The 72089-nt window shown below is 44.5% G+C and overlaps 1 protein-coding gene across 1 annotated transcript; it reads left to right on the forward strand.

The window, feature by feature from the left end:
• Positions 1-836: 836 nt before the first annotated feature.
• On the forward strand, positions 837-33305 carry LOC311119665 (fibroblast growth factor 16-like; the record flags this gene model as incomplete). Its single annotated transcript, XM_084194334.1, has 3 exons — positions 837-885; positions 5859-6025; positions 33060-33305. The coding sequence occupies 3 exons, from the start codon at positions 837-839 to the stop codon at positions 33303-33305; spliced, it is 462 nt and encodes a 153-aa protein (XP_084050460.1).
• Between the last annotated feature and the right edge of the window lie 38784 nt (positions 33306-72089).

The following is a 72089-nucleotide window of genomic DNA, read 5'->3' on the forward strand; positions in this document are numbered from 1 at the left end:
CCTCAGAGAGTACATTCCTCAGAGAGTACATTCCTCAGAGAGTACATTCCTCAGAGAGTACATTCTTCAGAGTACATTCCTCAGAGAGTACATTCCTCAGAGAGTACATTCCTCGGAGAGTACATTCCTCAGAGAGTACATTCCTCAGAGAGTACATTCCTCAGAGAGTACATTCCTCAGAGAGTACATTCCTCAGAGAGTACATTCCTCAGAGAGTACATTCCTCAGAGAGTACATTCCTCAGAGAGTACATTCTTCAGAGTACATTCCTCAGAGAGTACATTCCTCAGAGAGTACATTCCTCGGAGAGTACATTCCTCAGAGAGTACATTCTTCAGAGTACATTCCTCAGAGTGTACATTCCTCGGAGAGTACATTCCTCAGAGAGTACATTCCTCAGAGAGTACATTCCTCAGAGAGTACATTCCTCAGAGAGTACATTCCTCAGAGAGTACATTCCTCAGAGAGTACATTCTTCAGAGTACATTCCTCAGAGAGTACATTCCTCAGAGAGTACATTCCTCGGAGAGTACATTCCTCAGAGAGTACATTCCTCAGAGAGTACATTCCTCAGAGAGTACATTCCTCAGAGAGTACATTCCTCAGAGAGTACATTCCTCAGAGAGTACATTCCTCAGAGAGTACATTCCTCAGAGAGTACATTCCTCAGAGAGTACATTCCTCAGAGAGTACATTCCTCTGTGCCCCAAGTTCTCCAATGAACTGCATCAAACTTGGTCTAAGGTGAACTCAAGGTTCCATGTCTCAAGCCAGTGCAAGCCTTGAACCTTCATGGCTTCCCCCCGAGGAGTTGGGACTGGACAAGTACCCTTATCATGGACCCCATTGTTGCGGCCATGGTCCTCCCAGACAAGGAGATCATTGGTAGGTCTCCCCGCTGTCCTCCGGGACCTCATCGGGCTGCTGACGACCACTCTGCAGCAGACATACCTGCACGGTCTAATAGCTCGCCTGTCCACCGACAGTGACCCTGAGCTGACTGCTGAAATTACTCAGATGTCCCCACTCCTCTCCCTCTCAAACGTTGAGATGTCACGTGCTAATGGCAAAGCCTTGTCTACGGTCTTCTCGTCACGCGGACAGCTTTGGCGCTCACAGTCAACGATGTCAGCCTCCGTGAAGAAACCCGTTATGGAGCATCCCATCTCCCCAGGCCAAGTTTTTGGCCCTGGTGTGGATGCCATTTTTGGACCAAATGGCAACGCTGCGGAAGGACAGACAGACCCCTCAGTCATTCAAGGATCCCCCTGCCCTGCATTACCCTGCCCAGAGACAATTGCAGTCTAGACCTCAGCTCTCCCCTGCTTTGTAAGGCCGCTTGGGCCCTCCCCCCAAACCAGCCACGTCAGCGGCATAACAAGCCCTCTGCTCCAAAAAAGGACGGGCCGCCTCAGTCATCCTGATGGGAGTGGCCCTGGCATCGGCCGCTTCTCCCACGCCCATCTGGCAAAGTGGGAGGAGCTTGTGGAGTCCCCCCGAGTGCTGGATACAGCACTACAGGGGTACAAACTCCAGTTCCGACTCGGCCACCACCTTTCAGAGGGGTTTGGTCAACTACAACAGCCGACCCCCAGAAAAGAGAAGCTCTCCCACTGGAGATTGCTATTAGCGGGGACAGCATGGGAACTACCTCGGAGGCCGGACCTATTGTCACAGGCAGAGGGCACATTGTGCCATCTGAATCCCTCCCTCCTGCAGCTGTGGGCCTGGCCGGTGAACAGCGAAAATGGTCTGGTTTAGATCTTGAGCCCTCTGTTGTTAACATCTTACAGAGTGCCAGGGCCCCGTCCATCACGTCAACCTATGACACGAGATGGGGCGTGTTCTGCCAGTGGTGTGGGGAGCAGGGGGTTGCTCCAGAATCTGGTGGCATAAAAACTGTGCTCCAGTTCTTGAGGTTAGTGATCTACTGAGAATAGGGGGGGGTCATTTCAAACACACTCTGATAGTCCTCCTAAAGCAGGCATTGTGTAAAGGAGCAGTAGATCATGTCCTTGATCCTGGATGAAGTTTTGAAATCCTTAAGAGTCTATTGACGCACCCGTGTAACAATCTAATGAACATAATAACAAATCCTCAGTTTAAGATACAGATATGTTCATCTATATCTCTACTGCATGTTGTTCTATATCTCTACTGTATGTTGTTCTATATCTCTACTGTATGTTGTTCTATATCTCTACTGCATGTTGTTCTATATCTCTACTGTATGTTGTTCTTTATCTCTACTGTGTTGTTCTATATCTCTACTGTATGTTGTTCTATATCTCTACTGTATGTTGTTCTATATCTCTACTGTATGTTGTTCTTTATCTCTACTGTGTTGTTCTATATCTCTACTGTGTTGTTCTATATCTCTACTGTATGTTGTTCTTTATCTCTACTGTGTTGTTCTATATCTCTACTGTATGTTGTTCTATATCTCTACTATATGTTGTTCTATATCTCTACTGTATGTTGTTCTATATCTCTACTGTATGATGTACTATATCTCTACTGTATGTTGTTCTATATATCTACTGTATGTTGTTCTATATCTCTGCTGTATGTTGTTCTATATCTCTACTGTATGTTGTTCTATATCTCTACTGTATGTTGTTCTATATCTCTACTGTATGTTGTTCTATATCTCTACTGCATGTTGTTCTATATCTCTACTGTATGTTGTTCTATATCTCTACTGTATGTTGTTCTATATCTCTAATGTATGTTGTACAATGTCTGTACTGTATTTTGTTCTATATCTCTACTGTATGTTGTTCTATATCTCTAATGTATGTTGTACTATGTCTCTATGACCTCTATTGTATGTTGTTCTATATCTCTACTGTATGTTGTTCTAAATCTCTACTGTATGTTGTTCTATATCTCTACTGCATGTTGTTCTATATCTCTACTGTATGTTGTCCTATATCTCTACTGTATGTTGTTCTATATCTCTGCTGTATGTTGTTCTATATCTCTACTGTATGTTGTTCTATATCTCTGCTGTATGTTGTTTTATATCTCTACTGCATGTTGTTCTATATCTCTACTGTATGTTGTTCTATATCTCTACTGTATGTTGTTCTATATCTCTTCTGTATGTTGTTCTATATCTCTACTGTATGTTGTTCTATATCTCTACTGTATGTTGTTCTATATCTCTACTGTATGTTGTTCTATATCTCTAATGTATGTTGTACTATGTCTCTATGACCTCTATTGTATGTTGTTCTATATCTCTACTGTATGATGTTCTAAATCTCTACTGTATAATGTTCTATATCTCTAATGTATGTTGTTCTATGTCTCTACTAAATGTTGTTCTATATCTCTACTGTATGTTGTTCTATATCTCTACTGCATGTTCATCTATATCTCTACTGCATGTTGTTCTATATCTCTACTGCATGTTGTTCTATATCTCTACTGTATTATGTTCTATATCTCTACTGTATGTTGTTCTATATCTCTACTGTATGTTGTTCTATATCTCTACTGCATGTTGTTCTATATCTCTACTGCATGTTGTTCTATATCTCTACTGTATGTTGTTCTATATCTCTACTGTATGTTGTTCTATATCTCTACTGTATGTTGTTCTATATCTCTACTGTATGATGTTCTATATCTCTACTGTATGTTGTTCTATATCTCTACTGTATGTTGTTCTATATCTCTACTGTATGTTGTTCTATATCTCTACTGTATGTTGTTCTATATCTCTACTGCATGTTGTTCTATATCTCTACTGTATGTTGATCTATATCTCTACTGTATGATGTTCTATATCTCTACTGTATGTTGTTCTATATCTCTACTGTATGTTGTTCTATATCTCTACTGTATGTTGTTCTATATCTCTACTGTATGTTGTTCTATATCTCTACTATATGTTGTTCTATATCTCTACTGTATGTTGTTCTATATCTCTACTGTATGTTGTTCTATATCTCTACTGTATGTTGTTCTATATCTCTACTATATGTTGTTCTATATCTCTACTATATGTTGTTCTATATCTCTACTGTGTTGTTCTATATCTCTAATGTATGTTGTTCTATATCTCTACTGTATGTTGTTCTATATCTCTACTGCATGTTGTTCTATATCTCTACTATATGTTGTTCTATATCTCTACTGTGTTGTTCTATATCTCTACTGTATAATGTTCTATATCTCTATGACCTCTACTGTATGTTGTTCTATACAGTGGCTTGCGAAAGTATTCATCCCCCTTGGCATTTTTCCTATTTTGTTGCCTTACAACATGGAATTAAAATGGATTTTTTTGGGGGGGTTGTATCATTTGATTTACACAACATGCCTACCACTTTGAAACAAACAAGAAATAAGACAAAAAAACTGAAAACTTGAGCGTGCATAACTAAGATCTTGTTTAGGGGCTCCATAGCAAAGGGGGTGAATACATATGCACGCAACACTTTTCCGTTATTTATTTTTTAGAATCTTTTGAAATAAGTTATTTTTTTCATTTCATTTCACCAATTTGATTTTGTGTATGTCCTTTAGATGAAATCCAAATAAAAATCAATTTAAATTACAGGTTGTAATGCAACAAAATAGGAATAACGCCAATGGGGATGAATACTTTTGCAAGGCACTGTATCTCTATGCTATGGCCAATGCAATATGTTAAGCTATAGGTATCTATTAGGGTTGGGCAGTATCCAGATTTCCATACCGTCATACCGTTTCTGTACCATATACGGTATTACCGGAGGTGCATACAATTGGTGCCATTAAAAAATATATATTTGTTTTTAAATGTGGACGCACAAAACAATTTAGGCAACAGGGATCTTGATCCAGGAGGGGATTGACTGTCTCTGCTGTAACCAAGAAGCTTGCTCTTGACATCTAGCCACTTGCCTTGAGCTGGATATCATTTATTTGATTTATTCTAGTTATACTTATATAACTTCAAGTTATAAGCAGTAGCTGCTCTTCTTCCTTTTATTCTACGATATTGAAAATCATACAGTCGGTATTTCGAAATATTCCGGTATACAGTATAAACGGTATATCGCCCAAACCTAGTATGTATGGTGTAACGCGTTGTCTGTCCTCCCCAGGTCCGTAGAGTTCATCAGTCTGGCCAGTGCTATCTCTGACAGGTGTTGTCTGTGTCCTCTCCAGGTATCCTAGAGTTCATCAGTCTGGCCAGTGCTATCTCTGACAGGTGTTGTCTGTCCTCTCCAGGTATCCTAGAGTTCATCAGTCTGGCCAGTGCTATCTCTGACAGGTGTTGTCTGTCCTCCCCAGGTATCCTAGAGTTCATCAGTCTGGCCAGTGCTATCTCTGACAGGTGTTGTCTGTCCTCTCCAGGTATCCTAGAGTTCATCAGTCTGGCCAGTGCTATCTCTGACAGGTGTTGTCTGTCCTCTCCAGGTATCCTAGAGTTCATCAGTCTGGCCAGTGCTATCTCTGACAGGTGTTGTCTGTCCTCTCCAGGTATCCTAGAGTTCATCAGTCTGGCCAGTGCTATCTCTGACAGGTGTTGTCTGTCCTCTCCAGGTATCCTAGAGTTCATCAGTCTGGCCAGTGCTATCTCTGACAGGTGTTGTCTGTGTCCTCTCCAGGTATCCTAGAGTTCATCAGTCTGGCCAGTGCTATCTCTGACAGGTGTTGTCTGTCCTCTCCAGGTATCCTAGAGTTCATCAGTCTGGCCAGTGCTATCTCTGACAGGTGTTGTCTGTCCTCTCCAGGTATCATAGAGTTCATCAGTCTGGCCAGTGCTATCTCTGACAGGTGTTGTCTGTCCTCTCCAGGTATCCTAGAGTTCATCAGTCTGGCCAGTGCTATCTCTGACAGGTGGTGTCTGTCCTCTCCAGGTATCCTAGAGTTCATCAGTCTGGCCAGTGCTATCTCTGACAGGTGTTGTCTGTCCTCTCCAGGTATCCTAGAGTTCATCAGTCTGGCTGTAGGGCTGGTCAGTATTAGAGGAGTGGACGCAGGACTCTACCTGGGCATGAACGAGAGAGGAGAGCTCTATGGGTCGGTAAGTTAAACACTCCTCTCCTCTACCTCTACTCTCCTCCTTCTTATCCTCTCCTCTACCTCTACTCCTATCTCTCCTATCCTCTCCCATCCTCTCCTCTCCTCTCCTCTACCTCTACTCCTATCTCTCCTATCCTCTCCTCTCCTCTCCTCTACTCTCCTCCTCCCTCCTCTCCTCCTCTCCTCCTCTTTCTCCTATCCTCTCCTCCACTCTCTCCTCTCCTCCTCTCTCCTCGCTCCTCTCTTCTCCTCCCTCCTCTCTCCTATATTCTCTCCTATATTCTATCCTCTATTCTCTCAACTATTCTCTCCTCTCCTCTCCTCTCCTCTCCTCTCCTCTCCTCTCCTCTCCTCTCCTCTCCTCTCCTCTCCTCTCCTCTCCTCTCCTCTCCTCTCCTCTCCTCTCCTCTCCTCTCCTATCCTCTCCTCTCCTCTCCTCTATTCTCTCCTCTCCTCTATTGTCTCCTCTCTCCTCTCCTCTCCTCTATTTTCTCCTCTATTCTCTCCTCTCTCCTCTCCTCTCCTCTATTCTCTCCTCTCCTCTATTCTCTGCTCTATTCTCTCCTCTCCTCTCTCCTCTCCTCTCCTCTCCTCTATTTTCTTCTCTATTCTCTCCTCTCCTCTCCTCTCTCCTCTCCTCTCCTCTCCTCTCCTCTCCTCTCCTCTATTCTCTCCTCTCCTCTCCTCTCCTCTCCTCTCCTCTCCTCTCCTCTCCTCTCCTCTCCTCTCCTCTCCTCTCCTCTCCTCTCCTCTCCTCTCCTCTCCTCTCCTCTCCTCTCCTCTCCTCTATTCTCTCCTCTATTCTCTCCTCTCCTCTCCTCTATCCTCTCCTCTATTCTCTCCTCTCCTCTCCTCTCCTCTCCTCTCCTCTCCTCTCCTCTCATCTCCTCTCCTCTCCTCTCCTCTCCTCTCCTCTCCTCTCCTCTCCTCTCCTCTCCTCTCCTCTACCCCTCCTCTCCTCTCCTCTCCTCTCCTCTCCTCTCCTCTCCTCTCCTCTCCTCTCCTCTCCTCTCCTCTCCTCTCCTCTCCTCTCCTCTCCTCTCCTCTCCTCTCCTCTCCTCTATTCTCTCCTCTATTCTATTCTCTCCTCTATTCTCTCCTCTCCTCTCCTCTCCTCTCCTCTCCTCTCCTCTCCTCTCCTCTCCTCTCCTCTCCTCTCCTCTCCTCTCCTCTCCTCTCCTCTCCTCTCCTCTCCTCTCCTCTCCTCTCCTCTCCTCTCCTCTATTCTCTCCTCTCCTCTCCTCTCCTCTCCTCTCCTCTATTCTCTCCTCTATTCTATCCTATTCTTTCCTCTATTCTCTCCTCTCCTCTCCTCTCCTCTCCTCTCCTCTCCTCTCCTCTCCTATCCTCTCCACTCCTCTACCCCTCCTCTCCTCTATTCTCTCCTCTCCTCTCCTCTCCTCTCCTCTCCTCTCCTCTCCTCTCCTCTCCTCTCCTCTCCTCTCCTCTCCTCTCCTCTCCTCTCCTCTCCTCTCCTCTCCTCTCCTCTCCTCTCCTCTCCTCTCCTCTCCTCTCCTCTCCTGTCCTCTCCTCTCCTCTCCTCTCCTCTCCTCTCCTCTCCTCTATTCTCTCCTCTATTCTATTCTCTATTCTATTCTCTCCTCTCCTCTCCTCTCCTCTCCTCTCCTCTCCTCTCCTCTCCTCTCCTCTCCTCTCCTCTCCTCTCCTCTCCTCTCCTCTCCTCTCCTCTCCTCTCCTCTCCTCTCCTCTCCTCTCCTCTCCTCTCCTCTCCTCTATTCTCTCCTCTACCCCTCCTCTCCTCTACCCCTCTCTGCCCCTCATCAGAAAACATTATTGTCATACAACAGGGAACAGTCATCTCCATACAGCCTTTAACATGTTTTGTGTTGTAACACTTACATATTCACATTGCATCAGGTTAGTTATATCATTGACACTCAGTTTAGAGTGGAAATGTAGCAGGAAGCCAGAAGTGAGATGAGTAAAGATACTGTGTGGAGTTATAGGCTGTCATAGAAATATTTACAGACAGGCATGGTGTTTACTCCTCATGGCTCTGGGTTTCTAGGATATATCCGCAAGGCTTCCCAGGTCCCATAACTCATCCGTTCCTGAGGACGAGATGGGAACCCCTTCATTTACATATTTTACCAAGTTCACTGAGTATACACAGTCAGGACTATTTGCAGGTTAGCTGAGGTGGACCTGATAGACAGTTTTTAAATACTTTGATACAGCTGAATTTGTTGTTCACATTAATATGTACATTTATGGGTGACCAAATTCACACAGAAATGTGAGTAAAAGATCTGTTATTCTCATTGAAAGCCAGTCTAAGAAGCGGTAGATCTGTTATTCTCATTGAAAGCCAGTCTAAGAAGCGGTAGATCTGTTATTCTCATTGAAAGCCAGTCTAAGAAGCGGTAGATCTGTTATTCTCATTGAAAGCCAGTCTAAGAAGCGGTAGATCTGTTATTCTCATTGAAAGCCAGTCTAAGAAGCGGTAGATCTGTTATTCTCATTGAAAGCCAGTCTAAGAAGCGGTAGATCTGTTATTCTCATTGAAAGCCAGTCTAAGAAGCGGTAGATCTGTTATTCTCATTGAAAGCCAGTCTAAGAAGCGGGAGATCTGTTATTCTCATTGAAAGCCAGTCTAAGAAGCAGTAGATCTGTTATTCTCATTGAAAGCCAGTCTAAGAAGCAGTAGATCTGTTATTCTCATTGAAAGCCAGTCTAAGAAGCGGTAGATCTGTTATTCTCATTGAAAGCCAGTCTAAGAAGCGGTAGATCTGTTATTCTCATTGAAAGCCAGTCTAAGAAGCGGTAGATCTGTTATTCTCATTGAAAGCCAGTCTAAGAAGCGGTAGATCTGTTATTCTCATTGAAAGCCAGTCTAAGAAGCGGTAGATCTGTTATTCTCATTGAAAGCCAGTCTAAGAAGCGGTAGATCTGTTATTCTCATTGAAAGCCAGTCTAAGAAGCGGTAGATCTGTTATTCTCATTGAAAGCCAGTCTAAGAAGCGGTAGATCTGTTATTCTCATTGAAAGCCAGTCTAAGAAGCGGTAGATCTGTTATTCTCATTGAAAGCCAGTCTAAGAAGCGGGAGATCTGTTATTCTCATTGAAAGCCAGTCTAAGAAGCGGTAGATCTGTTATGATGGGAGCAGAGAACAGCCAATAACATGGGGATTTCTCCAGTGTGTGTGTGTGTCTCTCTCTCTCTCTTTGTGTGTGTGTGTGTGTGTGTGTCTCTCTCTCTGTGTGTGTGTGTCTCTCTCGCTCTCTCTGTGTGTGTGTGTGTGTGTGTGTGTGTGTGTGTGTGTGTGTGTGTGTGTGTTTGTGACCTGCTAATAGGTGTCTCTGGCCCCTACCGAGGGCCTCTCTGTCTCTCTCAGCCTGAACAACAGACAGACTGTCTCTAAAGCAGGTCCTTTATGTTGGGGATAAGTGGAAGATAACATTACATTCTTACCAATACATGTTAATGTCATTATTTGGCAACAATTACAACACTCCTACCTAATGTAATTAAAATGAGTTTGTTCTGCATGGTGGATTTTCTAAAAGACGATAGAGCTCTCTTTGAGATGCTCAGCTATATAGAATTAATAAATACTGATCATTTACGTGGTCATAATTCGTGCTCAAGGGGAAATCCTACAGGTTCCCAGCTTTCAATGAGAAACTAATTTTAATTAGATCAGATATGTCTTTTTTGTAACTGTTGCCAAATAATGACTAACATATTTTGCTAAGAATGTGATTAGAGGATGAGTCCTGTAGCGGGTCTTGAACCCAGGCCACCAGCACCAATGATGACCTCCCTGACCACTAACCCAATAGGGGATATCTCCCTCCACCCTAACCCCTCCACCCTAACCCCTCCACCCTAACCCCTCCTCCCTGACCACTAACCCAATAGGGGATATCTCCAGGATGTGCTTATTGGAACCCCTCCACCCTAACCCCTCCACGCTAGGCACTACAGTATGGTCCCTAACCCCTCCTCCCTAACCCCTCCTCCCTAACCCCTCCACCCTAGGCACTACAGTATGGTCCCTAACCCCTCCTCCCTAACCACTCCTCCCTAACCCCTCCTCCCTAACCCCTCCTCCATAGGCACTACAGTATGGTCCCTAACCCCTCCTCCCTAACCCCTCCTCCATAGGCACTACAGTATGGTCCCTAACCCCTCCTCCCTAACCCCTCCTCCCTAACCCCTCCTCCCTAACCCCTCCACCCTAGGCACTACAGTATGGCCCCTAACCCCTCCTCCCTAACCCCTCCTCCCTAACCCCTCCTCCATAGGCACTACAGTATGGTCCCTAACCCCGCCTCCCTAACCCCTCCACCCAGGGCACTACAGTATGATCCCTAACCCCTCCACCCTAACCCCTCCTCCCTAACCCCTCCTCCCTAACCCCTCCTCCCAGGGCACTACAGTATGGTCCCTAACCCCTCCTCCCTAACCCCTCCTCCCAGGGCACTACATTATGGAGATCTGAAACAACTTGATAGGTGTAAGCAATAGGGTGAAGCACTTTGAAGTAAATCTCAGCTCTGTTAAAAGTACACTCAATAAAAACTTTTATTGATCATAGTGATTCAGGAGTATAATTAAAACAGGTTAACATGTCCCACCAACATTATACAACTATACTGAAAGCCCTTAAATTGCTGAAATAAGTAGGCCTAAATCAAATCAATGATGAGAATAGTCAGAATAAACTATATGTGACACAGACATGATGGCGTAGCAGGAAGCTCGGCGTACCGTGAACCAAGAGGTTGTGAGTTCAAATCTCAGGTGAGGACATGTTGAATAATAATTACTGTATACATTAATGTGCACAATGTAGTCAGATATGTACAGTTAGATATCCCTTGGCAACAGGCAGAGCGTGAGGAATAGATCAGTGGTTCACCAATCAGGGCCTTGATTGGCTTGGCAACAGTAACAAGGTGTAATGTCTAATGAAAACATTTCTTTGGGACCATCAGGTGACAACTGATACACAGAAAACTGGACAATGTTCTTGAAACATGTCTAAAACGTTTAATTTAGGATATTCTGAGAACATGGTGACCACATTCTGGGTATGTTCTGTTTGACATTAAGGGTATGTTCTCCTAACTCTAACGCCAAAACATGCTAAAAAAGGTTCTCCGAAATGTTTTGCTAACATAGAATGTTCCCCTAACTAACGGAAAACTCGACACTCAAACATTAGGGGAAAATGACGGGTAACATTATAAAAACGTTCTCTCTGTTAGCTGGGTATGGATAGCTCTGTTAGCTGGGTATGGATAGCTCTGTTAGCTGGGTATGGATAGCTCTGTTAGCTGGGTATGGATAGCTCTGTTAGCTGGGTATGGATAGCGCTGTTAGCTGGGTATGGATAGCTCTGTTAGCTGGGTATGGATAGCTCTGTTAGCTGGGTATGGATAGCTCTGTTAGCTGGGTATGGATAGCTTTGTTAGCTGGGCATGGATAGCTCTGTTAGCTGGGTATGGATAGCTCTGTTAGCTGGGTATGGATAGCTCTGTTAGCTGGGTATGGATAGCTCTGTTAGCTGGGTATGGATAGCTCTGTTAGCTGGGTATGGATAGCTCTGTTAGCTGGGTATGGATAGCTCTGTTAGCTGGGTATGGATAGCTCTGTTAGCTGGGTATGGATAGCTCTGTTAGCTGGGTATGGATAGCTCTGTTAGCTGGGTATGGATAGCTCTGTTAGCTGGGTATGGATAGCTCTGTTAGCTGGGTATGTGCAAAGTCATGTGCCCTGTCTCCTGGTGGGTGTGTTTACAGACCCCTCCACACAGCCCTAACCCCTAACTGTCTTCAGCCAACCACAACCTGCCGGCTAATTGATGGAACTGTTTCAGAACGCCACGGCCATTTATATAAACACTGTTCTGCTGGTTAAACACATTCATCTGCTGCCTGTAGTGCAAGTGGCATCCCAAATGGCACCCTATTCCCTATATAGTGCACTACTATTGACCAGGGCCACAGCTATCTTATGATGTCAGGTTATACCACGCTCAGCCAAATAGCAGAGAGCTGGGCCAAGAGGACAGACTATTCAGATACCCTGGAGGTTGGAACAACACACTGAAACACACCCATCCTGACAGAGTGGTGTTGTCAGGCTATTGTGTTCTATTGTTCTGTCCTGTTGTGTTCTAATGTTCTGTCCTGTTGTGTTCTAATGTTCTGTCCTGCTGTGTTCTATTGTTCGCTCCTGTTGTGTTCTATTGTTCTGTTGTGTTCTAATGTTCTGTCCTGATGTGTTCTATTGTTCTGTCCTGTTGTGTTCTATTGTTCTGTCCTGTTGTGTTCTATTGTTCTGTTGTGTTCTATTGTTCTGTCCTGTTGTGTTCTATTGTTCTGTCCTGCTGTGTTCTATTGTTCTGTCCTGTTGTGTTCTAATGTTCTGTCCTGTTGTGTTCTAATGTTCTGTCCTGCTGTGTTCTATTGTTCGCTCCTGTTGTGTTCTATTGTTCTGTTGTGTTCTAATGTTCTGTCCTGATGTGTTCTATTGTTCTGTCCTGTTGTGTTCTATTGTTCTGTCCTGTTGTGTTCTATTGTTCTGTTGTGTTCTATTGTTCTGTCCTGTTGTGTTCTATTGTTCTGTCCTGCTGTGTTCTATTGTTCTGTCCTGTTGTGTTCTATTGTTCTGTCCTGTTGTGTTCTATTGTTCTGTTCTGTTGTGTTCTATTGTTCTGTCCTGTTGTGTTCTATTGTTCTGTCCTGTTGTGTTCTATTGTTCTGTTCTGTTGTGTTCTATTGTTCTGTTCTGTTGTGTTCTATTGTTCTGTCCTGTTGTGTTCTATTGTTCTGTTGTGTTCTATTGTTCTGTCCTGTTGTGTTCTATTGTTCTGTCCTGTTGTGTTATATTGTTCTGTCCTGCTGTGTTCTATTGTTCTGTCCTGCTGTGTTCTATTGTTCTGTCCTGTTGTGTTCTATTGTTCTGTCCTGTTGTGTTCTATTGTTCTGTCCTGTTGTGTTCTATTGTTCTGTCCTGTTGTGTTCTATTGTTCTGTCCTGTTGTGTTCTATTGTTCTGTCCTGCTGTGTTCTATTGTTCGCTCCTGTTGTGTTCTATTGTTCTGTTGTGTTCTAATGTTCTGTCCTGATGTGTTCTATTGTTCTGTCCTGTTGTGTTCTATTGTTCTGTCCTGTTGTGTTCTATTGTTCTGTTGTGTTCTATTGTTCTGTCCTGTTGTGTTCTATTGTTCTGTCCTGCTGTGTTCTATTGTTCTGTCCTGTTGTGTTCTATTGTTATGTCCTGTTGTGTTCTATTGTTCTGTTCTGTTGTGTTCTATTGTTCTGTCCTGTTGTGTTCTATTGTTCTGTTGTGTTCTATTGTTCTGTCCTGTTGTGTTCTATTGTTCTGTCCTGTTGTGTTCTATTGTTCTGTCCTGCTGTGTTCTATTGTTCTGTCCTGCTGTGTTCTATTGTTCTGTCCTGTTGTGTTCTATTGTTCTGTCCTGTTGTGTTCTATTGTTCTGTCCTGTTGTGTTCTATTGTTCTGTCCTGTTGTGTTCTATTGTTCTGTCCTGTTGTGTTCTATTGTTCTGTCCTGCTGTGTTCTATTGTTCTGTCCTGCTGTGTTCTATTGTTCTGTCCTGTTGTGTTCTATTGATCTGTCCTGCTGTGTTCTATTGTTCTGTCCTGTTGTGTTCTATTGTTCTGTCCTGTTGTGTTCTATTGTTCTGTCCTGTTGTGTTCTATTGTTCTGTCCTGTTGTGTTCTATTGTTCTGTCCTGTTGTGTTCTATTGTTCTGTCCTGCTGTGTTCTATTGTTCTGTCCTGCTGTGTTCTATTGTTCTGTCCTGTTGTGTTCTATTGTTCTGTCCTGTTGTGTTCTATTGTTCTGTTGTGTTCTATTGTTCTGTCCTGTTGTGTTCTATTGTTCTGTCCTGTTGTGTTCTATTGTTCTGTCCTGCTGTGTTCTATTGTTCTGTCCTGTTGTGTTCTTTTGTTCTGTCCTGTTGTGTTCTATTGTTCTGTCCTGTTGTGTTATATTGTTCTGTCCTGTTGTGTTCTATTGTTCTGTCCTGCTGTGTTCTATTATTCTGTCCTGTTGTGTTATATTGTTCTGTCCTGTTGTGTTATATTGTTCTGTCCTGTTGTGTTCTATTGTTCTGTCCTGCTGTGTTCTATTGTTCTGTCCTGTTGTGTTATATTGTTCTGTTGTGTTCTATTGTTCTGTCCTGTTGTGTTCTATTGTTCTGTCCTGTTGTGTTCTATTGTTCTGTCCTGTTGTGTTCTATTGTTCTGTCCTGTTGTGTTATATTGTTCTGTCCTGTTGTGTTCTATTGTTCTGTCCTGTTGTGTTCTATTGTTCTGTTCTGTTGTGTTCTATTGTTCTGTCCTGTTGTGTTCTATTGTTCTGTTGTGTTCTATTGTTCTGTCCTGTTGTGTTCTATTGTTCTGTCCTGCTGTGTTCTATTGTTCTGTCCTGCTGTGTTCTATTGTTCTGTCCTGCTGTGTTCTATTGTTCTGTCCTGTTGTGTTCTATTGATCTGTCCTGCTGTGTTATATTGTTCTGTCCTGTTGTGTTCTATTGTTCTGTTGTGTTCTATTGTTCTGTCCTGTTGTGTTCTATTGTTCTGTCCTGTTGTGTTCTATTGTTCTGTCCTGTTGTGTTCTATTGTTCTGTCCTGTTGTGTTCTATTGTTCTGTCCTGTTGTGTTCTATTGTTCTGTCCTGTTGTGTTCTATTGTTCTGTCCTGTTGTGTTCTATTGTTCTGTCCTGCTGTGTTCTATTGTTCTGTCCTGCTGTGTTCTATTGTTCTGTCCTGTTGTGTTCTATTGTTCTGTCCTGTTGTGTTCTATTGTTCTGTTGTGTTCTATTGTTCTGTCCTGTTGTGTTCTATTGTTCTGTCCTGTTGTGTTCTATTGTTCTGTCCTGCTGTGTTCTATTGTTCTGTCCTGTTGTGTTCTATTGTTCTGTCCTGTTGTGTTCTATTGTTCTGTCCTGTTGTGTTATATTGTTCTGTCCTGTTGTGTTATATTGTTCTGTCCTGTTGTGTTCTATTGTTCTGTCCTGTTGTGTTCTATTGTTCTGTCCTGTTGTGTTCTATTGTTCTGTCCTGTTGTGTTCTATTGTTCTGTCCTGTTGTGTTCTATTGTTCTGTCCTGCTCAGTCATCCAGCTCCTCCCACCTGCTGATCTCTCAGCCATCTCTCACCCTGCCCTGTCCCAGGATGCCCTGCAGCTCCCATGTTGACACAAGGTGTGTGTTTTTAGGTGACGTCACAGGGGAAGTGCTTCCTCTATGAACAGAGGTCAATGTAAAACAGATTTTTTCACTTGTACTGAAAAAAAAATTGCACACCCTCACCCTCAAAGAATTAACTCAAAATACAGTTTATAACCACAAATAACAATAACTGTAGCGACCCTGTGTTTCTGAATGTGGATATCGACATCGATGCCCCGCAGGGCTGCGGGTCAGATTGAGGGTACCCCAACCCCCATGGATGCCCCGCAGGGCTGCGGGTCAGATTGAGGGTACCCCAACCACCATGGATGCCCCGCAGGGCTGCGGGTCAGATTGAGGGTACCCCAACCACCATGGATGCCCCGCAGGGCTGCGGGTCAGATTGAGGGTACCCCAACCCCCATGGATGCCCCGCAGGGCTGCGGGTCAGATTGAGGGTACCCCAACCCCCATGGATGCCCCGCAGGGCTGCGGGTCAGATTGAGGGTACCCCAACCACCATGGATGCCCCGCAGGGCTGCGGGTCAGATTGAGGGTACCCCAACCACCATGGATGAGCTCTCCTGTTTCATTAAGACACGATGAGAGCAGCAGCCAATCCTCAGCTAGGGGGAAATCTGATGTTCAACATTTTGATGGCATATTTAGAATTATATAAAATATATGCAACACATTTTCCACCAATAGGTTTCTGCGCCAATGCACCACACAAACAATAAACAAAGCATACCGACTTTGGGCGCTTCAATATCATGGTTTGCATTTTCAACACCACAATAAATAGACTATGTCAATCTCGACAAACAGACATTTCATCCCACCCTACCATGTAGACTTACCCAGTATCGAGGCCCAATCTTACCCAGTATCGAAGGCCCAATCTTACCCAGTATCGAAGGCCCAATCTTACCCAGTATCGAAGGCCCAATCTTACCCAGTATCGAAGGCCCAATCTTACCCAGTATCGAAGGCCCAATCTTACCCAGTATCGAAGGCCCAATCTTACCCAGTATCGAAGGCCCAATCTTACCCAGTATCGAAGGCCCAATCTTACCCAGTATCGAAGGCCCAATCTTCCCAATGTCATTAAACTTTTTTTTTTTTTTTTTTTTTTTATACAGTACCAGTCAAAAGTTTGGACACACCTACTCATTCCAGGGTTTTTCTTAATTTTTACTATTTTCTACATTGTAGAATAATAGTGAAGACATAAAAACTATGAAATAACACATATGGAAGTAACCAAAATATATTTTATATTTGGGATTCTTCAAATAGCCACCCTTTGCCTTGATGACAGCTTTACACACTCTTGGCATTCTCTCAACCAGCTTCACCTGGAATGCTTTTCCAACAGTCTTGAAGGAGTTCCCACATATGCTGAGCACTTGTTGGCTGCTTTTCCTTCACTCTGCTGTCCGACTCATCCCAAACCATCTCAATTGGGTTGAGGTCGTGGGATTGTGGAGGGCAGGTCATCTGATGCAGCACTCCATCACTCTCCTTCTTTGTAAAATAGCCCTTACACAGCCTGGAGGTGTGTTGGGTCATTGTCCTGTTGAAAAGCAAATTATAGTCCCACTAAGCCCAAACCAGATGGGATGGCGTATCGCTGCAGAATGCTGTGGTAGCCATGCTGGTTAAGTGTGCCTTGAATTCTAAATAAATCACAGACAGTGTCACCAGCAAAGCACCCCCACACCATAACACCTCCTCCTCCATGCTTTACGGTGGGAACTACACATGAGGAGATCATCCGTTCACCCACACAGTGTCTCACAAAGACACAGCGGTTGGAACCAAAAATCTCAAATTTGGACTCCAGACCAAAGGACACATTTCCACTGTCCATTGCTCGTGTTTCTTGGCCCAAGCAAGTCTCTTCTTCTTATTGGCGTCCTTTAGTAGTGGTTTCGTTGCAGAAATTCGACCATGAAGGCCTGATTCACACAGTCTCCTCGGAACAGTTGATGTTGAGATGTGTCTGTTACTTGAACTCTGTGAAGCATTTATTTGGGCTGCAATTTCTGAGGCTGGTAACTCTAATGAACTTATCCTCTGCAGCAGAGGTAACTCTGGGTCTTCCTTTCCTGTGGCGGTCCTCATGAGAGCCAGTTTCATCATAGCGCTTGATGGTTTTTGCGACTCACTTGAAGAAACTTTAAAAGTTCTTGAAATGTTCCGTATTGATTGACCTTCATGTCTTAAAGTAATGATGGACTGTTGTTTCTCTTTGCTTATTTGAGCTGTTCTTGCCATAATATGGACTTGGTCTTTTACCAAATAGGACTTTCTTCTGTATACCCCCCCTACCTTGTCACAACACAACTGATTGGCTCAAATGCATTAAGAAGGAAAGAAATTCCACAAATTAACTTTTAAGAAGGCACACCTGTTAATTGAAATGCATTCCAGGTGACTACCTCATGAAGCTGGTTGAGAGAATGCCAAGAGTGTGCAAAGCTGTCATCAAGGCAAAGGGAGGCTATTTGAAGAATCTCAAATATAAAATATATTTTGATTTGTTTAACACTTATTTGAGTACTACATGATTCCATATGTGTTATTTCATAGTTTTGATGTCTTCACTATTATTCTACAATTTAAAAAATAGTAAAAATAAAGAAAAACCCTTGAATGAGTAGGTGTGTCCAAACTTTTGACTGATACTGTATATACACACAGTACAAAGATTTTTAAACGTGACTGGAACATAAAAGTTGTTGACTTATTTTAATTGTAGTCCCTATTTTTTTTACATAAATACGTATACAATTAGATAAATACATATACAATTAGATAAATACATATACAATACATAAATACATATACAATTCCATAAATACATAAACAATTCCATAAATACATATACTATTACATAAATACATATACAATTCCATAAATACGTAAAAAATTCCCTAAATACGTATACAATTCCATAAATATGTATACAATTCCATAAATACGTATACAATTACATAAATACGTATACAATTACATAAATACATAAACAATTACATAAATACATAAACAATTACAGAGATACAGACAATAAAAGGTTATACTGTTCACACATTAGCCAGATTTTGACATTCTTTAAAAGTGGTTATGGTTGGTTTGGCTTTGAGTTGCTGGGGTAGTTTGTTGCACTCAACAGAGCCGGTAAATAAAAATGTGTTCTTACCAGATAGACGTTTATATTTAAAACAGTGAATATTAGAGTTTGTGGCTCTGGTATTGTGTGGTCCTCTGTAGTTCAGCTGGTAGAGCATGGCGCTTGTAACACCAGGGTAGTGGGTTCGATCCCCGGGACCACCCATACGTAAAAATGTATGCACACATGACTGTAAGTCACTTTGGATAAAAGCGTCTGCTAAATGTTATTATTATTATTATTATGCTGGTGGACATCTCTAACTAATAAAAAAATGTGGATAGGTACCTGTGGGCTGAGTCCGTGATAATTATGTGGACCACATCAAGTTGAATTAATACTACTATTTTTTCCACAGATAGCCAGCCTGGCTGCTTAAAATGCTGGAGCACCAGATGATTATGAGGGGGGAGTTTAAGGAACAATTCTTACAAGTTTGTTTGGCTGGTAGCTTATTCTTTAGATGTTTGGTAAACCATGATATGCAGCATAATCAAAGTGACACTGGAGTCGCCAGAGTCTTTGGAGCGTCTATAACCAGGTTTCCATCCAGTTGGCGACAGATTTTATCCAACATGTGCTTTACTCGTGTAAAAAGTTTGGATGGAAACCTGGTTAATGCCATTTTGAGGATGCTGGAATTATATGTTGGACGAACGTGCGCATGCACGTGCACCTACTGGAGACTTTATTCGTAGCTTCATCAGATTAAAACATTGTGACTGGTTGTGTTTATGACACATATAAAAGGTAATACATTTTAAAAGTCAAATGACAAATAGTTAGGTTCTAGGTGGGCGAGGAATAGCTGCTCGGATTGGAGAGGAGGCACGTTAAGCTTTCCTGCCTGCGGGAGCATAAGGACGACTTGGGAGAATAATGATCTGCAACAGACTAAGAATCTAAGAATCAGAAGTAAAAATACTGTGTCTTTCTGTGTCAAGCCATAAGACTCCTGAACAGGAAATCATGGCTACCTGGACTATTTGCATTGTCCCCCCCACCCCACCCCAACCCCCTCTTTTACGGTGCTGCTACTCTATTTATTATCTATGCATAGTCACTTTAACTCTACCCACATGTACAGTTGTTGTCAAAAAGTTTTGAGAATGACACAAATACTAATTTTCACAAAGTCTGCTGCCTCTGTTTTTATGATGGCAATTTGCATATACTCCAGAATGTTATGAAGAGTGATCAGATGAATTGCAAAGTCCCTCTTTGCCATGAAAATGAACTTAATTCCCAAAAAACATTTCCACTGCATTTCAGCCATGCCACAAAAGGACCAGCTGACATCATGTCAGTGATTCTCTCGTTAACACAGGTGAGAGTGTTGACGAGGACAAGGCTGGAGATCACTCTGTCATGCTGATTGAGTTAGAATAACAGACTGGAAGCTTTAAAAGGAGGGTGGTGCTTGAAATCATTGTTCTTCCTCTGTTAACCATGGTTACCTGCAAGGAAACACGTGCCGTCATCATTGCTTTGCACAAAAAGGGCTTCACAGGGAAGGATATTGCTGCTAGTAAGATTGCACCTAAATCAACCATTTATCGGATCATCAAGAACTTCAAGGAGAGAGGTTCAGTTGTTGTGAAGAAGGCTTCAGAGCACCTTAGAAAGTCCAGCAAGCGCCAGGACCGTCTCCTAAAGTTGAATCAGCTGCGGGATCGGGGCACCACCAGTGCAGAGCTTGCTCAGGAATGGCAGCAGGCAGGTGTGAGTGCATCTGTATGCACAGTGAGGCGAAGACTTTTGGAGGATGGCCTGGTGTCAAGAAGGGCAGCGAGGAAGCCACTTCTCTCCAGGAAAAACATCAGGGACAGACTGATATTCTGCAAAAGGCACAGGGATTGGACTGCTGAGGACTGGGGTAAAGTCATTTTCTCTGATGAATCCCCTTTCCGATTGTTTGGGTCATCCGGAAAAAAGCTTGTCCGGAGAAGACAAGGTGAGCACTACCATCAGTCCTGTGTCATGCCAACAGTAAAGCATCCTGAGACCATTCATGTGTGGGGTTGCTTCTCAGCCAAGGGAGTGGGCTCACTCACAATTTTGCCTAAGAACACAGCCATGAATAAAGAATGGTACCAACACATCCTCCGAGAGCAACTTCTCCCAACCATCCAAGAACAATTTGGTGACGACCAATGCCTTTTCCAGCATGATGGAGCACCTTGCCATAAGGCAAAAGTGATAACTAAGTGGCTCGGGGAACAAAACATCAACATTTTGGGTCCATGGCCAGGAAACTCCCCAGACCTTAATCCCATTGAGAACTTGTGGTCGATCCTCAAGAGGCAGGTGGACAAACAAAAACCCACAAATTCTGACAAACTCCAAGCATTGATTATGCAAGAATGGGCTGTCATCAGTCAGGATGTGGCCCAGAAGTTAATTGACAGCATGCCGGGGCGGATTGCAGAGGTCTTGAAAAAGAAGGGTCAACACTGCAAATATTGACACTTAGCATAAATGTAATGTAATTGTCAATAAAAGCCTTTGACACTTATGGAATGCTTGTAATTATACTTCAGTATACCATAGTAACATCTGACAAAAATATCTAAAAACACTGAAGCAGCAAACTTTGTGAAGACCAATACTGGTCAAAACTTTTGACCAAGACTGTACATATTACCTCAATTACCTTGACTAACCGGTGCCCCCGCACATTGACTCTGTACCGGTACCCCCTGTATATAGCCTCCCTACTGTTATTACACATTGACTCTGTACCGGTACCCCCCTGTATATAGCCTCCCTACTGTTATTTCCCATTGACTCTGTACCGGTACCCCCTGTATATAGCCTCCCTACTGTTATTACACATTGACTCTGTACCGGTACCCCCCTGTATATAGCCTCCCTACTGTTATTTCCCATTGACTCTGTACCGGTACCCCCTGTATACAGCCTCCCTACTGTTATTTCCCATTGACTCTGTACCGGTACCCCCTGTATATAGCCTCCCTACTGTTATTTCCCATTGACTCTGTACCGGTACCCCCTGTATACAGCCTCCCTACTGTTATTACACATTGACTCTGTATCGGTACCCCCTGTATATAGCCTCCCTACTGTTATTTTATTTTAGTGCTGCTCTTTAATTATTTGTTATTAATTTTTTACTTATCTATATTTTACTTAACACATATTTTTCTTAAAACTGCATTGTTGGTTAAGGGCTTGTAAGGAAGCATTTCCCTGTAAGGTCTACACCTGTTGTATTCGGCGCATGTGGCATATAATATTTTATTTGTTTTGATTCTGTCCAGAGTAGACCCACAACTGGTCCAAATGGAATTAAATATTCAAATCACAGGGCTTTTGCGCCGTTATTTCTGATGACATTTTCACTGAGTAGAATGTTGTACTCACTTGAAAACAATAATGCAAGTATTGATTGCAGTGTGGAGTTGTAGGCTAGTCTAGGGAGGATAATTATATTGTCCCTAAACAAGATCAATAGGGGAGGTTTTTGAGCTGCATGTCTCATGTTTGATCATCAACCTGGCCTCACCTGGCCTCACCTGGCCTCACCTGGCCTCACCTGGCCACACCTGGCCTCACCTGGCCTCACCTGGCCACACCTGGCCTCTCCTGGCCTCACCTGGCAACACCTGGCCTCACCTGGCCTCACCTGGCCTCACCTGGCCACACCTGGCCTCACCTGGCCACACCTGGCCTCTCCTGGCCTCACCTGGCAACACCTGGCCTCACCTGGCCTCACCTGGCCTCACCTGGCCACACCTGGCCTCACCTGGCCACACCTGGCCACACCTGGCCACACCTGGCCTCACCTGGCCTCACCTGGCCTCACCTGGCCTCTCCGCTGCCTATCAGCTATTCCTCTATCTTCATATTGAAAATGGATGCAGCTTTGAATGCTTTTATGTGTGGTATGATTGCTAGTTGGCCTATTGCAGATCTGGACAAATGATCCACCTACCACTATTGTCACTATGAATGGTGGATAGAGGGCAGGATAGACAGACTGGTAGACTATATTATCACTATGAATGGTGGATAGAGGGCAGGGTAGACAGTTAGACTGGTAGACTATATTATCACTATGAATGGTGGATAGAGGACAGGGTAGACAGTTAGACTGGTAGACTATATTATCACTATGAATGGTGGATAGAGGGCAGGGTAGACAGACTGGTAGACTATATTATCACTATGAATGGTGGATAGAGGGCAGGGTAGACAGTTAGACTGGTAGACTATATTATCACTATGAATGGTGGATAGAGGGCAGGGTAGACAGTTAGACTGGTAGACTATATTATCACTATGAATGGTGGATAGAGGGCAGGGTAGACAGACTGGTAGACTATATTATCACTATGAATGGTGGATAGAGGGCAGGATAGACAGACTGGTAGACTATATTATCACTATGAATGGTGGATAGAGGACAGGATTGACAGTTAGACTGGTAGACTATATTATCACTATGAATGGTGGATAGAGGGCAGGGTAGACAGACTGGTAGACTATATTATCACTATGAATGGTGGATAGAGGGCAGGATAGACAGTTAGACTGGTAGACTATATTATCACTATGAATGGTGGATAGAGGGCAGGGTAGACAGACTGGTAGACTATATTATCACTATGAATGGTGGATAGAGGGCAGGATAGACAGTTAGACTGGTAGACTATATTATCACTATGAATGGTGGATAGAGGGCAGGGTAGACAGACTGGTAGACTATATTATCACTATGAATGGTGGATAGAGGGCAGGATAGACAGACTGGTAGACTATATTATCACTATGAATGGTGGATAGAGGGCAGGGTAGACAGACTGGTAGACTATATTATCACTATGAATGGTGGATAGAGGACAGGGTAGACAGTTAGAATGGTAGACTATATTATCACTATGAATGGTGGATAGAGGGCAGGGTAGACAGACTGGTAGACTATATTATCACTATGAATGGTGGATAGAGGGCAGGATAGACAGACTGGTAGACTATATTATCACTATGAATGGTGGATAGAGGGCAGGGTAGACAGTTAGACTGGTAGACTATATTATCACTATGAATGGTGGATAGAGGGCAGGGTAGACAGTTAGACTGGTAGACTATATTATCACTATGAATGGTGGATAGAGGGCAGGGTAGACAGTTAGACTGGTAGACTATATTATCACTATGAATGGTGGATAGAGGGCAGGGTAGACAGACTGGTAGACTATATTATCACTATGAATGGTGGATAGAGGGCAGGGTAGACAGTTAGACTGGTAGACTATATTATCACTATGAATGGTGGATAGAGGGCAGGATAGACAGTTAGACTGGTAGACTATATTATCACTATGAACGGTGGATAGAGGGCAGGGTAGACAGACTGGTAGACTATATTATCACTATGAATGGTGGATAGAGGGCAGGATAGACAGACTGGTAGACTATATTATCACTATGAATGGTGGATAGAGGGCAGGGTAGACAGTTAGACTGGTAGACTATATTATCACTATGAATGGTGGATAGAGGGCAGGATAGACAGTTAGACTGGTAGACTATATTATCACTATGAACGGTGGATAGAGGGCAGGGTAGACAGACTGGTAGACTATATTATCACTATGAATGGTGGATAGAGGGCAGGATAGACAGACTGGTAGACTATATTATCACTATGAATGGTGGATAGAGGGCAGGGTAGACAGTTAGACTGGTAGACTATATTATCACTATGAATGGTGGATAGAGGGCAGGGTAGACAGTTAGACTGGTAGACTATATTATCACTATGAATGGTGGATAGAGGGCAGGATAGACAGACTGGTAGACTATATTATCACTATGAATGGTGGATAGAGGGCAGGATAGACAGTTAGACTGGTAGACTATATTATCACTATGAATGGTGGATAGAGGGCAGGGTAGACAGTTAGACTGGTAGACTATATTATCACTATGAATGGTGGATAGAGGACAGGATAGACAGACTGGTAGACTATATTATCACTATGAATGGTGGATAGAGGGCAGGATAGACAGACTGGTAGACTATATTATCACTATGAATGGTGGATAGAGGACAGGATAGACAGTTAGACTGGTAGACTATATTATCACTATGAATGGTGGATAGAGGACAGGGTAGACAGTTAGACTGGTAGACTATATTATCACTATGAATGGTGGATAGAGGACAGGGTAGACAGACTGGTAGACTATATTATCACTATGAATGGTGGATAGAGGGCAGGGTAGACAGTTAGACTGGTAGACTATATTATCACTATGAATGGTGGATAGAGGGCAGGGTAGACAGTTAGACTGGTAGACTATATTATCACTATGAATGGTGGATAGAGGGCAGGATAGACAGACTGGTAGACTATATTATCACTATGAATGGTGGATAGAGGGCAGGGTAGACAGTTAGACTGGTAGACTATATTATCACTATGAATGGTGGATAGAGGGCAGGGTAGACAGTTAGACTGGTAGACTATATTATCACTATGAATGGTGGATAGAGGGCAGGGTAGACAGTTAGACTGGTAGACTATATTATCACTATGAATGGTGGATAGAGGACAGGGTAGACAGACTGGTAGACTATATTATCACTATGAATGGTGGATAGAGGGCAGGGTAGACAGTTAGACTGGTAGACTATATTATCACTATGAATGGTGGATAGAGGGCAGGGTAGACAGTTAGACTGGTAGACTATATTATCACTATGAATGGTGGATAGAGGGCAGGATAGACAGACTGGTAGACTATATTATCACTATGAATGGTGGATAGAGGGCAGGGTAGACAGTTAGACTGGTAGACTATATTATCACTATGAATGGTGGATAGAGGGCAGGGTAGACAGTTAGACTGGTAGACTATATTATCACTATGAATGGTGGATAGAGGGCAGGATAGACAGTTAGACTGGTAGACTATATTATCACTATGAATGGTGGATAGAGGGCAGGGTAGACAGACTGGTAGACTATATTATCACTATGAATGGTGGATAGAGGGCAGGGTAGACAGTTAGACTGGTAGACTATATTATCACTATGAATGGTGGATAGAGGGCAGGGTAGACAGTTAGACGGGTAGACTATATTATCACTATGAATGGTGGATAGAGGACAGGGTAGACAGTTAGACTGGTAGACTATATTATCACTATGAATGGTGGATAGAGGGCAGGGTAGACAGTTAGACTGGTAGACTATATTATCACTATGAATGGTGGATAGAGGGCAGGGTAGACAGTTAGACTGGTAGACTATATTATCACTATGAATGGTGGATAGAGGGCAGGGTAGACAGTTAGACTGGTAGACTATATTATCACTATGAATGGTGGATAGAGGACAGGGTAGACAGTTAGACTGGTAGACTATATTATCACTATGAATGGTGGATAGAGGGCAGGGTAGACAGTTAGACTGGTAGACTATATTATCACTATGAATGGTGGATAGAGGGCAGGGTAGACAGTTAAGACTGGTAGACTATATTATCACTATGAATGGTGGATAGAGGGCAGGATAGACAGACTGGTAGACTATATTATCACTATGAATGGTGGATAGAGGGCAGGGTAGACAGACTGGTAGACTATATTATCACTATGAATGGTGGATAGAGGGCAGGGTAGACAGACTGGTAGACTATATTATCACTATGAATGGTGGATAGAGGGCAGGGTAGACAGTTAGACTGGTAGACTATATTATCACTATGAATGGTGGATAGAGGGCAGGATAGACAGACTGGTAGACTATATTATCACTATGAATGGTGGATAGAGGACAGGGTAGACAGTTAGACTGGTAGACTATATTATCACTATGAATGGTGGATAGAGGACAGGGTAGACAGTTAGACTGGTAGACTATATTATCACTATGAATGGTGGATAGAGGACAGGGTAGACAGACTGGTAGACTATATTATCACTATGAATGGTGGATAGAGGGCAGGGTAGACAGTTAGACTGGTAGACTATATTATCACTATGAATGGTGGATAGAGGGCAGGGTAGACAGACTGGTAGACTATATTATCACTATGAATGGTGGATAGAGGGCAGGGTAGACAGACTGGTAGACTATATTATCACTATGAATGGTGGATAGAGGGCAGGATAGACAGACTGGTAGACTATATTATCACTATGAATGGTGGATAGAGGACAGGATAGACAGTTAGACTGGTAGACTATATTATCACTATGAATGGTGGATAGAGGGCAGGGTAGACAGTTAGACTGGTAGACTATATTATCACTATGAATGGTGGATAGAGGACAGGATAGACAGTTAGACTGGTAGACTATATTATCACTATGAATGGTGGATAGAGGGCAGGGTAGACAGTTAGACTGGTAGACTATATTATCACTATGAATGGTGGATAGAGGGCAGGGTAGACAGTTAGACTGGTAGACTATATTATCACTATGAATGGTGGATAGAGGGCAGGATAGACAGACTGGTAGACTATATTATCACTATGAATGGTGGATAGAGGACAGGATAGACAGTTAGACTGGTAGACTATATTATCACTATGAATGGTGGATAGAGGGCAGGATAGACAGACTGGTAGACTATATTATCACTATGAATGGTGGATAGAGGACAGGATAGACAGACTGGTAGACTATATTATCACTATGAATGGTGGATAGAGGGCAGGATAGACAGACTGGTAGACTATATTATCACTATGAATGGTGGATAGAGGGCAGGATAGACAGTTAGACTGGTAGACTATATTATCACTATGAATGGTGGATAGAGGGCAGGGTAGACAGTTAGACTGGTAGACTATATTATCACTATGAATGGTGGATAGAGGGCAGGATAGACAGACTGGTAGACTATATTATCACTATGAATGGTGGATAGAGGACAGGATAGACAGACTGGTAGACTATATTATCACTATGAATGGTGGATAGAGGGCAGGGTAGACAGTTAGACTGGTAGACTATATTATCACTATGAATGGTGGATAGAGGGCAGGATAGACAGTTAGACTGGTAGACTATATTATCACTATGAATGGTGGATAGAGGGCAGGATAGACAGTTAGACTGGTAGACTATATTATCACTATGAATGGTGGATAGAGGGCAGGATAGACAGACTGGTAGACTATATTATCACTATGAATGGTGGATAGAGGGCAGGGTAGACAGACTGGTAGACTATATTATCACTATGAATGGTGGATAGAGGGCAGGATAGACAGACTGGTAGACTATATTATCACTATGAATGGTGGATAGAGGGCAGGATAGACAGACTGGTAGACTATATTATCACTATGAATGGTGGATAGAGGACAGGATAGACAGTTAGACTGGTAGACTATATTATCACTATGAATGGTGGATAGAGGACAGGGTAGACAGACTGGTAGACTATATTATCACTATGAATGGTGGATAGAGGGCAGGGTAGACAGTTAGACTGGTAGACTATATTATCACTATGAATGGTGGATAGAGGGCAGGATAGACAGACTGGTAGACTATATTATCACTATGAATGGTGGATAGAGGGCAGGATAGACAGACTGGTAGACTATATTATCACTATGAATGGTGGATAGAGGACAGGGTAGACAGACTGGTAGACTATATTATCACTATGAATGGTGGATAGAGGGCAGGATAGACAGACTGGTAGACTATATTATCACTATGAATGGTGGATAGAGGGCAGGGTAGACAGTTAGACTGGTAGACTATATTATCACTATGAATGGTGGATAGAGGGCAGGATAGACAGACTGGTAGACTATATTATCACTATGAATGGTGGATAGAGGACAGGATAGACAGTTAGACTGGTAGACTATATTATCACTATGAATGGTGGATAGAGGGCAGGGTAGACAGTTAGACTGGTAGACTATATTATCACTATGAATGGTGGATAGAGGGCAGGGTAGACAGTTAGACTGGTAGACTATATTATCACTATGAATGGTGGATAGAGGACAGGATAGACAGTTAGACTGGTAGACTATATTATCACTATGAATGGTGGATAGAGGGCAGGGTAGACAGTTAGACTGGTAGACTATATTATCACTATGAATGGTGGATAGAGGACAGGATAGACAGACTGGTAGACTATATTATCACTATGAATGGTGGATAGAGGGCAGGGTAGACAGTTAGACTGGTAGACTATATTATCACTATGAATGGTGGATAGAGGGCAGGGTAGACAGTTAGACTGGTAGACTATATTATCACTATGAATGGTGGATAGAGGGCAGGGTAGACAGTTAGACTGGTAGACTATATTATCACTATGAATGGTGGATAGAGGGCAGGATAGACAGACTGGTAGACTATATTATCACTATGAATGGTGGATAGAGGGCAGGGTAGACAGACTGGTAGACTATATTATCACTATGAATGGTGGATAGAGGGCAGGGTAGACAGTTAGACTGGTAGACTATATTATCACTATGAATGGTGGATAGAGGACAGGATAGACAGTTAGACTGGTAGACTATATTATCACTATGAATGGTGGATAGAGGGCAGGATAGACAGACTGGTAGACTATATTATCACTATGAATGGTGGATAGAGGGCAGGATAGACAGACTGGTAGACTATATTATCACTATGAATGGTGGATAGAGGGCAGGATAGACAGTTAGACTGGTAGACTATATTATCACTATGAATGGTGGATAGAGGGCAGGGTAGACAGACTGGTAGACTATATTATCACTATGAATGGTGGATAGAGGGCAGGATAGACAGACTGGTAGACTATATTATCACTATGAATGGTGGATAGAGGGCAGGGTAGACAGTTAGACTGGTAGACTATATTATCACTATGAATGGTGGATAGAGGGCAGGATAGACAGACTGGTAGACTATATTATCACTATGAATGGTGGATAGAGGGCAGGGTAGACAGTTAGACTGGTAGACTATATTATCACTATGAATGGTGGATAGAGGGCAGGATAGACAGACTGGTAGACTATATTATCACTATGAATGGTGGATAGAGGGCAGGGTAGACAGTTAGACTGGTAGACTATATTATCACTATGAATGGTGGATAGAGGACAGGGTAGACAGTTAGACTGGTAGACTATATTATCACTATGAATGGTGGATAGAGGACAGGGTAGACAGACTGGTAGACTATATTATCACTATGAATGGTGGATAGAGGGCAGGGTAGACAGACTGGTAGACTATATTATCACTATGAATGGTGGATAGAGGACAGGGTAGACAGACTGGTAGACTATATTATCACTATGAATGGTGGATAGAGGACAGGGTAGACAGTTAGACTGGTAGACTATATTATCACTATGAATGGTGGATAGAGGGCAGGGTAGACAGTTAGACTGGTAGACTATATTATCACTATGAATGGTGGATAGAGGGCAGGGTAGACAGACTGGTAGACTATATTATCACTATGAATGGTGGATAGAGGGCAGGATAGACAGTTAGACTGGTAGACTATATTATCACTATGAATGGTGGATAGAGGACAGGATAGACAGACTGGTAGACTATATTATCACTATGAATGGTGGATAGAGGACAGGGTAGACAGTTAGACTGGTAGACTATATTATCACTATGAATGGTGGATAGAGGACAGGATAGACAGTTAGACTGGTAGACTATATTATCACTATGAATGGTGGATAGAGGACAGGGTAGACAGTTAGACTGGTAGACTATATTATCACTATGAATGGTGGATAGAGGACAGGGTAGACAGTTAGACTGGTAGACTATATTATCACTATGAATGGTGGATAGAGGGCAGGGTAGACAGTTAGACTGGTAGACTATATTATCACTATGAATGGTGGATAGAGGGCAGGGTAGACAGACTGGTAGACTATATTATCACTATGAATGGTGGATAGAGGGCAGGGTAGACAGACTGGTAGACTATATTATCACTATGAATGGTGGATAGAGGGCAGGGTAGACAGTTAGACTGGTAGACTATATTATCACTATGAATGGTGGATAGAGGGCAGGATAGACAGTTAGACTGGTAGACTATATTATCACTATGAATGGTGGATAGAGGGCAGGGTAGACAGTTAGACTGGTAGACTATATTATCACTATGAATGGTGGATAGAGGGCAGGGTAGACAGTTAGACTGGTAGACTATATTATCACTATGAATGGTGGATAGAGGGCAGGGTAGACAGACTGGTAGACTATATTATCACTATGAATGGTGGATAGAGGACAGGATAGACAGACTGGTGGACTATATTGACCTGTTTTTCAGTAAAAGCGTAGGTCCTAAGGGCAGTACCAAAACACCTTGATACAGGGGAGGAGCCTGCAAGCAGATGGGGATATGTGGCTGTATAGAAGAAGTGACGTAGTGACACCTGTGAAACAGAGAATGGAAACCAGGGGCAACCCTCCCCTATTTTGGCCCACCCCAGTAAATGTCTCACTCCCCTAGCTGAGGGATAAACTCTAAACCAGGGGTGTCCAACTCATTCCATGGAGGGCCGAGTGTCTCCTGGTTTCTGTTTCTTCCTTTCAACCAGGTGAGGGGAGTTCCTTACTAAGCCCTAGACAACCAGGTGAGGGGAGTTCCTTACTAAGCCCTAGACAACCAGGTGAGGGGAGTTCCTTACTAAGCCCTAGACAACCAGGTGAGGGGAGTTCCTTAATAAGACCTAGACAACCAGGTGAGGAGAGTTCCTTACTAAGACCTAGACAACCAGGTGAGGGGAGTTCCTTACTAAGCCCTAGACAACCAGGTGAGGGGAGTTCCTTAATAAGACCTAGACAACCAGGTGAGGAGAGTTCCTTACTAAGACCTAGACAACCAGGTGAGGAGAGTTCCTTACTAAGACCTAGACAACCAGGTGAGGAGAGTTCCTTACTAAGACCTAGACAACCAGGTGAGGAGAGTTCCTTACTAAGACCTAGACAACCAGGTGAGGGGAGTTCCTTACTAAAACCTAGACAACCATGTGAGGGGAGTTCCTTACTAAGACCTAGACAACCAGGTGAGGATAGTTCCTTACTAAGACCTAGACAACCAGGTGAGGGGAGTTCCTTACTAAGACCTAGACAACCAGGTGAGGAGAGTTCCTTACTAAGACCTAGACAACCAGGTGAGGATAGTTCCTTACTAAGACCTAGACAACCAGGTGAGGGGAGTTCCTTACTAAGACCTAGACAACCAGGTGAGGGGAGTTCCTTACTAAGACCTAGACAACCAGGTGAGGAGAGTTCCTTACTAAGACCTAGACAACCAGGTGAGGGGAGTTCCTTACTAAGACCTAGACAACCAGGTGAGGAGAGTTCCTTACTAAGACCTAGACAACCAGGTGAGGAGAGTTCCTTAATAAGACCTAGACAACCAGGTGAGGAGAGTTCCTTACTAAGCCCTAGACAACCAGGTGAGGAGAGTTCCTTACCAAGACCTAGACAACCAGGTGAGGAGAGTTCCTTACCAAGACCTAGACAACCAGGTGAGGGGAGTTCCTTACTAATCAGTGACATTAATTCATCAATCAAGTCCAAGGGAGGAGTGAACATGCAGACACTCGGCCCTCCGTGGAATGAGTTTGACACCTGTGACAGTCTGGCTGAAATGACTCTCAGGCCGCATCCCAAACGGTACCCTATTCCCTATATAACGCACTACTATTGACTAAGGTCCTATGGGCCGTGGTCTAAAGTAGTGCACTATAAAGGTGACCGTGGTCTAAAGTAGTGCACTATAAAGGTGACAGGGTACCATTTGGGACGCGGCCTCCCTGGTCTGTCATAACCAGCACCTGCCTCCCAGACCTGGAACACTTTCCATTGGTTCAGTTCAGCTGATGGTGGACCTAGGCTCCCCACCACAGGGCAGCAGGCGTCCTGTCCTTTAGTCCCCCTTCTGATGGTGGACCTAGGCTCCCCACCGCAGGGCAGCAGGCGTCCTGTCCTTTAGTACCCCTTCTGATGGTGGACCTAGGCTCCCCACCACAGGGCAGCAGGCGTCCTGTCCTTCAGTCCCCCTTCTGATGGTGGACCTAGGCTCCCCACCGCAGGGCAGCAGGCGTCCTGTCCTTCAGTCCCCCTTCTGATGGTGGACCTAGGCTCCCCACCACAGGGCAGCAGGCGTCCTGTCCTTCAGTCCCCCTTCTGATGGTGGACCTAGGCTCCCCACCGCAGGGCAGCAGGCGTCCTGTCCTTCAGTCCCCCTTCTGATGGTGGACCTAGGCTCCCCACCGCAGGGCAGCAGGCGTCCTGTCCTTCAGTCCCCCTTCTGATGGTGGACCTAGGCTCCCCACCGCAGAGCAGCAGGCGTCCTGTCCTTCAGTCCCCCTTCTGATGGTGGACCTAGGCTCCCCACCACAGGGCAGCAGGCGTCCTGTCCTTCAGTCCCCCTTCTGATGGTGGACCTAGGCTCCCCACCACAGGGCAGCAGGCGTCCTGTCCTTCAGTCCCCCTTCTTACCTTCCCTCACCCCCTCAGCAGCTCTTTGTTGTTGATTATTGTGTAGTGAATCTGTTGCTGTGAAGTTTCCTCCTCAAACTGTTGGTAAAATATTAATGACGTATAAATTAACTAATCCATTAATTAAGTGCTAATTAAGCTACTGTATGGACACCACACTCAACCATCTCTCCCTCTCTTCCGCAGCAGAAGTTAACAGCTGAGTGTGTGTTCAGAGAGCAGTTTGAGGAGAACTGGTACAACACATACGCCTCCACGCTCTACAAACACAACGACACCGGACGCTTCTACTACGTAGCGCTTAACAAGGACGGCTCGCCGCGGGAGGGGGGCCGGACTAAGAAACACCAGAAACTAACCCACTTCCTGCCTCGGCCTGTGGAGCTGGAGAAGATCCCCCAGGCTTACAGAGATCTGTTCCAATACAGGTGACCTGGGCTGAGCCTGGGAGAGAGGGAGGAGGACAGGGAGGAGAGAGGTGGACAGGACTCAGTACTCCCACTGACCTCGCTCCCCAGCCTCAAGCCCCGACCCCCTAAGAAGGTGTTTATGGTATTGCCCCTCCAGCCAAAAGGCCCCCCTCCCGTTCCTCCGAGGACCACCGACCAGAGAGATAAACACAGCTTGTGCTCCTGGACGTTAACTCTCTGAGATCGCTGTTTGACCTCAGAGGGGTCAGAGCGGAGCGGAGGAGACGCTCTTCTCTCCAGCCACTGAGGAGAGAGAGTTGGTCCCACTAGAAAGAGGGGGCTGGCATCAGGCCCATAAGACCTCCCTCTGGAGGAGAGCACAGAGTTGAGCGGAGGAGACAATCTCTTCTCTGAACGGATACGGCGGGAGAGATGGAGGGAGAGATGGAGGGAGAGATGGAGGGAGAGGGACTGGCATCAGGCCTGTATAACTGCCTAACCCACCCTGGGATAACCGCAGGTTAAAACCACCTGCACCACTAACCACCAGAAGACAAAGACTTTTCCTGATGAGAACCACTTTTATACATAATAAGATACTTAACCAGCAATCACTGCAAATATAAAAGGGTTTGGGGTTAGTCCTCAGCAGTTTGAGTAGCACCAAAGGGTCTGAGGACTAGTAATGGAAAGTTGATCGGACTAGCTGAGATGGCCAGTGGACACTACTCTAGCCAGCCATTCACCACAGCAACCAGATAACTCCAGGGAGGGGAGGGATTGACCAATGAGAGTTGAGAGAATGTCAGAGTGTTCTAAAGCAACGTGTAGAGAAGTCATCTTCTGACTTGTCATTGTGATGTCAGGGCTGAGCTGGAGAGAGAGTACGCTACTAACAGTTATGTATATGTGATGGAGACAGATTGGCCATGAGGGAGCATCCAGATGTAGCAGGGTTGGCAGAACTTGGCACATAAGCTATATGATACATGTAAAACATTAAAACAGTAGGACAGTCAAGGAGAGGATGATGCTTCTAGATTGTGGTTCAACGAAATGCCGATGACAACGAATGAGAAATCATGAAAAGAATAGGCTTGTATTGAGACAAACTGAAGAGACACTATATACACAGCAGTATGTGGACACCCCTTCAAATTAGAGGATGCTATTTCAGCAACACCCGTTGCTGACAGGTGTATAAAATCGAGCACACAGCCATGCAATCTCCATAGACAAACATTGGCAGTAGAATGGCCTTACTGAAGAGCACAGTGACTTTCAACGTGGCACCGACATAGGATGCCACCTTTCCAACAAGTCAGTTTGTCACATTTCTGTCCTGCTAGAGCTGCCCGGGTCAACTGTAAGTGCTGTTATTGTGAAGTGGAAATGTCTAGGAGCAACAACGGCTCAGCCGCGAAGTGGTAGGCCACACAAACTCACAGAACGGGACCGCCTAGTGCTGAAGCACGTAGCGCGTAAAAATCATCTGTCCTCGGTTGCAACACTCACTACCGAGTTCCAAACTGCCTCTGGAAGCAACGTAAGCACAAGAACTGTTCGTCGGGAGCTTCATTAAATGGATTTCCATGGCCGAGCAGCCACATACAAGCCTAAGATCACCATGCGCAATGCCAAGCGTCAGCTGGAGTGGTGTAAAGCTCGCCGCCATTGGACTCTGGAGCAGTGGAAACGTGTTCTCTGGAGTGATGAATCACGCTTCACCATCTGGCAGTCCGATGGACGAATCTGGGTTTGGCGGATGCCAGGAGAACGCTACCTGCCCCAATGCATAGTGCCAACTGTAAAGTTTAGTGGAGGAGGAATAATGGTCTGGGGCTGTTTTTCATGGTTCAGGCTAGGCCCCTTAGTTCCAGTGAAGGGAAATCTTAACGCTACAGCATACAATGAAATTCTAGACGATTCTGTGCTTCCAACTGTGACAACAGTTTGGGGAAGGTCATTTCCTGTTTCAGCATGACAAAGGCCCCATGCACAAAGCAAGGTCCATACAGAAATGGTTTATCGAGATCGGTGTGGAAGAACTTTACTGGCCTGCACAGAACCCTGACCTCAAAACCATCGAACACCTTAGAGATGAATTGGAACGCCGACTGCGAGACAGGCCTAATCGCCCAACATCAGTGCCCGACCTCACTAATGCTCTTGTGGCTGAATGGAAGCACAGCAATGTTCCAACATCTAGCGGAAAGCCTTCCCAGAAGAGTGAAGGCTGTTATAGCAGCAAAGGGGGGATCAACTCCATATTAATACCCATGATTTTGGAATGAGATGTTTGAAGAGCAGGTGTCCACATACTTTTGGTCACGTGGTGCAGTTCCTAACTGTTAGGAAGAGGCTAGGGGAAAACATCTGACAATCTCCAATGTAAGACATAATAAGATGAAAGTGCACTTACTAGTGAGGTTACACTACTAGACTACAGTGAGGTTACACTACTAGGCTACAGTGAGGTTACACCACTAGACTACAGTGAGGTTACACTACTAGACTACAGTGAGGTTACACTACTAGACTACAGTGAGGTTACACTACTAGACTACAGTGAGGTTACACTACTAGACTACAGTGAGGTTACACTACTAGACTACAGTGAGGTTACACTACTAGACTACAGTGAGGTTACACTACTAGACTACAGTGAGGTTACACTACTAGACTACAGTGAGGTTACACTACTAGACTACAGTGAGGTTACACTACTAGACTACAGTGAGGTTACACTACTAGACTACAGTGAGGTTACACTACTAGGCTACAGTGAGGTTACACTACTAGACTACAGTGAGGTTACACTATTAGACTACAGTGAGGTTACACTACTAGACTACAGTGAGGTTACACTACTAGGCTACAGTGAGGTTACACTACTAGACTACAGTGAGGTTACACTACTAGGCTACAGTGAGGTTACACTACTAGACTACAGTGAGGTTACACTACTAGACTACAGTGAGGTTACACTACTAGGCTACAGTGAGGTTACACTACTAGACTACAGTGAGGTTACACTACTAGACTACAGTGAGGTTACACTACTAGACTACAGTGAGGTTACACTACTAGACTACAGTGAGGTTACACTACTAGACTACAGTGAGGTTACACTACTAGACTACAGTAAGCTTGGGGATGAAAGCACTTATCTGACCAGAGCAAAGCTGTGGTGTGTGTCTGTAGGAGGGTTAGGGTTATGGAGGGAGAGCTTTAGAATGGAGGGAGAGCTTTAGAATGGAGGGAGAGCTTTAGAACAGAGGGAGAGCTTTAGAATGGAGGGAGAGCTGTAGAACAGAGGGAGAGCTGTAGAATGGAGGGAGAGGTTTAGAATGGAGGGAGAGCTTTAGAATGGAGGGAGAGCTTTAGAACAGAGGAAGAGCTGTAGAACAGAGGGAGAGCTTTAGAATGGAGGGAGAGCTTTAGAATGGAGGGAAAGCTTTAGAACAGAGGGAGAGCTTTAGAATGGAAAGAGCACATTAGAATGAGGAAGAGCTTTAGAATGAAGGGAGAGCTTTAGAACAGAGGGAGAGCTATAGAATGGAGAGCTTTAGAACGGAGGGAGAGCTTTAGAATGAGGGAGAGCTTTAGAATGGAGGGAGAGCTTTAGAACAGAGGGAGAGCTTTAGAATGGAAAGAGCGCTTTAGAATGAGGGAGAGCTTTAGAATGGAGGGAGAGGTTTAGTACAGAGGGAGAGCTGTAGAATGGAGGGAGAGCTTTAGAATAGAGGGAGATATTTAGAATGAGGGAGAGCTTTAGAATGGAGGGAGAGCTTTAGAACAGAGGGAAAGCTTTAGAACAGAGGGAGAGCTTTAGAACAGAGGGAGAGCTTTAGAACAGAGGGAGAGCTTTAGAATGAGGGAGAGCTTTAGAATGGAGGGATAGCTTCAGAATGAGGGAGAGCTTTAGAATGAGGGAGAGCTTTAGAATGGAGGGATAGCTGTAGAATGGAGGGAGAGCTTTAGAATGGAGGGAGAGCTTTAGAACAGAGGGAGAGCTTTAGAATGGAGGGAGAGCTTTAGAATGGAGGGAGAGCTTTAGAACAGAGGGAGAGCTTTAGAACGGAGGGAGAGCTTTAGAATGAGGGAGAGCTTTAGAACAGAGGGATAGCTTCAGAATGAGGGAGAGCTTTAGAATGAGGGAGAGCTTTAGAATGGAGGGATAGCTGTAGAATGGAGGGAGAGCTTTAGAATGGAGGGAGAGCTTTAGAACAGAGGGAGAGCTTTAGAATGGAGGGAGAGCTTTAGAATGGAGGGAGAGCTTTAGAATGGAGGGAGAGCTTTAGAATGGAGGGAGAGCTTTAGAATGGAGGGAGAGCTTTATAATGGAGGGAGAGCTTTATAATGGAGGGAGAGCTTTAGAACAGAGGGAGAGCTTTAGAATGGAAAGAGCGCTTTAGAATAAGGGAGAGCTTTAGAATGGAGGGAGAGCTTTATAATGGAGGGAGAGCTTTAGAACAGAGGGAGAGCTTTAGAACAGAGGGAGAGCTTTAGAACGGAGGGAGAGCTTTAGAACAGAGAGAGAGCTGTAGAATGGAGGGAGAGTTTAGAATGGAGGGAGAGTTTAGAACAGAGGGAGAGCTTTAGAATGGAGGGAGAGCTTTAGAACAGAGAGAGAGCTGTAGAACGGAGGGAGAGCTTTAGAATGAGGGAAAGCTTTAGAACAGAGGGAGAGCTGTAGAATGGAGGGAGAGCTTTAGAACAGAGGGAGAGCTTTAGAATGAGGGAGAGCTTTAGAATGAGGGAGAGCTTTCGAACCGAGGGAGAGCTTTCGAACCGAGAGAGAGCATTAGAACCGAGGGACAACTTTAGAACAGAGGGAGAGCTTTACAACAGAGGGAGAACTTTAGAACAGAGGGAGAGCTGTAGAATGGAGGGAGAGTTTAGAACAGAGGGAGAGCTTCAGAATGAGGGAGAGCTTTAGAACGGAGGGAGAGCTTTAGAACAGAGGGAGAGCTTTAGAACAGAGGGAGAGCTTTAGAATGAGGGAGAGCTGTAGAATGAGGGAGAGCTTTCGAACCGAGGGAGAGCTTTAGAATGAGGGAGAGCTTTAGAATGAGGGAGAGCTTTCGAACCGAGGGAGAGCTTTCGAACCGAGAGAGAGCATTAGAACCGAGGGACAACTTTAGAACAGAGGGAGAGCTTTACAACAGAGGGAGAACTTTAGAACAGAGGGAGAGCTGTAGAATGGAGGGAGAGTTTAGAACAGAGGGAGAGCTTCAGAATGAGGGAGAGCTTTAGAACGGAGGGAGAGCTTTAGAACGGAGGGAGAGCTTTAGAATGAGGGAAAACTTTAGAACAGAGGGAGAGCTATAGAACCGAGGGAGGGCTGTAGAATGGAGGGAGAGTTTAGAACAGAGGGATAGCTTCAGAATGAGGGAGAGCTTTAGAACGGAGGGAGAGCTTTAGAACAGAGGGAGAGCTTTAGAACAGAGGGATAGCTTCAGAATGAGGGAGAGCTTTAGAACGGAGGGAGAGCTTTAGAACGGAGGGAGAGCTTTAGAATGAGGGAAAACTTTAGAACAGAGGGAGAGCTATAGAACGGAGGGAGAGCTTTAGAATGAGGGAGATTTTTAGAATGGAGGGAGAGCTTTAGAACGGAGGGAGAGCTTTAGAACAGAGGGAGAGCTTTAGAACGGAGGGAGAGCTGTAGAACAGAGGGAGAGATTTACAACAGAGGGAGAGTTTTAGAATGAGGGAGAGCTTTAGAATGGAGGGAGAGCTTTAGAACAGAGAGAGAGCTGTAGAATGGAGGGAGAGTTTAGAATGGAGGGAGAGTTTAGAACAGAGGGAGAGCTTTACAACAGAGGGATAACTTTAGAACAGAGGGAAAGCTTTAGAACAGAGGGAGAGCTTTAGAACAGAGGAAGAGCTGTAGAACAGAGGGAGAGCTTTAGAATGGAGGGAGAGCTTTAGAATGGAGGGAGAGCTTTAGAACAGAGGGAGAGCTTTAGAATGGAGGGAGAGCTTTAGAATGGAGGGAGAGCTTTAGAATGGAGGGAGAGCTTTAGAATGGAGGGAGAGCTTTATAATGGAGGGAGAGCTTTATAATGGAGGGAGAGCTTTAGAACAGAGGGAGAGCTTTAGAATGGAAAGAGCGCTTTAGAATAAGGGAGAGCTTTAGAATGGAGGGAGAGCTGTAGAACAGAGGGAAAGCTTTAGAACAGAGGGAGAGCTTTAGAATGGAGGGAGAGCTTTATAATGGAGGGAGAGCTTTAGAACGGAGGGAGAGCTTTAGAATAAGGGAGAGCTTTAGAATGGAGGGAGAGCTTTAGAACAGAGGGAGAGATTTATAATGGAGGGAGAGCTTTAGAACAGAGGGAGAGCTTTAGAACAGAGGGAGAGCTTTAGAACAGAGAGAGAGCTGTAGAATGGAGGGAGAGTTTAGAATGGAGGGAGAGCTTTAGAACAGAGGGAAAGCTTTAGAACGGAGGGAGAGCTTTAGAATGAGGGAAAGCTTTAGAACAGAGGGAGAGCTTTAGAATGGAGGGAGAGCTTTAGAACAGAGGGAAAGCTTTAGAACGGAGGGAGAGCTTTAGAATGAGGGAAAGCTTTAGAACAGAGGGAGAGCTGTAGAATGGAGGGAGAGCTTTAGAACAGAGGGAGAGCTTTAGAATGAGGGAGAGCTTTAGAATGAGGGAGAGCTTTCGAACCGAGGGAGAGCTTTCGAACCGAGAGAGAGCATTAGAACCGAGGGACAACTTTAGAACAGAGGGAGAGCTTTACAACAGAGGGAGAACTTTAGAACAGAGGGAGAGCTGTAGAATGGAGGGAGAGTTTAGAACAGAGGGATAGCTTCAGAATGAGGGAGAGCTTTAGAACGGAGGGAGAGCTTTAGAACAGAGGGAGAGCTTTAGAACAGAGGGATAGCTTCAGAATGAGGGAGAGCTTTAGAACGGAGGGAGAGCTTTAGAACGGAGGGAGAGCTTTAGAATGAGGGAAAACTTTAGAACAGAGGGAGAGCTATAGAACCGAGGGAGGGCTGTAGAATGGAGGGAGAGCTTTAGAATGAGGGAGAGCTTTAGAATGGAGGGAGAGCTTTAGAACGGAGGGAGAGCTTTAGAACAGAGGGAGAGCTTTAGAACGGAGGGAGAGCTGTAGAACAGAGGGAGAGATTTACAACAGAGGGAGAGTTTTAGAATGAGGGAGAGCTTTAGAATGGAGGGAGAGCTTTAGAACAGAGAGAGAGCTGTAGAATGGAGGGAGAGTTTAGAATGGAGGGAGAGTTTAGAACAGAGGGAGAGCTTTACAACAGAGGGATAACTTTAGAACAGAGGGAAAGCTTTAGAACAGAGGGAGAGCTTTAGAACAGAGGGAGAGCTGTAGAACAGAGGGAGAGATTTACAACAGAGGGAGAGTTTTAGAATGAGGGAGAGCTTTAGAATGGAGGGAGAGTTTAGAACAGAGGGAGAGCTTTAGAATGGAGGGAGAGCTTTAGAACAGAGGGAGAGCTTTAGAACAGAGGGAGAGCTTTAGAATGAGGGAGAGCTTTAGAATGGAGGGAGAGATTTAGAACGGAGGGAGAGCTTTAGAATGGAGGGAGAGCTTTAGAACAGAGGGAGAGCTTTAGAACGGAGAGAGAGCTTTAGAACAGAGGGATAGCTTTAGAACGGAGGGAGAGCTGTAGAACAGAGGGAAAGATTTACAACAGAGGGAGAGCTTTAGAATGGAGGGAGAGCTTTAGAACAGAGAGAGAGCTGTAGAATGGAGGGAGAGTTTAGAATGGAGGGAGAGTTTAGAACAGAGGGAGAGCTTTACAACAGAGGGATAACTTTAGAACAGAGGGAGAGCTGTAGAACAGAGGGAGAGATTTACAACAGAGGGAGAGTTTTAGAATGAGGGAGAGCTTTAGAATGGAGGGAGAGCTTTAGAACAGAGAGAGAGCTTTACAACAGAGGGATAACTTTAGAACAGAGGGAGAGCTTTAGAACAGAGGTAGAGCTTTAGAACAGAGGGAGAGCTTTAGAATGGGGGAAAACTTTAGAACAGAGGGAGAGCTTTAGAAAGGAGGGATAGCTTTAGAACAGAGGGAGAGCTTTATAATGGAGGGAGAGCTTTAGAACAGAGGGAGAGCTTTAGAATGGAGGGAGAGTTTAGAATGGAGGTAGAGTTTAGAACAGAGGGAGAGCTTTATAATGGAGGGAGAGCTTTAGAACAGAGGGAGAGCTTTAGAATGGAGGGAGAGCTTTAGAATGGAGGGAGAACTTTAGAACAGAGAGAGAGCTGTAGAATGGAGGGAGAGTTTAGAATGGAGGGAGAGCTTTAGAACGGAGGGAAAGCTTTAGAACAGAGGGAGAGCTTTAGAACGGAGGGAAAGCTTTAGAACGGAGGGAGAGCTTTAGAATGAGGGAGAGCTTTAGAACGGAGGGAAAGCTTTAGAACAGAGGGAGAGCTTTAGAACGGAGGGAAAGCTTTAGAACGGAGGGAGAGCTTTAGAATGAGGGAGAGCTTTAGAACAGAGGGAGAGCTTTAGAACGGAGGGAAAGCTTTAGAACGGAGGGAGAGCTTTAGAATGAGGGAGAGCTTTAGAACAGAGGGAGAGCTTTAGAACAGAGGGAGAGCTTTAGAATGAGGGAGAGCTTTAGAATGAGGGAGAGCTTTCGAACCGAGGGAGAGCTTTAGAATGGAGGGAGAGCTTTAGAACAGAGGGAGAGCTTTAGAATGAGGAGAGCTTTGGAACAGAGGGAGAGATTTAGAATGGAGGGAAAGCTTTAGAACAGAGGGAGAGCTTTAGAATGAGGGAAAGCTTTAGAACAGAGGGAGAGCTTTAGAACAGAGGGAGAGCTTTAGAATGAGGGAGAGCTTTAGAACCGAGGGACAGCTTTAGAACAGAGGGAGAACTTTAGAACAGAGGGAGAGCTGTAGAACAGAGGGAGAGCTTTAGAACAGAGGGATAGCTTCAGAACAGAGAGATAGCTGTAGAATGGAGGGAGAGTTTAGAACAGAGGGAGAGCTTTAGAACAGAGGGAGAGCTTTAGAACAGAGGGAGAGCTTTAGAACAGAGGGATAGTTTTAGAACGGAGGGAGAGCTTTAGAACGGAGAGAGAGCTTTAGAACAGAGGGAGAGATTTAGAACAGAGGGAGAGCTTTAGAACGGAGAGAGAGCTTTAGAACAGAGAGATAGCTGTAGAATGGAGGGAGAGTTTAGAATGGAGGGAGAGTTTAGAACAGAGGGAGAGCTTTAGAATGGAGGGAGAGCTTTAGAACAGAGGGAAAGCTTTAGAATGGAGGGAGAGCTTTAGAACAGAGGGAGAGCTTTAGAACCGAGGGATAGCTTTAGAACCAAGGGAGAGCTTTAGAAGAGAGGGAGAGCTGTAGAACAGAGGGAGAGCTTTAGAACAGAGGGAGAGCTTTAGAATGGAGGGAGAGCTTTAGAATGGAGGGAGAGCTTTAGAATGAGGGAGAGCTTTAGAATGGAGGGAGAGCTTTAGAACAGAGGGAGAGCTTTAGAATGGAGGGAGAGCTTTAGAACCGAGGGAGAGCTTTAGAATGAGGGAGAGCTTTAGAATGGAGGGAGAGCTTTAGAACAGAGGGAGAGCTTTAGAATGGCGGAGTGCTTTAGAATGGAAAGAGAGCTTTAGAATGGAGGGAGAGCTTTAGAACATATAGAAAGCTTTAGAATGGAGGGAGAGCTTTAGAATGAGGGAGAGCTTTGGAACAGAGGGAGAGATTTAGAACGGAGGGAAAGCTTTAGAACGGAGGGAGAGCTTTAGAACAGAGCGAGAGCTTTAGAATGCGGGAGAGCTTTAGAATGAGGGAGAGCTTTAGAACCGAGGGAGAGCTTTAGAACCGGAGGAGAGCTTTAGAACATAGGGAGAGCTTTAGAACTGAGGGAGAGCTTTAGAACAGAGGGAGAGCTTTAAAATGGAGGGAGAGCTTTAGAACAGAGGGAAAGCTTTAGAATGAGGGAGAGCTTTAGAACCGAGGGAAAGCTTTCGAACGGAGGGAGAGCTTTAGAATGAGGGAAAGCTTTAGAACAGAGGGAGAGCTTTAGAACCGAGAGAGAGCTTTAGAACTGAGGGACAGCTTTAGAATGAGGGAGAGCTTTCGAACCGAGAGAGAGCTTTAGAACTGAGGGACAGCTTTAGAACAGAGGGAGAGCTGTAGAACAGAGGGAGAGCTGTAGAACAGAGGGAGAGCTTTAGAACAGAGGTAGAGCTTTAGAACAGAGGGAGAGCTTTAGAACAGAGGGAGAGCTTTAGAATGGGGGAAAACTTTAGAACAGAGGGAGAGCTTTAGAAAGGAGGGATAGCTTTAGAACAGAGGGAGAGCTTTATAATGGAGGGAGAGCTTTAGAACAGAGGAAGAGCTGTAGAACATAGGGAGAGCTTTAGAATGAGGGAGAGCTTTAGAATGGAGGGAGAGCATTAGAACGGAGGGAGAGCTTTAGAATGAGGGAAAACTTTAGAACAGAGGGAGAGCTTTAGAACCGAGGGAGAGCTTTAGAATGAGGGAGAGCTTTAGAATGGAGGGAGAGATTTAGAACGGAGGGAGAGCTTTAGAATGAGGAGAGCTTTGGAACAGAGGGAGAGATTTAGAACGGAGGGAGAGCTTTAGAATGAGGGAAAACTTTAGAACAGAGGGAGAGCTTTAGAACAGAGGGAGAGCTGTAGAACAGAGGGAGAGCTTTAGAACAGAGGGAGAGCTTTAGAATGGAGGGAGAGCTTTAGAATGGAGGGAGAGCTTTAGAACAGAGGGAGAGCTTTAGAACAGAGGGAGAGCTTTAGAACAGAGGGAGAGCTTTAGAATGGAGGGAAAGCTTTAGAACAGAGGGAGAGCTTTAGAATGAGGGAAAGCTTTAGAACAGAGGGAGAGCTTTAGAACAGAGGGAGAGCTGTAGAATGGAGGGAGAGATTTAGAATGGAGGGAGAGCTTTAGAACAGAGGGAGAGCTTTAGAACCGAGGGATAGCTTTAGAACAGAGGGAGAGCTTTGGAACAGAGGGAGAGATTTAGAATGGAGGGAAAGCTTTAGAACAGAGGGAGAGCTTTAGAATGAGGGAAAGCTTTAGAACAGAGGGAGAGCTTTAGAAAGGAGGGATAGCTTTAGAACAGAGGGAGAGCTTTAGAACAGAGGGAGAGCTTTAGAACAGAGGGAGAGCTTTAGAACAGAGGGAGAGCTGTAGAATGGAGGGAGAGTTTAGAACAGAGGGAGAGCTTTAGAATGGAGGGAGAGATTTAGAATGGAGGGAGAGCTTTAGAACAGAGGGAGAGCTTTAGAACCGAGGGATAGCTTTAGAACAGAGGGAGAGCTTTAGAACAGAGGGAGAGCTTTAGAATGAGGGAGAGCTTTAGAACAGAGGGAGAGCTTTAGAATGGAGGGAGAGCTTTAGAATGGAGGGAGAGCTTTAGAACAGAGGGAGAGCTTTAGAACAGAGGGAGAGCTTTAGAACAGAGGGAGAGCTTTAGAATGGAGGGAAAGCTTTAGAACAGAGGGAGAGCTTTAGAATGAGGGAAAGCTTTAGAACAGAGGGAGAGCTTTAGAAAGGAGGGATAGCTTTAGAACAGAGGGAGAGCTTTAGAACAGAGGGAGAGCTTTAGAACAGAGGGAGAGCTTTAGAACAGAGGGAGAGCTTTAGAACAGAGGGAGAGCTGTAGAATGGAGGGAGAGATTTAGAATGGAGGGAGAGCTTTAGAACAGAGGGAGAGCTTTAGAACCGAGGGATAGCTTTAGAACAGAGGGAGAGCTTTGGAACAGAGGGAGAGATTTAGAATGGAGGGAAAGCTTTAGAACAGAGGGAGAGCTTTAGAATGAGGGAAAGCTTTAGAACAGAGGGAGAGCTTTAGAAAGGAGGGATAGCTTTAGAACAGAGGGAGAGCTTTAGAACAGAGGGAGAGCTTTAGAACAGAGGGAGAGCTTTAGAACAGAGGGAGAGCTGTAGAATGGAGGGAGAGCTTTAGAACAGAGGGAGAGCTTTAGAATGGAGGGAGAGATTTAGAATGGAGGGAGAGCTTTAGAACAGAGGGAGAGCTTTAGAACCGAGGGAGAGCTTTAGAACAGAGGGAGAGCTTTAGAATGAGGGAGAGCTTTAGAACAGAGGGAGAGCTTTAGAATGGAGGGAGAGCTTTAGAACCGAGGGAGAGCTTTAGAACATAGGGAAAGCTTTAGAATGGAGGGAGATCTTTAGAACAGAGGGAAAGCTTTAGAATGGAATGAGCTCTTTAGAATGACGGAGTGCTTTAGAATGGAAAGAGAGCTTTAGAATGGAGGGAGAGCTTTAGAACATATAGAAAGCTTTAGAATGGAGGGAGAGCTTTAGAATGAGGGAGAGCTTTGGAACAGAGGGAGAGATTTAGAACGGAGGGAAAGCTTTAGAACGGAGGGAGAGCTTTAGAACAGAGCGAGAGCTTTAGAATGCGGGAGAGCTTTAGAATGAGGGAGAGCTTTAGAACCGAGGGAGAGCTTTAGAACCGGAGGAGAGCTTTAGAACATAGGGAGAGCTTTAGAACTGAGGGAGAGCTTTAGAACAGAGGGAGAGCTTTAAAATGGAGGGAGAGCTGTAGAACAGAGGGAGACCTTTAGAATGGAAAGAGCACTTTAGAATGAGGGAGAGATTTAGAATGAGGGAGAGCTTTAGAATGAAGGGAGAGCTGTAGGATGGAGGGAGAGGTTTAGAACAGAGGGAGAGCTGTAGAACAGAGGGAGAGCTTTAGAATGAGGGAGAGCTTTAGAATGAGGGAGAGCTTTAGAATGAGGGAGAGCTGTAGAATGGAGGGAGAGCTTTAGAACGGAGGGAGACCTTTAAAATGAGGGATAGCTGTAGAATGGAGGGAGAGCTTTAGAATGGAGGGCGAGCTTTAGAATGGAGGGCGAGCTTTAGAACGGAGGGAGAGCTTTAGAACGGAGGGAGAGCTTTAGAATGAGGGAGAGCTGTAGAATGGAGGGAGAGCTTTAGAATGGAGGGAGAGCTTTAGAATGAGGGAGAGCTTTAGAATGGCCATAGCGCTTTAGAACAGAGGGAGAGCTTTAGAAAAGAGGGAGAGCTTTAGAATGAGGGAGAGCTTTAGAACGGAGGGAGAGCTTTAGAATGAAGGAGAGCTGTAGAATGGAGGGAGAGCTTTAGAATGGAGGGAGAGCTTTAGAATGAGGGAGAGCTTTAGAATGGCCATAGCGCTTTAGAACAGAGGGAGAGCTGTAGAACAGAGGGAGTGCTTTAGAACAGAGGGAGCGCTTTAGAACAGAGGGAGAGCTGTAGAATGGAGGGAGACCTTTAAAATGAGGGATAGCTGTAGAATGGAGGGAGAGCTTTAGAATGGAGGGCGAGCTTTAGAACGGAGGGAGACCTTTAAAATGAGGGATAGCTGTAGAATGGAGGGAGAGCTTTAGAATGGAGGGCGAGCTTTAGAATGGAGGGCGAGCTTTAGAACGGAGGGAGAGCTTTAGAACGGAGGGAGAGCTTTAGAATGAGGGAGAGCTGTAGAATGGAGGGAGAGCTTTAGAATGGAGGGAGAGCTTTAGAATGAGGGAGAGCTTTAGAATGGCCATAGCGCTTTAGAACAGAGGGAGAGCTTTAGAAAAGAGGGAGAGCTTTAGAATGAGGGAGAGCTTTAGAACGGAGGGAGAGCTTTAGAATGAAGGAGAGCTGTAGAATGTAGGGAGAGCTTTAGAATGGAGGGAGAGCTTTAGAATGAGGGAGAGCTTTAGAATGGCCATAGCGCTTTAGAACAGAGGGAGAGCTGTAGAATGGAGGGAGAGCTTTAGAACAGAGGGAGAGCTTTAGAACAGATGGAGACCTTTAGAACAGAGGGAGAGCTTTAGAACAGATGGAGACCTTTAGAACAGAGGGAGAGCTTTAGAACAGATGGAGACCTTTAGAACAGAGGGAGAGCTTTAGAATGGAGGGAGAGCTGTAGAACAGATGGAGACCTTTAGAACAGAGGGAGAGCTTTAGAACAGAAGGAGAGATTTAGAACAGAGGGAGAGCTTTAGAACAGAAGGAGAGCTTTAGAACGGACAGACGGGGAGAGAGAAAGCGACTTGTAATGTTCAGTCTGTACTAAGGAACATTATTCAAATACAACCAGCTGAAGTGTACATATGAATGAGCATATTTATGAGATGTACTATATATTTATTTTAATACATATAATGTATAAATATAAATCGATATTATATTTATTTATTGCAAAGACTCTATTTTGTAATGAACTTGAAGTTATCACAACTGTAGATTCTACTGAAGTTATAGACTAAAAATGCTGAAACGTAAAATGAATTAACTGAAAATAAATGAATTTGGCAATAAAATGGTCATGCTCTTGAGTGTTCACTGTTCAGCTTGGGTAAGGATCTTCTGTACTGATTCAATCCATGAGTGTCTATTGATGAGTTCTTCATTAACTTCCTCCACTTACCTTGTAATGCATATCTGAACCAGGGCCCGTGTGTATCAGGGCCTGTATGTCTCAGAGTAGGAGTGCTGGTCTAGGATCAGGTTTTCCCTGTCCATAATGATCTGGTGTGTGTGTCTACTCCTGTGAGGTGTGTCTCTACTCCTGTGAGGTGTGTGTCTCTACTCCTGTGAGGTGTGTCTCTACTCCTGTGAGGTGTGTCTCTACTCCTGTGAGGTGTGTCTCTACTCCTGTGAGGTGTGTGTCTCTACTCCTGTGAGGTGTGTCTCTACTCCTGTGAGGTGTGTCTCTACTCCTGTGAGGTGTGTGTCTCTACTCCTGTGAGGTGTGTCTCTACTCCTGTGAGGTGTGTCTCTACTCCTGTGAGGTGTGTCTCTACTCCTGTGAGGTGTGTGTCTCTACTCCTGTGAGGTGTGTCTCTACTCCTGTGAGGTGTGTCTCTACTCCTGTGAGGTGTGTCTCTACTCCTGTGAGGTGTGTCTCTACTCCTGTGAGGTGTGTGTCTCTACTCCTGTGAGGTGTGTGTCTCTACTCCTGTGAGGTGTGTCTCTACTCCTGTGAGGTGTGTGCCTCTACTCCTGTGAGGTGTGTGTCTCTACTCCTGTGAGGTGTGTGTCTCTACTCCTGTGAGGTGTGCCTCTACTCCTGTGAGGTGTGTCTCTACTCCTGTGAGGTGTGTCTCTACTCCTGTGAGGTGTGTCTTTACTCCTGTGAGGTGTGTCTCTACTCCTGTGAGGTGTGTCTCTACTCCTGTGAGGTGTGTCTCTACTCCTGTGAGGTGTGTGTCTCTACTCCTGTGAGGTGTGTCTCTACTCCTGTGAGGTGTGTGTCTCTACTCCTGTGAGGTGTGTCTCTACTCCTGTGAGGTGTGTGTCTCTACTCCTGTGAGGTGTGTCTCTACTCCTGTGAGGTGTGTGTCTCTACTCCTGTGAGGTGTGTCTTTACTCCTGTGAGGTGTGTCTTTACTCCTGTGAGGTGTGTGTCTCTACTCCTGTGAGGTGTGTCTCTACTCCTGTGAGGTGTGTGTCTCTACTCCTGTGAGGTGTGTCTTTACTCCTGTGAGGTGTGTCTTTACTCCTGTGAGGTGTGTCTCTACTCCTGTGAGGTGTGTCTCTACTCCTGTGATGTGTGTGTCTCTACTCCTGTGAGGTGTGTGTCTCTACTCCTGTGAGGTGTGTGTCTCTACTCCTGTGAGGTGTGTGTCTCTACTCCTGTGAGGTGTGTGTCTCTACTCCTGTGATGTGTGTCTCTACTCCTGTGGGGTGTGTGTCTACTCCTGTGAGGTGTGTCTCTACTCCTGTGAGGTGTGTGTCTCTACTCCTGTGAGGTGTGTGTCTCTACTCCTGTGAGGTGTGTCTCTACTCCTGTGAGGTGTGTCTCTACTCCTGTGAGGTGTGTGTCTCTACTCCTGTGAGGTGTGTGTCTCTACTCCTGTGAGGTGTGTGTCTCTACTCCTGTGAGGTGTGTCTCTACTCCTGTGAGGTGTGTCTCTACTCCTGTGAGGTGTGTGTCTCTACTCCTGTGAGGTGTGTCTCTACTCCTGTGATGTGTGTCTCTACTCCTGTCAGGTGTGTCTCTACTCCTGTGAGGTGTGTGTCTCTACTCCTGTGAGGTGTGTCTCTACTCCTGTGAGGTGTGTCTCTACTCCTGTGAGGTGTGTCTCTACTCCTGTGAGGTGTGTCTTTACTCCTGTGAGGTGTGTCTTTACTCCTGTGAGGTGTGTCTCTACTCCTGTGAGGTGTGTGTCTCTACTCCTGTGAGGTGTGTGTCTCTACTCCTGTGAGGTGTGTGTCTCTACTCCTGTGAGGTGTGTCTCTACTCCTGTGAGGTGTGTCTCTACTCCTGTGAGGTGTGTCTCTACTCCTGTGAGGTGTGTCTCTACTCCTGTGAGGTGTGTGTCTCTACTCCTGTGAGGTGTGTGCCTCTACTCCTGTGAGGTGTGTGTCTCTACTCCTGTGAGGTGTGTCTCTACTCCTGTGAGGTGTGTGTCTCTACTCCTGTGAGGTGTGTCTCTACTCCTGTGAGGTGTGTCTCTACTCCTGTGAGGTGTGTGTCTCTACTCCTGTGAGGTGTGTGTCTCTACTCCTGTGAGGTGTGTGTCTCTACTCCTGTGAGGTGTGTGTCTCTACTCCTGTGAGGTGTGTGTCTCTACTCCTGTGAGGTGTGTGTCTCTACTCCTGTGAGGTGTGTCTCTACTCCTGTGAGGTGTGTCTCTACTCCTGTGAGGTGTGTGTCTCTACTCCTGTGAGGTGTGTCTCTACTCCTGTGAGGTGTGTGTCTCTACTCCTGTGAGGTGTGTGTCTCTACTCCTGTGAGGTGTGCCTCTACTCCTGTGAGGTGTGTGTCTCTACTCCTGTGAGGTGTGTCTCTACTCCTGTGAGGTGTGTGTCTCTACTCCTGTGAGGTGTGTCTCTACTCCTGTGAGGTGTGTGTCTCTACTCCTGTGAGGTGTGTGTCTCTACTCCTGTGAGGTGTGTGTCTACTCCTGTGAGGTGTGTCTCTACTCCTGTGAGGTGTGTCTCTACTCCTGTGAGGTGTGTGTCTACTCCTGTGAGGTGTGTGTCTCTACTCCTGTGAGGTGTGTCTCTACTCCTGTGAGGTGTGTGTCTCTACTCCTGTGAGGTGTGTGTCTACTCCTGTGAGGTGTGTCTCTACTCCTGTGAGGTGTGTCTCTACTCCTGTGAGGTGTGTGTCTACTCCTGTGAGGTGTGTGTCTCTACTCCTGTGAGGTGTGTCTCTACTCCTGTGAGGTGTGTGTCTCTACTCCTGTGAGGTGTGTCTCTACTCCTGTGATGTGTGTGTCTCTACTCCTGTGAGGTGTGTCTCTACTCCTGTGAGGTGTGTCTCTACTCCTGTGATGTGTGTGTCTCTACTCCTGTGAGGTGTGTCTCTACTCCTGTGAGGTGTGTCTCTACTCCTGTGAGGTGTGTCTCTACTCCTGTGAGGTGTGTGTCTCTACTCCTGTGAGGTGTGTGTCTACTCCTGTGAGGTGTGTGTCTACTCCTGTGAGGTGTGTGTCTCTACTCCTGTGAGGTGTGTCTCTACTCCTGTGAGGTGTGTGTCTCTACTCCTGTGAGGTGTGTGTCTCTACTCCTGTGAGGTGTGTGTCTACTCCTGTGAGGTGTGTGTCTCTACTCCTGTGAGGTGTGTCTCTACTCCTGTGAGGTGTGTGTCTCTACTCCTGTGAGGTGTGTGTCTCTACTCCTGTGAGGTGTGTCTCTACTCCTGTGAGGTGTGTGTCTCTACTCCTGTGTTTGAATTGAGATTCCAGAGGACCACAACAGCACTTCCCAGTTCAGTCCCCTGGACGTTTGGTCTACTTCTCAAAGGACGTTTGGTCTACTTCTCAAAGGTAACGATTAGAACCAGGGAAAACAACTCAGGGAGGGAATAGTTTCTCACTAGAACTCATCTCAATTAGCCCTCCTAAACCCTATATAGAGGATGGAGGCCTTCCCTTTTGACCAAAAGTAGTGCCATTTGGGAACCCTGCCTCCATAGGGTGTAAATCAGGCCTCCCTCCATTCAGTATTCCATCCTTACTTTATCTGGGATTGATTGAGCTTTACTTGCTTAATCAACCAATAGAGGAGTCACAGAACTGTAAACCCCACCCATCTGTCACTCCAGGCAGGCTTCTTAAATTATATTTTGTACTTTATTTAATCAGGGCAGCCCAATTGAGATCAGGGTCTCATTTCCAATGGTGCCCTGAGGCCATAAAAAAATAAAAAATAAAAAATAACTCGATACGAGACAGAATATTTTAGTCTATGCTGCTCCAACGTCCTCTGGTCCTCTGTAGCTCAGCTGGTAGAGCACGGCGCTTGGTCCTCTGGTCCTCTGGTCCTCTGGTCCTCTGGTCCTCTGGTCCTCTGGTCCTCTGGAGCTCAGCTGGTAGAGCACGGCGCTTGGTCCTCTGTAGCTCAGCTGGTAGAGCACGGCGCTTGGTCCTCTGTAGCTCAGCTGGTAGAGCACGGCGCTTGTAACGCCAGGGTAGTGGGTTCGATCCCCGGGACCACCCATACGTAAAAATGTATGCACACATGACTGTAAGTCGCTTCGGATAAAAGCGTCTGCTAAATGGCATATTATATTATAATATATATTATACGTCCAAATATTTATATATTCTTAATTCCATTCCTTTGCTTTAGATTTGTGTGTATTGTTGTGAAATTTTCTGTTAGATATTACTTGCTAGATATTACCGCACTGTTGGAGCTAGAAACACAAGCATTTCGCTACACCCACAATAACATCTGCTAAAAATGTGTATGTGACCAATACAATTTGATTTGATTTGAATAACAAGATACAATAACAAGTACATTACATAGAACATCACAAACAGCCATCATCAATCAAAACAATTGCACACCTCGGTGAACTAATTTATCATCAGGGGTTTAAACTGCCCTAGTGGCACCAGGGACCCCAAATGTAATTACTTTTTTAAAGTGATTCCAAAAATGTGGAAAACTAAAACTAAAAGCGGATTTACCTAGTTCGGTGGAGACCCGAGGAACTTCAAGAGTTAACCAATCCTGCGATTGGGTTTGGTAGCTCATTCTTTTATACGTTAGCAACGGAGTTAGGTAAGATGGAAGCTTGTGTAGTAGAGCTTTGGAAACAAAAAGAGAATAGTGAAGTGGTCTACGGGACTTTAATGAGGACGAGACAACCTTCTGATACAGGATGCAGTAGTGAGTATTAAAACTGTCACCTTTGATACAGCGAAGGGCGCATTGGTAGACGGCATCCAAATGTTTAAGAGCAGTGGTAGATATGTACATGAAGGCAGGGTAAAGTGACTAGGCATCAGGATAGATAATAATAAGGTATTTGAGGTAGATATGTACATGAAGGCAGGGTAAAGTGACTAGGCATCAGGATAGATAATAATAAGGTATTTGAGGTAGATATGTACATGAAGGCAGGGTAAAGTGACTAGGCATCAGGATAGATAATAATAAGGTATTTGAGGTAGATATGTACATGAAGGCAGGGTAAAGTGACTAGGCGTCAGGATAGATAATAATAAGGTATTTGAGGTAGATATGTACATGAAGGCAGGGTAAAGTGACTAGGCATCAGGATAGATAATAATAAGGTATTTGAGGTAGATATGTACAGTGAGGGAAAAAAGTATTTGATCCCCTGCTGATTTTGTACGTTTGACCACTGACAAAGACATGATCAGTCTATAATTGTAATGGTAGGTTTATTTGAACAGTGAGAGACAGAATAACAACAACAAAATCCAGAAAAACGCATGTCAAAAATGTTATAAATTGATTTGCATTTTAATGAGGGAAATAAGTATTTGACCCCCTCTCAATCAGACAGATTTCTGTCTCCCAGGTGTCTTTTATACAGGTAACGAGCTGAGATTAGTAGCACACTCTTAAAGGGAGTGCTCCTAATCTAAGCTTGTTACCTGTATAAAAGACACCTGTCCACAGAAGCAATCAATCAGATTCCAAACTCTCCACCATGGCCAAGACCAAAGAGCTCTCCAAGGATGTCAGGGACAAGATTGTAGACCTACACAAGGCTGGAATGGGCTACAAGACCATTGCCAAGCAGCTTGGTGAGAAAGTGACAACAGTTGGTGCGATTATTCGCAAATGGAAGAAACACAAAAGAACTGTCAATCTCCCTTGGCCTGGGGCTCCATGCAAGATCTCACCTCATGAGAACGGTGAGGAATCAGCCCAGAACTACACGGGAGGATCTTGTCAATGATCCCAAGGCAGCTGGGACCATAGTCACCAAGAAAACAATTGGTAACACACTACGCCGTGAAGGACTGAAATCCTGCAGCGCCCGCAAGGTCCCCCTGCTCAAAAAAGCACATACAGTGGGGAAAAAAAGTATTTAGTCAGCCACCAATTGTGAAAGTTCTCCCACTTAAAAAGATGAGAGAGGCCTGTAATTTTCATCATAGGTACACGTCAAACATGACAGACAAAATGAGGAAAAATAATCCAGAAAATCACATTCTAGGATTTTTTATGAATTTATTTGCAAATTAAGTATTTGGTCACCTACAAACAAGCAAGATTTCTGGCTCTCACAGACCTGTAACTTCTTCTTTAAGAGGCTCCTCTGTCCTCCACCCGTTACCTGTGAATACTGACTACAACACAGGGGACAGTGAATACTGACTACAACACAGGGGACGGTGAATACTGACTACAACACAGGGGACGGTGAAAACTGACTACATCACAGGGGACGGTGAATATTTTTTTATTTTTTTTATTTCACCTTTATTTAACCAGGTAAGCCAGTTGAGAACAGGTTCTCATTTACAACTGCGACCTGGCCAAGATAAAGCAAAGTAGTGCAATAAAAACAACACAGAGTTACATATGGGGTAAAAAACATAAAGTCAGAAATACAACAGAAAATATATATACAGTGTGTGCAAATGTAGCAAGTTATGGAGGTAAGGCAATAAATAGGCAGAATAATTACAATAGTATTAACACTGGAATGCTAGATGTGCAAGAGATTATGTGCAAATAGAGATACTGGGGTGCAAAAGAGCAAAATAAATAACAATATAGGGATGAGGTAGTTGGGTGGGCTAATTTCAGATGGGCTGTGTACAGGTGCAGTGATCGGTAAGGTGCTCTGACAACTGATGCTTAAACTTATTGAGGGAGATAAGAGTCTCCAGCTTCAGAGATTTTTGCAATTCGTTCCAGTCATTGGCAGCAGAGAACTGGAAGGAATGGCGGCCAAAGGAGGTGTTGGCTTTGGGAATGACCAGTGAGATATACCTGCTGGAGCGCAGACTACGGGTGGGTGCTGCTATGGTGACCAATGAGCTAAGATAAGGCGGGGATTTGCCTAGCAGTGATTTATAGATGGCCTGGAGCCAGTGGGTTTGACGACGAACATGTAGTGAGGACCAGCCAACAAGAGCGTACAGGTTACAGTGGTGGGTAGTGTATGGGGCTTTGGAGACAAAACGGATGGCACTGTGATAGACTACATCCAATTTGCTGAGTAGAGTGTTGGAGGCTATTTTGTAAATTACATCGCCGAAGTCAAGGATCGGTAGGATAGTCAGTTTTACGAGGGCATGTTTGGCAGCATGAGTGAAGGAGGCTTTATTGCGAAATAGGAAGCCGATTCTAGATTTAACTTTGGATTGGAGATTCTTTATGTGAGTCTGGAAGTTGAGTTTACAGTCTAACCAGACACCTAGGTATTTGTAGTTGTCCACATACTCTAGGTCAGACCCGTCGAGAGTGGTGATTCTAGTCGGGTGGGCGGGTGCCAGCAGCGTTCGATTGAAAAGCATGCATTTAGTTTTACTAGTGTTTAAGAGCAGTTGGAGGCTACTGAAGGATTGTTGTATGGCATTGAAGCTCGTTTGGAGGTTTGTTAACACAGTGTCCAATGAAGGGCCAGATGTATACAAAATGGTGTCGTCTGCGTAGAGGTGGATCTGAGAGTCACCAGCAGCAAGAGCGACATCATTGATATACACAGAGAAAAGTGTCGGCCCAAGAATTGAACCCTGTGGCACCCCCATAGAGACTGCCATAGGTCCAGACAACAGGCCCTCCGATTTGACACACTGAACTCAATCTGAGAAGTAGTTGGTGAAGTAGTTGGTGAAGTAGTTGGTGAATAATGACTACAACACAGGGGACAGTGAATACTGACTACAACACAGGGGACAGTGAATACTGACTACAACACAGGGGACAGTGAATACTGACTACAACACAAGGGACAGTGAATACTGACTACAACACAAGGGACAGTGAATACTGACTACAACACAGGGGACCGTGAATACTGATATAACCAGATGTAGGCGTTTCCCCCCTTCCATCCCAACCCCTCTATCCCCCCTCGCCAATCCTCTATATATACAGTGGGGAAAAAAAGTATTTAGTCAGCCACCAATTGTGCAAGTTCTCCCACTTAAAAAGATGAGAGAGGCCTGTAATTTTCATCATAGGTACACGCCAACTATGACAGACAAAATGAGAAAAAAAATCCAGAAAATCACATTGTAGGATTTTTTATGAATTTATTTGCAAATTATGGTGGAAAATAAGTATTTGGTCAATAACAAAAGTTTCTCAATACTTTGTTATATACCCTTTGTTGGCAATGACACAGGTCAAACGTTTTCTGTAAGTCTTCACAAGGTTTTCACACACTGTTGCTGGTATTTTGGCCCATTCCTCCATGCAGATCTCCTCTAGAGCAGTGATGTTTTGGGGCTGTCGCTGGGCAACACAGACTTTCAACTCCCTCCAAAGATTTTCTATGGGGTTGAGATCTGGAGACTGGCTAGGCCACTCCAGGACCTTGAAATGCTTCTTACAAAGCCACTCCTTCGTTGCCCGGGCGGTGTGTTTGGGATCATTGTCATGCTGAAAGACCCAGCCACGTTTCATCTTCAATGCCCTTGCTGATGGAAGGAGGTTTTCACTCAAAATCTCACGATACATGGCCCCATTCATTCTTTCCTTTACACGGATCAGTCGTCCTGGTCCCTTTGCAGAAAAACTGCCCAAAAAAGCATGATGTTTCCACCCTCATGCTTCACAGTAGGTATGGTGTTCTTTGGATGCAACTCAGCATTCTTTGTCCTCCAAACACGACGAGTTGAGTTTTTACCAAAAAGTTCTATTTTGGTTTCATCTGACCATATGACATTCTCCCAATCCTCTTCTGGATCATCCAAATGCACTCTAGCAAAGTTCAGACGGGCCTGGACATGCACTGGCTTAAGCAGGGGGACACGTCTCGTACTGCAGGATTTGAGTCCCTGGCTGCGTAGTGTGTTACTGATGGTAGGCTTTGTTACTTTGGTCCCAGCTCTCTGCAGGTCATTCACTAGGTCCCCCCGTGTGGTTCTGGGATTTTTGCTCACCGTTCTTGTGATCATTTTGACCCCACGGGGTGAGATCTTGCGTGGAGCCCCAGATCGAGGGAGATTATCAGTGGTCTTGTATGTCTTCCATTTCCTAATAATTGCTCCCACAGTTGATTTCTTCAAACCAAGCTGCTTACCTATTGCAGATTCAGTCTTCCCAGCCTGGTGCAGGTCTACAATTTTGTTTCTGGTGTCCTTTGACAGCTCTTTGGTCTTGGCCATAGTGGAGTTTGGAGTGTGACTGTTTGAGGTTGTGGACAGGTGTCTTTTATACTGAGAACAAGTTCAAACAGGTGCCATTAATACAGGTAACGAGTGGAGGACAGAGGAACCTCTTAAAGAAGAAGTTACAGGTCTGTGAGAGCCAGAAATCTTGCTTGTTTGTACGTGACCAAATACTTATTTTCCACCATAATTTGCAAATAAATTCATAAAAAATCCTACAATGTGATTTTCTGGATTTTCTTTTCTCAATTTGTCTGTCATAGTTGACGTGTACATATGATGAAAATTACCGGCCTCTCTCATCTTTTTAAGTGGGAGAACTTGCACAATTGGTGGCTGACTAAATACTTTTTTCCCCCACTGTATACAGGCCCGTCTGAAGTTTGCCAATGAACATCTGAATGATTCAGAGGAGAACTGGGTGAAAGTGTTGTTGTCAGATGAGACCAAAATCGAGCTCTTTGGCATCAACTCAACTCGCCGTGTTTGGAGGAGGAGGAATGCTGCCTATGACCCCAAGAACACCATCCCCACCGTCAAACATGGAGGTGGAAACATTATGCTTTGGGGGTGTTTTTCTGCTAAGGGGACAGGACAACTTCACCGCATCAAAGGGACGATGGACGGGGCCTTGTACCGTCAAATCTTGGGTGAGAACCTCCATCCCTCAGCCAGGGCATTGAAAATGGGTCGTGGATGGGTATTCCAGCATGACAATGACCCAAAACACATGGCCAAGGCAACAAAGTAGTGGCTCAAGAAGAAGCACATTAAGGTCCTGGAGTGGCCTAGCCAGTCTCCAGACCTTAATCGCATAGAAAATCTACGGAGGGAGCTGAAGGTTCGAGTTTCCAAACGTCAGTCTCGAAACCTTAATGACTTGGAGAAGATCTGCAAAGAGGAGTGGGACAAAATCCCTCCTGAGATGTGTGCAAACCTGGTGGCCAACTACAAGAAACGTCTGACCTCTGTGATTGCCAACAAGGGTTTTGCCACCAAGTACTAAGTCATGTTTTGCAGAGGGGTCAAATACTTATTTCCCTCATTAAAATGCAAATCAATTTATAATATTTATAATATATTTGACATGCGTTTTTCTGGATTTTTTTGTTGTTATTCTGTCTCTCACTGTTCAAATAAACCTACCATTAAAATTATAGACTGATCATGTCTTTGTCAGTGGGCAAACGTACAAAATCAGCAGGGGATCAAATAAATTTTTCACGCACTGTAGACAGGTGTGTGCCTTTCCACATCATGTCCAATCAATTGAATTTACCATAGGTGGACTCCAGTCAAGTTGTTGAAATATCTCAAGGATGATCAATGGAAACAGGATGCAACTGAGCTCATTTTCGAGTCTCATAGCAAAGGGTCTGAATACCTACAGTTGAATTCGGAAGTTTACATAACCTTAGCCAAATACATCTAAACTCAGTATTTCACAATTCCTGACATTTAATCCTAGTAAAAATTCCCTGTCTTAGGTCAGTTAGGATCACCACTTTATTTTAAGAATGTGAAATGTCAGAATAATAGTAGAGAGAATGATTTATTTCAGCTTTTATTTCTTTCATCACATTCCCAGTGGGTCAGAAGTTTACATACACTCAATTAGTATTTGGTAGCATTGCCTTTCAATTGTTTAACTTGGGTCAAACGTTTCGGGTAGCCTTCCACAAGCTTCCCACAATAAGTTGGGTGAATTTTGGCCCATTCCTCCGGACAGAGCTGATGTAACTGAGTCAGGTTTGTGGGCCTCCTAGCTCGCACACGCTTTTTCAGTTACATTTACATTTACATTTACGTCATTTAGCAGACGCTCTTATCCAGAGCGACTTACAAATTGGTGCATTCACCTTATAGCCAGTGGGATAACCACTTTACAATATGTTTTTTTTTCTTTCTTTGGGGTGGGATAAGGGGGGGTAGAAGGATTACTTTATCCTATCCCAGGTATTCCTTAAAGAGGTGGGGTTTCAAGTGTCTCCGGAAGGTGGTGTGTGACTCTGCTGTCCTGGAGTCGTGAGGGAGCTTGTTCCACCATTGGGGTGCCAGAGCAGCGAACAGTTTTGACAGGGCTGAGCGGGAACTGTGCTTCTGCAGAGGTAGGGGGGCCAGCAGGCCAGAGGTGGATGAACGCAATGCCCTCGTTTGGGTGTAGGGACTGATCAGAGCCTGAAGGTACAGAGGTGCCGTTCCCCTCACAGCTCTGTAGGCAAGCACCATGGTCTTGTAGCAGATGCGAGCTTCAACTGGAAGCCAGTGGAGTGTGCGGAGGAGCGGGGTGACGTGAGAGAACTTGGGAAGGTTGAACACCAGACGGGCTGCGGCATTCTGGATGAGTTGTAGGGGTTTAATGGCACAGGCAGGGAGCCCAGCCAACAGCGAGTTGCAGTAATCCAGACGGGAGATGACAAGTGCCTGGATTAGGACCTGTGCCGCTTCCTGTGTAAGGCAGGGTCGTACTCTCCGAATGTTGTAGAGCATGAACCTACAGGATCGGGTCACCGCCTTGATGTTAGCGGAGAACGACAGGGTGTTGTCCACGGTCACGCCAAGGCTCTTCGCACTCTGGGAGGAGGACACAACGGAGTTGTCAACCGTGATGGCGAGATCATGGAACGGGCAGTCCTTCCCCGGGAGGAAGAGCAGCTCCGTCTTGCCGAGGTTCAGTTTGAGGTGGTGATCCGTCATCCACACTGATATGTCTGCCAGACATGCAGAGATGCGATTCGCCACCTGGTTATCAGAAGGGGGAAAGGAGAAGATTAGTTGTGTGTTGTCAGCGTAGCAATGATAGGAGAGGCCATGTGAGGATATGACAGAGCCAAGTGACTTGGTGTATAGCGAGAATAGGAGAGGGCCTAGAACTGAGCCCTGGGGGACACCAGTGGTGAGAGCACGTGGTGCAGAGACAGATTCTCACCACGCCACTTGGTAGGAGCGACCGGTCAGGTAGGACGCAATCCAAGAGTAAGCCGAGCCGGAGATGCCCAACTCGGAGAGGGTGGAGAGGAGGATCTGATGGTTCACAGTATCAAAGGCAGCAGACAGGTCTAGAAGGACAAGAGCAGAGGAGAGAGAGTTAGCTTTAGCAGTGTGGAGAGCCTCCGTGACACAGAGAAGAGCAGTCTCAGTTGAATTACCAGTCTTGAAACCTGACTGGTTTGGATCAAGAAGGTCATTCTGAGAGAGATAGCAAGAGAGTTGGCTAAAGACGGCACGCTCAAGAGTTTTGGAGAGAAAAGAAAGAAGGGATACTGGTCTGTAGTTGTTGACATCGGAGGGATCGAGTGTAGGTTTTTTGAGGAGGGGTGCAACTCTCGCTCTCTTGAAGATGGAAGGGACATAGCCAGCGGTCAAGGATGAGTTGATGAGCGAGGTGAGGTAAGGGAGAAGGTCACCAGAGATGGTCTGGAGAAGAGAGGAGGGGATAGGGTCAAGCGGGCAGGTTGTTGGGCAGTCGGCCGTCACAAGTCGCAAGATATCATCTGGAGAGAGAGGGGAGAAAAAAGTCAAAGCATAGGGTAGGGTAGTGTGAGCAGGACCAGCAGTGTCATTTGATTTAACAAACGAGGATCGGATGTCGTCAACCTTCTTTTCAAAATGGTTGACGAAGTCATCCACAGAGAGGGAGGAGGGGGGAGGAGGATTCCGCAGGGAGGAGAAGGTGGCAAAGAGCTTCCTAGGGTTAGAGGCAGATGCTTGGAATTTAGAGTGGTAGAAAGTGGCTTTAGCATCAGAAACAGAGGAAGAAAATGTAGAGAGGAGGGAGTGAAAAGATGCCAGGTCCGCAGGGAGTCTAGTTTTCTCAATTTCCGCTCGGCTGCCCGGAGCCCTGTTCTGTGAGCTCGCAATGAGTCGTCAAGCCATGGAGCAGGAGGGGAGGACCGAGCCGGCCGGGAGGATAGGGGACATAGAGAGTCAAAGGATGCAGAAAGGGAGGAAAGGAGGGTTGAAGGGGCAGAATCAGGAGATTGGAGGGAGAAGGATTGAGCAGAGGGAAGAGATGATAGGATGGAAGAGGAGAGAGTAGTGGGAGAGAGAGAGCGAAGGTTGTCATGGCGCATTACCATCTGAGTAGGGGCAGAGTGAGTTGTGTTGGAGGAGAGCGAGAGAGAAAAGGATACAAAGTAGTGGTCGGAGACTTGGAGGGGAGTTGCAGTGAGATTAGTAGAAGAACAGCATCTAGTAAAGATGAGGTCAAGCGTATTGCCTGCCTTGTGAGTAGGGGGGGACGGTGAGAGGGTGAGGTCAAAAGAGGAGAGGAGTGGAAAGAAGGAGGCAGAGAGAAATTAGTCAAAGGTAGACGTAGGGAGGTTAAAGTCACCCAGAACTGTGAGGGGTGAGCCATCCTCAGGAAAGGAACTTATCAAGGCGTCAAGCTCATTGATGAACTCTCCAAGGGAACCTGGAGGCGATAAATAACAAGGATGTTAAGCTTGAATGGGCTAGTGACTGTGACAGCATGGAATTCAAATGAGGAGATAGACAGATGGGTCAGGGGAAAAAGAGAGAATGTCCACTTGGGAGAGATGAGGATTCCTGTGCCACCACCACGCTGACCAGATGCTCTCGGGGTATGCGAGAACACATGGTCAGACGAGGAGAGAGCAGTAGGAGTAGCAGTGTTTTCAGTGGTAATCCATGTTTCCATCAGTGCCAAGAAGTCGAGGGACTGGAGGGTAGCATAGGCAGTTCTGCCAACACATTTTCTATAGGATTGAGGTCAGGGCTTTGTGATGGCCACACTTTGTTGTCGTTAAGCCATTTGCCACAACTTTGGAAGTATGCTTGGGGTCATCGTCCATTTGGAAGACCCATTTGCGACCAAGCTTTAACTTCCTGACTGATGTCTTGAGATGTTGCTTCAATATATCCACATATTTTTCCTTCCTCATGATGCCATCTATTTTATGAAGTGCACCAATCCCTGCTGCAGCAAAGCACCCCCACAGCATGATGCTGCCACCCCTTTGCTTCACGGTTGGGATGGTGTTCTTCGGCTTGCAAGCTCCCCACTTTTTCCTCCAAACATAACGATGGTCATTATGGCCAAACAGTTCTATTTTTGTTTCATCAGACCAGAGGACATTTCTCCAAAAAGTACTATCTTTGTCCCTATGTGCAGTTGCAAACCGTAGTCTGGCTTTTTTATGGTGGTTTTTGGAGCAGTGGCTTCTTCCTTGCTGAGCGGCTTTTCAGGTTGTGTCGATATAGGACTCATTTTACTGTGGATATAGATACTTTTGTACCTGTTTCCTCCAGAATCTTCACAAGGTCCTTTGCTGTTGTTCTGGGATTGATTTGCACTTTTCGCACCAAAGTACGTTCATCTCTAGGAGACAGAACGCGTCTCCTTCCTGAGTGGTATGACGGCTGCGTGGTCCCGTGGTGTATATACTTGCGTACTATTGTTTGTACAGATGAATGTGATACCTTCAGGCATTTGGAAATTGCTCCCAAGGATGAACCAGACTTGTGGAGGTCTACCATTCTTTTTCTGAGGTCTTGGCTGATTTCTTTTGATTTTCCTGTGATGTCAAGCAAATAGGCACTGAGTTTGAAGGTAGGCCTTGAAATACATCCACAGGTACACCTCCAATTGACTCAAATTATGTAAATTAGCCTATCAGAAGCTTCTCAAGCCATGACATCATTTTCTGGAATTTTCCAAGCTGTTTAAAGTCACAGTCAAGTTAGTGTATGTAAACTTCTGACCCACTGGAATTGTGATACAGTGAATTATAAGTGAATCTGTAAACAATTGTTGGAAAAATTACTTGTGTCATGCACAAAGTAGATGTCCTAACCGACTTGCCAAAACTATAGTTTGTTAACAAGAAATTTGTGTTTGAAAAACAAGTTTTAATGACTCCAACATAAGTGTATGTAAACTTCCGACTTCAACTGTATGTAAATAAGGTATTTCTGTTTTTTAAATATTTCTAAGAACCTGTTGGTGAGATGCGGTTGAAGAAGACACTTCAATCCGATACTGAACAATAGAACACAGAAATACTCACTTTGTCATTATGGGGTATTGATTGATGAGGAAATGTTTTTCTTTAATCCATTTTAGAATGAGGCTGTAACGTAACAAAATGTGGAAACAGTGAGTGTGCGTAGGGTCAGTGCAAGACAGAGTCAGTGCAGATCGGTCGGGCACCATTAATAGACTATTTAGCAGTCTGGCTATTTAGCAGTCTTACGGCTTGGGGGTAGAAGCTGTCTCGGAGCCTGTTGGTCTGAGAGCCGATGCTCCTGTACAGTTTGCCGGACAGGAGCAGAGTGAACAGTCTATGGCTTGTGGTGGAGTCTTTAGCATTTTTTCTGACCTTCCTCTAAAACTGCCTGATATAGAGGTCCTGGATGGCAGGGAGCTCAGACCCAGTGATCTACTGGGCTGTCCACACCACCCTCTGTAGCGCTTTACGGTCAATGGCGGTGCATTTGCCATACAAAGCAGTGATGCAGCTAGTCAAGATGCTCTCAATTTTGCAGCTGTAGAACATTTTGAGGATCCGAGGACCCATGCCAAATCTTTTCAGCCTCCTGAGGGGCCCTCTTCATGACTGTGTGGACCATGTTATGTCCCTAGTGATGTGTACGCTTAGGAACTTGAAGCTCTCGACCCGCTCCACTACAGCCCCGTCGATGTTGATGGGGGCATGCTCTCCCCTCTTTCTCCTATATTCTCCACGATCAGCTCCTTGGTTTTAGTGACGTTGAGGGAGAGGTTGTTGTCCTGGCACCACACTGCCAAATCTCTGATCTCCTCCCTGTAGGCTGATTCATCGCCGTCGGTGATCAGGCGTACCACCGTCATGTCGTCAGCAAACTTGATGATGGAATTGGAGTCGTGCGTGGCCACGCAGTCGTGGGTAAACTAGTTACAGAGGGAAGGGTTCAGTACCAGGGTCCATAGCTTGGTGATGAGCTTGGGAGGGACTATGGTGTTGAACGCTGAACTGTAGTCTATGAACAGCATTCTCACATAGTCTCACCTCTGGTGGCATGTCTTGTGGGGTATGCATGGGAGTCCGAACTGTGTGCTAGTAGTTTAAACAGACAGCTTGGTGCATTCAGCTTGTCAATACTTCTTACAAAAACAAGTAGTGATTAAGTCAATCTCTCCTTCACTTGAGCCATGAGAGATTGACATGCATATCATTAATGTTAGCTCTCCGTGTACATTTAAGGGCCAGCCATGCTGCCCTGTTCTGAACCAATTGTAATTTTCCCAAGTCCCTCTGTGGCACCTGACCACACGACTGAACAGTAGTGGCGAAGTAGTGCAAGATGGCGAAGTAGTGCAGTTCTGTTTTTGTCGTGTGTCTGTAAATAGCCTGTAAATACCCTGTTTTTTTGTATTTTTCGTACATATTTCCCTATCAGACTTTTCATCCTTCTACAAAATATACTTTCCTGCAACCCGCCTCACTCAATGTGGAACGGATTCTATTATTGACTTACCTTTTATCTAGAATCTCCAGTTGAAACTAGCTAGCCAGCTAACTAGCTACTTGCTATCAGCTACCGTTAGCGGTTTTTCACCCAGAACATTGGATTTTTTTTCTGCGGGATTAATTTAATCACTGGACCTTTAACTCCGGATTCATCGCTACCAGCTAGCTGCAACTAAATGGACGTTGTGGTCTGGCTAATCATCCTGAGCTAGGCCCATCTCCCGGCTATCTACCTCTCTGTCAACCGGACGGGACCACCTAGTGTTGACACGGAGCCCCGCCGATCCTACACGACTGGTCTGCCGACGAAATCGTCTGATGTGGTTACGACGACGTCGACCACGAAGATTCCATCTGCTAGCCCCGGCCCGCTAGCACACGCTAGCCGTGGCCTCTTACTCGCTAGTGCTTAAGCAGCCTCCGAACTATCCTATTGCTGTTCACCGGACCTTATGATAACTCAGCTATACAGCTGATGTCTGCTGGACTGTTCCTTTTTACGGTACCGCATCCTGTTTATGTTTAGCCTCAGCCCAAACATGGTTAGCTTATTGTTGTTTCGGTTATTTCTAATTGTACTATTTCACTGTAGATCCCCCAGCCCAGCTAAACCTGCCTTAGATAGCTCCTTTGTCCCACCCCCCATACACGCAGAGACCGACTCAATTGGTGCCTCTAGTGATACTATCTCTTTCATTGTTACCCAACGCTTAGGTTTACCCCCACTTTACTCATATCCTTCCATATCCTTGTCTGTACATAATGCCCTGAATCTTTTCTACAACACCCGGAAATCTGCCCCCTTTATTCTATGTACCCAACGCACTAGAAGACCAGTTCTTAAAGCCTTTAGCCGTATCCTTATTCTAGTCCTCCTCTGTTCCTCTGGTGATGTAGAGGCTAACCCCTGCAGCCCTCAGTATCACTCCTACTCCCCAGGCGCTATCATTTGCTGACTTCTGTAATCGCAAAAGTCTTGGTTTCTTGCACGTAAATATCAGAAGTCTACTTCCTAAGTTTGAGTTATTCACTGCGTTAGCACACTCCGCCAACCCTGTTGTTCTAGCAGTGTCTGAATCCTGGCTCAGGAAGGCCACCAAAAATTCTGAAATGTCCATCCCCAACTATAACATTTTCCGTCTAGATAGAACTGCCAAAGGGGGTGGAGTTGCAATCTACTGTAGAGATAGCCTGCAGAGCTCTATCATACTATCCAGGTCTGTGCCCAAACAGTTTGAGCTTCTACTTCTAAAAATCCACCTTTCCAGAAATAAGTCTCTCACTGTTGCCGCTTGCTACAGACCCCCCTCAGCCCCCAGATGTGCCCTGGACACCATATGTGAATTGATTGCCCCCCATTTATCCTCAGAGTTCGTACTGCTTGGTGACCTAAATTGGGATATGCTTAATACCCCGGCCATCCTACAATCCAAACTAGATGCCCTCAACTTCACGCAAATTATCAACGAACCTACCAGGTACAACCCTAAATCCGTAAACATGGGTACCCTCATAGATATCATCCTGACTAACATACCCTCTAAATACACCTCAGCTGTCTTCAACCAGAATCTCAGCGATCACTGCCTTATTGCCTGCGTCCGTAACGGGTCCGCGGTCAAACGACCACCCCTCATCACTGTCAAACGCTCCCTAAAACACTTTAGCGAGCAGGCCTTCCTAATTGACCTGGCCCAGGTATCCTGGATGGATATAGATCTCATTCCGTCAGTAGAGGATGCCTGGTTGTTCCTTAAAAGTAATTTCCTCTCAATCTTAAATAAACATGCCCCATTCAAAAAATACAGAACTAAGAACCGATATAGCCCCTGGTTCTCCTCAGACTTGACTGCCCTTGACCAGCACAAAAACATCCTGTGGCGTACTGCATTAGCATCAAATAGCCCCCGCGATATGCAACTTTTCAGGGAAGTTAGGAACCAATATACACAAGCAGTCAGGAAAGCAAAGGCAAACTTTTTCAAACAGAAATTTGCATCCTGTAACACTAACTCCAAAAAGTTTTGGGACACTGTAAAGTCCATGGAGAATAAGAGCACTTCCTCCCAGTTGCCCACTGCACTGAGGCTAGGAAACACTATCACCACCGATAAATCTACAATAATCGAGAATTTCAACAAGCATTTTGCTACAGCTGGCCATGCTTTCCATCTGGCTACCACTACCCCGGCCACCAACTCTGCACCCTCCGCTGAAACTTGCCCATGCCCCCCACTTCTCCTTCACACAAATTCAGACACCTGACGTTTTGAAAGATCTGCAAAATCTGGACCCCTACAAATCAGCTGGGCTAGACAATCTGGACCCTTTCTTTCTAAAACTAGCCGCCGAAATTGTCGCAACCCCTATTACTAGTCTGTTCAACCTCTCTTTCATAACGTCTGAGATCCCCAGAGATTGGAAAGCTGCCGCGGTCATCCCCCTCTTCAAAGGGGGTGACACTCTAGATCCAAACTGCTACAGACCTATATCCATCCTGCCCTGCCTTTCGAAAGTATTTGAAAGCCAAGTTAACAAACAGATCAACGACCATTTCGAATACCACCGTACCTTCTCCGCTATGCAATCCGGTTTCCGAGCTGGTCATGGGTGCACTTCAGCCACGCTCAAGGTCCTAAACGATATTATAACCGCGATTGATAATAGACAGTACTGTGCAGCCGTCTTCATCGACCTGGCCAAGGCTTTCGACTCTGTCAACCACCGCATTCTTATTGGCAGACTAAATAGCCTTGGTTTCTCAAATGACTGCCTTGCCTGGTTCACCAACTACTTCTCAGATAGAGTTCAGTGTGTCAAATCGGAGGGCCTGTTGTCTGGACCTATGGCAGTCTCTATGGGGGTGCCACAGGGTTCAATTCTTGGGCCGACACTTTTCTCCGTGTATATCAATGATGTCGCTCTTGCTGCTGGTGACTCTCAGATCCACCTCTACGCAGACGACACTATTTTGTATACATCTGGCCCTTCATTGGACACTGTGTTAACAAACCTCCAAACGAGCTTCAATGCCATACAACACTCCTTCAGTAGCCTCCAACTGCTCTTAAACACTAGTAAAACTAAATGCATGCTTTTCAATCGAACGCTGCTGGCACCCGCCCACCCGACTAGAATAACCACTCTCGACGGGTCTGACCTAGAGTATGTGGACAACTACAAATACCTAGGTGTCTGGTTAGACTGTAAACTCTCCTTCCAGACTCACATAAAGAATCTCCAATCCAAAGTTAAATCTAGAATCGGCTTCCTATTTCGCAACAAAGCCTCCTTCACTCATGCTGCCAAACATGCCCTCGTAAAACTGACTATCCTACCGATCCTTGACTTCGGCGATGTCATTTACAAAATAGCCTCCAACACTCTACTCAGCAAATTGGATGTAGTCTATCACAGTGCCATCCGTTTTGTCTCCAAAGCCCCATACACTACCCACCACTGTGACCTGTACACTCTTGTTGGCTGGTCCTCACTACATGTTCGTCGTCAAACCCACTGGCTCCAGGCCATCTATAAATCACTGCTAGGCAAATCCCCGCCTCATCTTAGCTCATTGGTCACCATAGCAGCACCCACCCGTAGTCTGCGCTCCAGCAGGTATATCTCACTGGTCATTCCCAAAGCCAACACCTCCTTTGGCCGCCATTCCTTCCAGTTCTCTGCTGCCAATGACTGGAACGAATTGCAAAAATCTCTGAAGCTGGAGACTCTTATCTCCCTCACTAACTTTAAGCATCAGTTGTCAGAGCACCTTACCGATCACTGCACCTGTACACAGCCCATCTGAAATTAGCCCACCCAACTACCTCATCCCTATATTGTTATTTATTTTGCTCTTTTGCACCCCAGTATCTCTATTTGCACATAATCTCTTGCACATCTAGCATTCCAGTGTTAATACTATTGTAATTATTTTGCGCTATAGCCTATTTATTGCCTTACCTCCATAACTTATTTTTTTTTTTTTTTTTTTTCGGGGGGGATGGATCAGCTTAATATTGCAGATAGATTGTATCTTCTATCAATGTAATTGTCTGCATCACTTCCAATCCCCCATGTTTATTTTTATTTTTTATATATATATTCCCCTTTATTACTTTTCAACCCCACCATCCTTTCCCTACTTGGAGTAAATTAGTGAACAACAACGCCCAGGCCTCTACTTCCGGTCTATACTTACTATCTACACCTTATGGACAGAGTTAATTTTACAAGAATTCTATATCTATATATATATATATATATATATATATATATATATATATATATATATATTATTTATTTTTTTGCTCCTGAACTTCTTCTACTCTCAACCTCTCCGATCATTTTCATGATGTCCATCCGGTTTGCTTCTAAATGTCATATCTTTCTAACTGTGCTCTTTCCCAAAAGCTCCCAACATACAACCTATATACTTATTATGGACACAGTATGCTTACATTATTAGCTATCTTTGTTATTATTTGTTGTTATTTGTTATTAGTCCCATCCTTCAACTCTATTCAATACCTCCCATCTATCTCTTAACACCATCCATATAGGATTTCTATTTGCCATATATATTTCAACCGTACTGTGATGTTTTACAAAAGATCTGAACCTTTCTATTCTCATTGCTTCTACAGATTGTGAATTAAAAATAAACATTTTTGCTAAAAGTATTATTATATTATTGATTGATTGACTATGACTTTTCAGATCACCCAGTAATGCTATCTGCAAGGTTAGTTCCAGGTAAATATTGCAATCCTTTAGCCATTCCTGGACCTGTGTCCAAAAACAAGCTACAAATGGACAGAACCAAAACAAATGATCTAATGATTCTATCTCTTCACAGCAAAATCTGCAAAGCTGGGAAGATTGTATCCCCCATATAAATAACATTCTATTGGTAGCAAGAATTTTATATAATAATTTAAATTGAAAGATTCTAATTTTTGAATCCGGTGTCGTTTTGCGTGTCAGTTCATAAACACTATGCCATGGGATCGGTACGTCAAAGATCTCTTCCCAACTATTTTGCAATCTATATGGGACGGCTGTCAATCCTTTGGTCCTTAAGTGAAACTGATATACTTTTTTATTTATCACAGTTTTCCTTAACCAATTATGTTCTTTAATGCAAGGCCGACAGACAAGTTCCTTACTTTCTCCCCCTTCAACTTTCCTCTTCCACTTTTGCGGTAAGGCTGCAATTATTTGGTTGTAATTTTGGGTAGAGCAGACATTTCCATATGTTTTTGTTAGCTGCATGTGCGACATAACTCCACCAGTCCTACCGATGATATCATTTACGAAGATTATACCTTTTTTAAACATTCTGTCAAAAAATAAAGGTTTTTTGTCAATTAGTATATTTGAATTTAACCACAATATTTGTTGCATTATTTGTTCTGTCGTTTCTGGAGGATTAAATTGAAATTGCAACCAACTTTCTATGGCTTGTTTTAGAAATAGTGACATTTGGGAGATTATTTCCTTTTCAAATAACTGAAAGTGAGAGGTTGTAATCTGAATAAAGGGAAAAAGGCCTTTCTTGAACAGTGGGTGAGACAATCTTACTAATTTGCTTGAGAACCAGTTCGGATTTAAGTATAACTTTTGGATGACTGAAGATTTTAGTGATAGGTCTAATGCTTTAATATTTAATAATTTCTGTCCTCCGAATTCATATTCATTATATAAATATGCTCTTTTAATTTTGTCTGGCTTGCCGTTCCAAATAAAATTGAATATTTTTTTCTCATATAATTTAAAAAACTGTTTGCTAGGCGTAGGCAAGACCATAAGCAAATAGGTAAACTGGGATAATACTAAAGAGTTAATCAGGGTGATTTTTCCACAAATTGACAGGTATTTTCCTTTCCATGGTAGTAAGATCTTATCTATTTTTGCTAACTTTCTATTAAAATTTATTGAAGTGAGATCATTTATTTCCTTTGGGATATGTATTCCGAGTATATCCACATCACCATCAGACCATTTTATTGGTAAACTACATGGTAATGTAAAAATTGTATTTTTTAGTGATCCAATACGTAATATAGTACATTTGTCATAATTTGGTTTTAATCCAGAGAGGTTAGAAAATGTATCTAGATCCTCTATGAGGCTGTGGAGGGATTCTAGTTGTGGATCTAAAAGAAAACATGAATCATCTGCGTACAATGACACCTTTGTTTTTAAGCCCTGTATTTCTAATCCTCTGATATTATTATTGGATCTGATTTTAATAGCTAACATCTCGATGGCCACAATAAATAGATATGCCGATAGTGGACAACCTTGTTTCACTCCTCTTGACAGTTTAAAACTTTCTGAGAAATAGCCATTATTTACTATTTTACACCTAGGGTTACTATACATGATTTTGACCCATTTTATAAGAGATTCTCCAAAATTGAAATGCTCCAGGCATTTATATATAAATTCCAGTCGAACTTTATCAAATGCCTTTTCGAAGTCTGCTATGAATAGCAGGCCCGGTTTCCCATATTTTCCATAGTGTTCTATTGTTTCCAATACTTGCCTTATATTATCTCCAATGTATCTTCCATGTAAAAAACCTGTCTGATTAGAATGAATAATATCCGACAATACCTTTTTAATTCTATGCGCTATACATTTTGCTAGGATTTTTGCATCACAACACTGAAGTGTAAGGGGCCTCCAATTTTGTAAATGGACTGGATCTTTATATTTTCCACTTGTATCCTGTTTCAGTAATAATGAGATCAGACCTTCTTCTTGAGTGTCAGATAATCTACCATTTACATAGGAGTAGTTAAAACATGCTAATAACGGTCCTCTTAGTATATCAAAAAAGGTTTGGTATACCTCGATTGGTATGCCATCCAACCCTGGAGTTTTCCCGGACTTAAAGTCTTTAATTGCATCCAGAAGTTCCTCCTCTGTAATTTCACCTTCACATGAGTCTTTCTGTGTGGCTGTTAATTTGACATTATCAATAGAAATAAAATCTCTACAATTAGCTTCAGTTAGAGGAGATGGAGGCGACTGAAAAGAAAACATATGCTTAAAATACTTTGTTTCTTCCTTCAAAATATCATTAGGTGAATTATGGGTGACTCCGTCAATTGTAACCAGTTTCATTAAGTTCTTTTTGGTAGCATTCCTATGTTGAAGATTAAAAAAGAATTTTGTGCATTTTCCCCCATATTCCATCCAGTTTGCTTTATTTTTATAATATATTACACTTGATCTTTCTTGAATAAGTTTTTCCATTTCTTTTTGTTTTTCCTCTAATTTATTCTGAGCCTCTATGTTACAGTTTTTATTGCCATCTATCTGTTCTGTTAGACTTTCTATTTCCTTTCTTAGTATAAACTCTTTTGACCTAAATTGCTTTTGTTTTCGAGATGAGTACTGAATTGCGTGGCCTCTAAAGGCACATTTAAAGGTGTCCCATACAATAAGGGGATTCGCTGTACCTATGTTATGTTGGAAAAAGTCAGATATAAATTCCTTTGTTCTAATTATAAATAAATTATCATCTAATAGGCTTTGATTAAATTTCCAATATCCTCGCCCACGTGGAAATTCAGTCAGAGTAATGTATATGCCTATTATATGATGGTCCGACCGCATTCTGTCCCCTATCAACACTTTTTTTACTTTTGGTGCCAACGAGAATGAGATAAGAAAGAAGTCAAGACGACTAGCTTGATTCAGTCTCCGCCATGTATATCTCACTAGATCAGCATATTTAAGCCTCCATATATCTACTAGTTCTAATGTATCCATGACATTCACAATTTCCTTAAGAGCATGTGGGTGATTGTTTGT

This window comes from Coregonus lavaretus (genome assembly GCF_964263955.1).
Source record: "Coregonus lavaretus genome assembly, contig: HAP1_SCAFFOLD_2225, whole genome shotgun sequence".
Taxonomy (NCBI): Eukaryota; Metazoa; Chordata; class Actinopteri; order Salmoniformes; family Salmonidae; genus Coregonus; species Coregonus lavaretus.